Here is a 71,755-nt window from a genome sequence, read left to right as displayed (position 1 = left end):
TGGGGGTCTAGGGACAAAGTTTTTGTGGGGAGATGAAGGAAAAAGGCTCAACTGAGCAGGCTGGGCTCTGGCTGACAACCAGCTCTGCAAGGATGACAAGGGAGCTCTTCCTCCTTGTGCCAAAGGCAGTGGAAAAATCCAGCAGGGAGGACCAGTTCATGAAACAGGAATAGAGTCCTTGTGTCCTAGCTGATCTTCTGTCCATGGGTTTGTGGTGGGGTCACTCTCTTCCTCCCCTAATCTCTAGAAGATTGGGTCTAGATCTAAGCCAGTAGGGTTTGCCTTCCTTCACTTGGTTTTCCAGGCTGTAACTAAGAAATCAGTGGCTTTTTTTCCCCAGTTCTCTTCACATTTTACTGCTGCCTAGACGTGTAGCCACCTTGCCCTGGAGTTACATCCCCCTGGACCTGTGGACCCTCACAGTACAGCTCTTATCCCCCAGACTCAGCCTGGTCACCCTCGTGTGGACTATGGAAAAATCAGGTTTATTCATGGGGAAGTTGAATGCACCAAGACACTTTATTTCCCCTGCATTTAAATCAATTTATTCCACTCTCTGCTGCTTATCCTACATAAACTAAATCTGGATTTAGACCCTGTGTTTTCCCCTGCCCAGAACTGGGACAAATTGAAAGCCTTGTTCTCCTGTTCAGCATTCTCTCTTTTACTCATATCATGTAGAAGATGCTGTTTAAATAATGTCAGGGGAGCCTGAGTTGAAGAGGGACTAAAAGAACAGTCTCCCAACTCACTGCTAGGATGGGGAATTCTGTGGTTGACCCTGCAGCTCCTGCCTTGTCCAGACACACAGACAGAGTCAGTATCAGCTGTGGCTTGTTTCTGCCTGGAAAGGCAGAGCTAGAAATCACTGGAGAAAGCCTGAGTGAAAGAGAGAAAGCAAAGAAGGGAAAGACCATGGAAAGTCTTTGCCTTTAATGTGAGCTAATGTCTTTCCTCCTGCGTCGTCGAACATCCTCAATTTCCTGTTTAACTTAAAGTCAACACATCTGTCATGTTAGCATCGCCCGCTGCCTGGTTTCCCCAAGCCACCCCCTCCCATCTGCTCTCCCTCCTCCCTCCCCTCCCCTTGCTCCGTGGCTGGGGGTGTGTGTGTGCCTGCGCTGGTGTTCTCTGCTGGCTGAGGGACTTTTCCATAGCTCCTGCTTCAGTACCTGGATGTGCTGGCAGTGGGATGATCGGCTTGGCTCGCAGAGAATTTACTTCTAATCTCCAGCTTGTGACATCCCAGCAGAAAGGGGCAAACCTTTCAGGAGCAGCTCTGCAGGCTAGGCAGAGGGGAAATGGCTGGTGAATGGATCTGGTGAGAGATTTCCTAGTTCTGGTAAGCAATGATGCTTTTCTCTCTTTGATCCTGTTCTGGGCAGTCAGTGCAGGTGCAGAAGAAATGGGGCTTAAAGGGGTAGAAAAGCAAAAGGAGGGAGCTAAAAAGAGAGAGGGAAAAAAAACCAGTGAAGCTTATTTGGCTTGTAGAGAAGCGTTTCCAGGGGTCAGTGCTCATCAAAGCAAATAATTTACTGTTAAGTGAGAGACTGGGAATCAAGCAGATCAATGTGTGAGCCTGGGCAGTCAGACCAGCTCTCACTCACAGGCAGATCCATTGCTCACCCTGTATCTTTTTTCCTTTGTGATTTCCAGCTTGGTCTGATATTTTCCATGTAGTCCTATGTGAGCTGCTACCTGAATGCTGCTTTTAACTGCCCTTGCTTGTTATTACAGGAGTTGTGGGAAATCATTCATAAATTCCTGCCCCCGAGTTCATACATAAAGCCTCTCAACTCTCCTAGCTGATGAACTATCTCCATCCTAAAGTCTAACTGCATTTTTCACTGAAGCCAGTCCCCTAGGTTCTGCCAGCAGCTGATACAGAGAGAGGTGCAGATAAAGATGTTTGGAAGGAAGAGGGTCTCACTGGACACTCTGTTGGGACCATGAGCTCTCTGATGTCCTGGACATGGGATTATTCCAAATGAGAGGTTTGCAAGTCAGTGTCTCACAGGATTCTCAAAATAGGTGTCCTGCATCTTAGTCGAGCGACAGCAGAGCTCTTATACCAGGGATGAATTTAGGGCCCTTGTTTAAAGAGGATCAGGGAATAATAAACCTAAGAGCAGCCTTTGCAATCTGGCTATATTGAATCTGCAAAGGTCTGTACATAACAAAAAACAGAGGAGAAATGTAGTGGAGGAGCTTTGGCAATTTTTCTATCAGGTTCAAAGATATGACCTTCTTGACAGACCTGTGTTTCTCCCAAAAATTGGTGCAGAATTTGGGGATACCAGAACATTTTTTTCTAGATTTATTTATGACAAGCAGAATTATAACTAGTTCTGGAGAACATTTCAGAAATGACTTGTTTATAAAAATATTCCTGTCATGATGTATTCATGCAGAAACCTCCACTTGCTAAAAACTCACACATTTCCTACTCTTTGATGTTAGATGCTGTGGCACTGAGAGTAAGTCACTTTGGGGTTTGTGATTATTTTAGAGCAACCTAGACGTTTCAAGTTATATTAAATTTAAAGAAAAAGATCCTCTTCTCTTCAGCAGCAGGTTTTGACTTGGAGTTTGGTTTCAAGTGTGTTTCAGGGGGACAACCTTTTGACCAAATCTGTGTGGTAAGCAGGGGGTGAAGAGAACACAGGGAGCTGGAAGGGGCTTTGTGTGTCTAAATCCCAGCACAGGGCAAGAAGGAAATAGTGCAGGTGCAGGAATTGCCCAATTTGTTGTCTTTGGGGGGTTGATAATGTGAGGAAATCATCTTAGAGAGGACAGCTTTGTGTCCTTTAACCAAAACACCATGGTTTGTTTCAAAAGGTTGAAAATCCTTCACATTACCTGGAACATTGCTTCTGAACACCAGTAATGTCTACAAATTGTTTTTCTTGTTGAATTTTCTTCTAAAGCCTGCAGTAATGTTGATGCCAGAGTATCTCTGCTGTCAGTTTGGTGTTGTGTGCACTTGTCCCACATTCAGTCTGAGATGCTGGCCAATGGTGACTGTGCTTTCCTGTCCCTCTGCAGTGCTGCCTGGCACAGTTAATTTCCCCTGTTTAATTAATGGCTCTGTAATATTTATAAAGAAAAAAGCCTCATACCCATCTGTGATAACTTTGGTGCTTCTGCCAAGATGAAATTCTAGGGCCAAATGAATATTACAATATGCTGGATATAGAGATGTTTATAATGTTCCAAATTTCCTGAGCCATCCTGATTTGATAATGGGGAAGTGAAGGACTGATCCTAAAGTCTGTCTCTGGATAGAAACAGAATGGAATGTGGTAGAGAATTAATGAATGTAATGACTTTAATTGAATTTTAGTCTTTTCTTATGGACATTTGGGTTATAAAGGATGGATTTCCCTTGTGAAAAAAAATTCATTTGGTGAGGGCAGAGAGTCATATGGGATCTTAAATGAAGAATAGTCCAGATCATTCTTGTGATGGCACTTGGCATCAGTCATCCTCTCTTCAAGACAAGGCAATCAAGAAGATGGAAGATGAAACCTTTTCTTGCCAGGGAGACTTCCAGGTTATTTGATTGAAATTGGAATTCTGTCACCTCATGCTTGTGTCTCCAGATTTTTCTTACCACATCTGCTAAATTACCACCAGCTATTTGCGTTTGAAACGAGGCCTTCCTCCCTCACAGCCCATCTGCTCAGCCTGTTTGCTCTTCTCCTGCAGTCACGACTTAGTGAGCAGGGTTATGGCAGAGGAAACTCGCTGGTGTTGGGGGAGATGGAAGGTGGGATTGATTGAGGTGGCCTGGCAGATTCTCTTGGCTGTGCTGAAGTTGAAAGAGGAGCTGGGTTAAAACTGAGGGAAGGACCACTCATGAATGAGATTTTAGTCAGAGAAATGGAGCTGGGGAGCTCAGGCCACTCTGAGGTCAGTTCTTTTTGTAGTACTGTCCCAGGGAATCTTTACAAATAGATGTCAGGGAGTCTCCAATATCTAAGGTGACAACTTATCTGGGCATGTTCTTGACTGCCCTAATGCCAGGGAGGGAGAAGAAATTACAGCTTCTCTTGCTTGGAGGAGGCTGAAATGTGAGAGCACTGTAAGTATTCTAAACTCCCTCATTAAAGTTGGAAGGGCTACAGGTCTCCAGAGATGTTTTCTGCTCACCTTTGTGTGTCAAATCTGAAGATATAACTGCAGATAGAGATGCCACTGAGAACTACGAAATTGTGATGTGGAGGAGACAGTCAGTAGGGCTGCTGACTTCTCTTCTCAAATCCAAGACCCAGGCAGCATCAGAATTAACGAGGAGAAGCCAGGTACAGCTCCAAGCTGCCTCTTGGCATGGGGACTGTGTCAGGTCTGATGCTGGGCAGGCTCCTCCAGGAGATGCTGCAGGACTGTGAGGGCTCAGTTCTCACTGATTCAGTGTTTCCAGTCAAACTTGGTGTTTTGCTGGGCTTCACAGCAGCTCTTGTGGAAGATGAGTTTACAGGAAGCTGGAATTCAGCAGCTCCCAGATGGGTGATGGATGGATTTGTCCACGCCCTGGTTCCCAGCACAGCAGCTGCCTCCTTGGCCTCCCACCCTCCCAGGCTGGGAGTAAGGCATGGTGTCCTCTGAGCAGCACTGCAACATGGGGACTTTCCAGTCCTGGCCTGGAGAGATTCCCTGTGGGGTGATCTGTAAAATGTGACAGGTGAAGAGATCCCTGCAGGATGCTTTTCACCCTGGGGAAAGTGCTGTGGGAGCCAGTCTGCTTGTGCAGATAGGCTTCACACCCCTCCTGCTCTCTGCAGGTGAACTGCAGGGGTAAAATGAAGACAGGTCCTCTGCCAGGACACAGGTGGTGTCTCAGGGGTTGCTCCCACCATATCCCTCCTGGCAGCAGGGAAAATCCTGCCTCCTCCAAGGGACACTTCTCGTGCCCTCTGTGGCAGGTGGTCAGGCTGCTGCAGATTAACTGCTGTAATTATTGCAGCTCACAGGTTCCTGACCTCCTGAACTTATATGCAAGCCCTTCTCAGGCATGCAGAACTCTCCTGGTGTCTCTTCTTTGCCTTGACACTCAGAGGAGACCCTGTAGAGGAGGTGGTGGTGACTTCTTTGAGGAACCTCATTTATGTTGCAGTTTTTTAGGCAGTCATGGTCCTCCATCAAGCCCAGTTACACCTTGTTCTGCAGTTCCTGTGAGTCACACTCCCTGGGGGAGAAGCACATCTGGGGAATCAGGTTAGAGGCAGATTAGATTTGATGCCTCCAGGGGGATGATTGAGGGTTTGGAGGACAAGAATGGAAGCCTGCAAAATTCTTCTCCAGCTGTACTTGGCACAGAGGGTGTGTTGCACAGATGGATAAAGGTTCTTTTAGATTTACCCATCCTGGGTGGGTGGATCCTGATGTCATTCTCAGGGCTGTAAATCCAGTAAAATAAGTTAAATTTCTCTGGATTTACACCAGAATAAGAGATAGATGGGCGACTATGAGAGGTATGGCACCTCATAATGCAGTAAAATAAAGTGATAATTCTGCTCTGTACGCAAAGTCCAGGGCTCTCTCTGACCTGATAGATGGGAAGCAGGAGAAGATTTGTGGCCACAAGAGGTGTGGGCTTTTTACAAAACGGCAGCTCGTTCTCAAATGCTTTCAGCACACTACAAAGCAGGAAATCTGACCCAAATTCCTCTCATCTGCTTCCACTGAAAGTGAGAGTGGGAGCCAGTGGGATCAGCCATTTCTTGGGAGGTTCATTTGTCCTTCTACACCCCCAAACCAATGCACTTGCAGCCCAGTGCATTTCAGATGTTTTGTCAGGACTGTTTCATTGCAGCATTAATTATAAGCATGTGTAAATGAGGTGTTAAATGATTTATTCGTAGACCCAGATTAAGAAATCCCAGTGGTTTCTTCTCCTGATGTGTAGATGCTGTTGAAAAAGTCATACTTACTGGTATTGAGGAGGAGATGAGGAGTCTTTTCACTTGCAGTTCAGCCCCAGAATTGCTGGGGTTGGTGCAGGCTGAGCCTCCCTGGTGAGCCAAGCAGGCTGTGACCAGCATGGAAGGAGCAGGGAGCCCGTCTCCAGCCCATGCCTGACAAATCCTGCTGTCACCACTGCCAGGCCCTGGCCCTCTGGGGACTGAGGTGATGCCCTGACGTTGGGACACCCTTGGGAAGATAGGGAATGCCTTTTGCATTCTCAGAGCCAGAGGATGGGAATTAAGAGTCATTTTAATTAATCTTGTACTTATTATTTATCACTAATTGGATATGCTTTTGGTGCTTTTTTTTTTTTCTTTCTTTCTTCTTCTTTTAGATAAGGCTGTTAAGGTTTGGCTATTAGCATCTATTTTATAATTCTAGCAAGAGAGGATCCTTTATTCTTAGGAGCTGAGACAGTGCAAACCATCAGAGAGTGCTGCTGTGCTCTGGCCATGCCTGGATTGGTGCCTGGGGATGCTGGGCAGCACAGACACCTCCAGCCCAGGGTGCCCAGCAGCAGGGGAGGGACAAACCAGAGCCTTGCTGGGTACTGGGATCTTGCAAAGATCAGGGGCTCTGGTAGGAAACATTCATAGACCATTTCTGACCAGAAAGCATTTGGTGTTGTGACATGATTTTGGAAAGTCAGGCATGACTACAGCAGGTCACTTTGGGGTTTCTCCTTAGGGCTTTATTTCCAAGCTCTCCTCCTCAAGCATGGTGGCTACCAACAGAGTCTGTGCTGAAGGCTGCAGCGGCAGCCCACAACAGATGATGTCCTTGCAACTCCTGTAATCCCTCTGACACACACAGGACAGGCACTAAGGGAATGAGGAAAGATTAGGAAAAGCCTAATTTTACCCCCCACACACACACACCCTGCAAATTCTGCAAAGCCTCCTCTGTAGCCAAAGCTTACACCCTGCCTGCTTTAAAACCAGAAAGAAATGGGAGAGAGCTCAAGTCCTGCTGACTCACAATTACAGGGTGCTGAGCACAGCAATTTCCCAGCCATCAGTAGGAAAGGAAGGAAGATTTACACCTGGGAAGCGTCAGGGAATTTGGAAGGGAAGAATGAAAAATAAAGTGCTTCAAAGCCATGCTGTTTGAAAGCTGTCACAGCTAGAGCAGAAGGCTGAAACAGGGCTCACATTTGGCTTTCTCCAGAGCAAATTTGTAGAGGAGGCAAGTTCTCAGGGTGGAAAGAGGCTTGGTGAGGGTGAGAGCCCTCATCCCCCCTCGCCCACTCTGTGCCAGGCAGCTGCTGTTTGTCCCTGCTGTTCCAGGCCATGCAGCTGATTAAATATTGAAAAGGTTTCGTTGCTGTTGCTTGAAAAGCTTCTGTCTGGATGAAAATGAAGTTATGTGAGGACAAGTTTGTGCTGGTGAAATTAGTCTCTGTGTGAATACATCTGGCCATATCATACAAACCGACCCAAAATAGCTTTGTGGGTTTCAATGAAAAGGCACCATCAGGACGTGGGTTTGGGCTCCTCATTTTCAGAGCCAAGGTGTGGGAGTGCTCAGGGAGGTGGGGATTGCAGATGGGGGTCAGGCTGAGTTGTCAGAGACCTCGTGGCATTCAGAGGCTGTTGCAGGTGCTCCAAGGCTGGTTGTGATGGGAGCCAACACCTGAGGTCTGTGTGAACACACAACAGCTCCAGGATCAGCTCCCACACACCCCCAAAACCCTAAGACAGACCATGATGGTGGAAGTGCAGGCAGAGAGGTTTGTGATGAGTTATAGGATAAAGGCAGAGGCAGGAGGAGAGCTGGGATTAGAGGTAGGGGCCAAAAGTGTGAGAGATTGAGAGGATTGATCTGTGGGCTGTGACTGCAGGGAGTGTCACAGCAGCACAGCTTGGCCTCAGACATTGTGCCACTTGATGCTGTTAGAAAAGACACATTTCAGCAGGAAAACTACCTTCATTGTCTGAGTGTCCAAAACAGGCATTCAAATCTATCCTGTGATCAAAGGAAAACTTGGGGAAATGTCTCTGATCTCATTAGTGTAAGTATAAACAGAGAAAAGATATCAACTTGATTAAAATGCTGCTGTAATCTGCAGAGATGTGGGATAATCTGTCCTGAAAGCACCAGGCCACCCAGCAGGCAGGGAGCCATCCAGCCTGGAGGAACAGGACAGGATGGGTAAAGAGCTGCTGGTCCCTCTGGGTCATGTGGAGGTTCAGACAGAGGAAGGAGAGACAGGATTTCCATCCTTCCTGCAGGGGGAATTTAGCCCTTGCACTGGACTGCATTGCTTGAATACATAATCATCACTGAGAATTGATTTCTGGTAGTTTTATCTATAAATTAAGTCAAGTTTTGTCCTAATTTTATGAAATATTTCTAGAGTTTGATGGTTGCATCCTATGGGAGAGAAGTCTAGAAAAGCCTGTGAGTAAACATGCCAGCAAAGCTTTGCTTACTCACAGCCTGAGTTGTTGAGGCCAACATTTGCTACACAAAACAAGGCATTTAGCAGCTTTTTTTTTCCCAATGATAAGGAAAAAAGAGATATTTATGTTCCTTGCTCAGACCACAGTGATATGTGCACAGCAGAATCTGCGTTTTCATTATTCTTTGGACCTAATTGAAACTTGATTTCAAAAATTACATGAATCAGTTCAGTTTATGGCAGTCATTAAGCAGTTTGTAAGTGTTTTTTTTAGTGTTTCATGACAGTTGTTAATTGCATTTGATTAGAAGAACATAGTCACATCAGGGCTGATGGATGGGTTCTCATCTGAGCAAATCTGGATTAATCTATAGCCCTAAGGTTATGGTCCATAACCTAATTGAAATCAAATTAAAAATCAAACTGTTATTAAAATGGGATGTGTGCTCATAGTGCAAGTTGTTTGCTATCATGTTGGCATCTTTTTCATTCTTTCAGAGCATCTAGTGTAGCTCTTCAATTTCAATTATTTTTTCATAATTATAAGAAAAGTTTTTGCACTGGGAAATATTCCAGCTGGAAGATTTCCAAAAGAAAATATTTCTTTTGACATTTAAAAATCAAATTCTAAACGGTTTTGAATTCCTACTAGATTTAGATAAGCCATTTGATTAAAAAAACATCCAGAATTTCCATCTCCCAACAGTGCACTGAAAAATGCAGGACCTCATTGTAATTATTTAATTAACTATTGTTGAGGGGTTTTTCCCTCCTATGTGCTATGAAATAATACCATGATTTTGGCAGGCTTACAGCATCTGAGCCCATGTGGCTCAGCAGAAATGCACGGCAAGTAAAGAAGCAAATGAAGTCTGTTACTTCTGTGCTACACAACTTTTCCCTCAAACCGGAAGGAATGCCCAGCCTGCCAACTCCCCAAGCTGGAATTAAGCTCCCCAGGTAAATAGATCAGCTCAGAACAGACCCTCCCCAGGGGTCTTGATCTCCTGTACATCTCCCTGAATGAGAGGATTTTCCCCTTGAGGGGCTTTGGGAAGGCAGCAGCTCAGGGGCTGTGGGATGGGGGCTCAGGGCTCCAGCAGAGTCTGTGGCACCTGAATTATAGGAGAAAACCTTTGTGTTTTTCCAATTAATAAGTGTAGCTCTCGTTTAGTTTCTTCCTTTAATCCTTCCTTTCTGTCAGTGTAAAGTGTGTGGGAGGAATGTTCTGTGGAGGGATCTCCCCTGTTTGGGAAAAGCGCTTTGGCTGCAGGAGTGGTGGTGCAATGGAGCTCAGGGATATCCACCCATGGATGCCCACAGGTATCCACAGGCACCCAGGGATATCCACAAACACCCATGGATATCCACAGACACCCAGGGATATCCACAGGCACCCATGGATACCCACAGACACCCAGGGATATCCACAGACACCCAGAGAGCTGGCAGGGGCTTCAGTGGCCTTTAACAGCAGCAAAACCAGCAGTTCCTTGCCCTGCCTTTCCAGCACGTGGGAGGTGGCAGCTGGTGGATCCCTGCCCTGTGGGGGTACTGGGGATAATGGAGCTGCTTCCCTGATTAACTCTGGCAGTGGCTGCTGAGTTAATTAGTGGGCAGATATAGGATACTAGGCATTACTAATTTGTCCACAGATGCAGCTTGGAGCTGAGTGGGTTTGGGATGAATTTCATCCCTGCTGTTAGCAAAAATAATTTTCAATATCTGTTTTGAAATGTTTCAAATTCCTGTTTGAGCAGGAGATGCTTCTGCTGTTTCCGCTGTGAGACTCCATCATGAGGTTCAATCTGCATGAGATTTCAGTTCAGAATCTTCCTACATGGCTGCATTTCACATCCATCTGGCCCTGCTTGCTCATGTCTGGACTTGTGCCTTGCCCTTGACAGGCATGGTCATTCAGGTTTCATCTTCTCACTAGGAAGGGGTAGTCTTGCTTGCTCCACGTGAGGGAGATCCAGTTAAACACGAGAGGCTCCTGAGATGTGCCTAGAAATAATTCATTTACTGTGGCTGCAGAAGCAGTGGCTTGTTCTGACCAGTCATGTGTGGTTAAAACACATAAAGGCAGAGATCTCCCAGGATCCAGCTGATATAGAAAGGACAGGCAGGACCCTCAGTCAGAGCCTTTAGTAATTTCACAGGTTTGCATTAACTCAGGGCATCCCAGTGAGAATTCCTGTCCTTGCAGCTGGAAGAGAGCTGTAACCAATTGTTCATTGCAACAGTGGCCATGGCATGATCTGTGCATCAGCAGCTCCATTTCCTGCTGGTTCCAGGTAGGCAGATGTTTTCTTTGGGAGTGTTCTGGAGACTGTAAGTGGTTTGGATTGGGATATTGTGCCTGTGCTGCATCTTCTTTCATCAGTCTTCTTCTATAGGACATCAGAGATAGAATCTTCTGAGTGGATGATGGAAAACAGGTGGAGTAAAAAGGGAGGAAGGTTGAAAATGGTGTTACCTGTTAGTTACTACTCAGTTGCTCATCGCAGAGGAGGGATTTTTCTTTTTTCCTCAGTGATTGCTGAATCAAATCACACTTTACCAAACAAGCTTGTTTTGAACACTTATGCAGAGCATTTCTTGCTTTCAGAGGGAGTCAATTACTGTGCATGTATTTACCCAGCCCAAGGAGCCTGCCAGGCTCCCATCTATATTTCATCAGCCTCAGCCCTCCCCGAGGCTTGCAGCACTCTGCTCTGCCTGCAGTGAAGGGCTCATCCACTGCAAGAGCAACAATGACTCAAGAGAAACACACAGACAGATAAAGTTCCCTGGATTTAACAACTCCTGGCAGCCTTGGCCTTATCCCCTTAATGCTGGGTGGCATTTGGATGCTCTTTTCAGCAGCCAGGTACCACCTGATATTTAATCTACCTGCCACTGGGCTGATGTAGAGAACAAGCTGCTCCTCACACCCTGTGCAAGTTGGAAGCCAACAGAAGCACTGACCCCCTCCTGCCACGCTGTGGTGTCTTTTCCATCTTTAATTCATAGAAGGGTTAAAGACAAAGGTTTTTTAAAACTTCTGGCTCAGAGGTACAGCCAGAGCAGGCTCACACTTACAGGTTACTAACAGTAATTTGATTTTCAGCAGCCCTGCTGATGAGGTTTCTGTCTGTCCCCTCAAGATGCTGTCCTTCAGCCCCAGAAATGTTGCTGTCAGGAAGCTTTGTCTAAACTTCAGCATCAGTTTGAATTTCAGGCTTTCACAACCACTGCAAATGTCCCAGCAGAGCTGGGTCCAGCTGGAGAGTTCCTTTGTCCTGCCCAGTGAAGCCAATGGGTTCATGGAAAAGAGAAACTCCCCATCTCTCTTTGAGGAACATGTTCCTTCCCTCTGGTCAAAGAATGTTCATCCAAAAATTTTATTCTCAAAAGAAAAGGGATCTGTTCTGGACAAATTAGAAATGTTTGAGAAGCAAATGTTTGCCTTTGCCCATTTACACTGAAAATTACTGAAGCCACTACAGAACTCTGAATCAGGGAAACCCAGCCAAATTTTCAAGAAAAAAATATTACTTTTGTAAAGAAAAATCATTATTAGCACCTCTTTTTCATAGAAAACCAGTCTAGTTTTTGATGCTTTTTCCTACTTTGTCAGCCTGATGAAACAAACAAGCAAGGACTAGAAAACAGATTGATTTTTTTTAACCTTCAAAGTTATTCCCCCGATTTCTAATAGATTTCCCAATTTCTGGGCTCTTAGTCAGAATCATGTGGAAGAAACAATCTCTGTTCCCCTCAGCAGGGCTGTATTTTTAGAAGGGATTCAGAAAAGAGAGGTAAGGTGTTTTTTCTTCAAGCAAGATATGGGCTTTCCAATAATGATCCCATTTTATTATAACTTTGATTTTACTTTAGGATTTAAATACAGTGGGTCTTGATGGTATTTGGGCCCATCTGTGCCCATGTGTGATTTCTTTACATTGCTTTTATCGTGGAAAGAATAAATGACACATTAGTGTTAAATCTTCAGTCACTGATAGTGCAGTTCACTTTTCCTGCAGTTGGGAATCAAGCCAAAGGAATAATTGTGTGTATCTACGCAATGCATATCTCTGAAATCTCCAGCTCACATTGCTCTGGGATCCCAACACAGGTGATTTTATTGCAGTTAATACCTGCTGTAATTAGGAACCTAATTAAATATCCTCTGATCTTACCCCTCTCAGAGTCAAACAGCTCAGGGGGCTGATTCAGATTCTCCAACTCTCTCTTCACATGGTCTCCTACAGCAAAGCACAGGTGATTTTTAGCACTCTTTGAATACAGACAATGCTCAGGGGCAAGGACACCAGCAGCACGAGCCGATGTCACTTGTAAGTTCCTAAAGAGTGTAAGGAATGTGCAAAAAAAAAAAAAAATTCCACAGAATGACTGAGCTAGAAAGGAGCAGAGAGGGCAGAAAAGCTGGAAACCATGGCCACGTTTGAGCAGAGAAAGTCAGCAGTGCTCAGCCATCTGTGGCAGCACAGTGGGTGATTTTTCAGGTTGGAGTGGAAACCAGCCTGAGAAGGAGCTGCTCTGTGCCTGGGGGCTGTGCTGGGGTGCTGTGCAGAAGGATCAGCAGCTTTGCCTTCTCTTGGCAGCCAGGGTTACTCTACCAGAAGAAATCAGCCCTGTCCCTGAGCCAGGGGAGCTCTGTGCATGATGTCATGCTGCAGGGGAACCCCTTGCTGCAGAGACCACAGTCAGTGCTTCCCTCCTGCAAAGTGCCACGAGTGGGAGAAGCAGAGAGGAAAGTCAGGCAAAACTTCCCTGCCTGTACCAGGGGAGATCAGCCTGGCTTTAATCTGGCTGGGACAGATGGGTGCCCTAAATGAGCAGAGCAGAGGGGCTGTTGGTTTGTAGGAACAGCACTGAGGCAGCCTTGGGGCTGTACAGGGAAATATCGGGGATGAACCTGGGCTCACAAAGCCCTGCTGTGTTTGCAATCCACTGCAGTGAGTGGCACCACTGTGCTGTCACCCAGCTCTGACCACACAGTTTGCAACATTCAGGGACAGCAACAGGTTGGGAGCCCTCAGGGAGAGACATTTTCTTTGTTTTCAGCAAGGAAGGAGAGTAATTTCAAAACAATTAGGGGGGTTATTTCCCAGAGAATATCCTGCCCGTCTCACAGTAAATTTTCAGGGTACGTTGCTTGCAGACAGCAAACCTCTGCAATCCTCTCATCTCTGCATCAAACTCTGGTACCCCAAATTCACACTTTACAAATTCAGTGCAGCTGCTGTTGAACAGAGACCTCCTGCAGAATCTTGGAAGGAGAGCCTAGATGAGGACAGCTGGACAGGGGACATTTAGGAAGCAGGTAAAGCTGTCACCTACATGCTGTAGAAGATGGACAGACCTTTCAGACACCAAATTTTATGAGATAAGGTCTTACTCAAAATTTTTTAAAAACCACGAGGGACCAAATGCCTCACCTGGCAGTCTGTCAGCCATTCCCTGGCTCCCTGACAGGGAAGTGTGAGGTTACACTTTGATAAATAACTTCTGATCATCACCTCCTTGCCACTTTCTTCACCTGGGATATCCTATCCTTTTTCCCGTGAAGAGGCACTAACATTATCTGCCTTGAAGTATTTGTTATCCCCTTGAAGTTTGCCAGCTAATCCCCCCAGGCTTGTCATCTGGAGGACACCTGCTCTCACACTCCACTTCTTCCTGCCTTCTCCCATATATCATCCAGGATTGCTGCTTCTAGCCAAAGCCTTGAATTTATTTTGTCTTTCCTCCAGGTGTGATAGACTGTAATTCTCAGTTCCCTGTGGGGAGCAGAAGCCATTTGCTGAGATATCACTTTATCTTCTGGTGTCATTTCTGTGTCAATAGTCCCAGAGTAGCAGGTGAAGGGGAAAACATTCCAGAGCCTTCCTGTTACTGCTACCCAGGACTGACAGCCCAGGGGAATATCTAGCTTGGGATGCCCTCTCTGACAGTTGGCACCAGCAAATATGGGCAAGAAAATTTCTTGGTGGATACTTACAGATCAGCCTAGATCAGAGTGAAGTCCTCTTGATGTTTGCCTCATGTCTTGAAGATCTTATTTCTCCCAGTAGAAAAAAAAATATTGTAGAAAAAGAAACTCAGATGAAACTGACCTTCTTTCCCTCAAATACATCCTATCCCTGCTTTTTAATGTTTCCAAGACCTTGCCTTTTATTCCCAGGAGCCCCACAGGTTAGTGTGCAAATAGGAATTTCCTTGTGCAAGATTTTAACCTCTTGCCTTTCAAATTTCTTTAATGTCCCTTTGTCTCCTATTATGAGACTGCAAGTCCATCTCATTTACATTCTGAGGAGTGATTTTTTTTTTTTCTTCCCCATTGCAAGAGACATTTTCCCTGTCCCAAAATATGCTTGGAAACGGAGCCCACCCAGAGGGTAAGGAAGGCAGACACTGCATGGAGGCCCCTTGGAAGCTGCTGCCTTGTTGTGCTTTCCCTTCCAGCTGACACAGGTCTTGGGTGTGTGCTAATCTGGCAGCCACTTGGCCACCAGACCCATATCCAGTGGGTGACTTCTGTCAGTCCTGACAAGGAGCCTTGCAGGAGTGACTTAGGGCTGAAGGGAGCAGTGAAACCAGAGCTCTGTGCTGGACCTCTGCAGCCTGGTGGGGAGGAACAGCATCAGCAGCAAGTGTGACAACACATTTCAGCCTGCAGCACCTGCAGGGGCTGCCAAATTCAGGAGCACCTGCAAAATCTGTGAGGCCTGGGAAAGCAGGGGCAGGAGGAAATCCCATGCTCCCTGATCCCACACATCTGCCCATCTGGAGGAACGCTGCTGGGGAGGGTTGGCAATGGGGGGCACTTGGAGCCCAAATCCTGGCAGCCAGTCCCTGACATGCTTTTCAAGAGCAGCTCTTTGAGGCCTGTTGTGCCTGGCTCTGCAGCACACAGAGCACGGCCAGCTCTCCTGGAGCTCATGAAAATGACTGTCAAAAGGACAGGCAGCCAAACCAGCCCTGAGGAGCTTGGCAAGGTTTGGTCTCGGCGTGTCAGGATGTGGACTGGAAGCTGGGTAATGACACAGTGTCAGATGAAATGCTCAGATGGGGCCAAATGCAGCTGCCCACCTCAGTCCCTCAGTTCTCCTGCTGACACGAAGAGCTGTGCTGAGGTGTGGAGAGGGCTGAAGGAAAGGCTGCCTGGACACCAAACAGGATTTTGCAAGCAGGCTCAACATGGGCAAGTGGAGACCAGCTAATACGTACATGAGGCCTGTTACTATGATATTTTCTGAAAAATTCTTTCACTACGATGTCTTTTCTTGGGAAGCTGGGAAGCTTCAGCTCCTCCCTGTTTTGCTTAAACAATCTCCATATCCACATGCTTTGGAATGTGATATGGAGATTGTTTATCCAGAATGTGAATTGTTTTAATTTAATGACCAATCATGGTCTAGCTGTGTCGAAGCTCTGAGCAGTCATGGGTTTTTATTATTCATTATTTTCTAGCCTTCTGATGTATCCTTTTCTCTATTTCTATAGTATAGTTTTAGTATATCATATCATAATAAATCAGCCTTCTGAGAACTTGAAGTCAGATTCTCATCTCTTCCCTCATCCTGGGACCCTCACAAACACCAAAACAGAGGCCCATCCCAGACTCCCAGCAGGAAGGAAGATGATGATGGTCCTTGCTGCTTAAATTTTGCTGAAAGCCATATTCTTCTTTAAACTGACTTCCAGGGAGTCCACAGCTGGCATTTCTGCTGTACAGCTCCTTGAGCTGGGTCAAAGAGTCTGGATTTTGGGAGCAGGTAGAGGGATGCCCCTCACTTCAGTATCTGCAGGAAGGAGCACACTTGGACCAGGGACAGTGGGGACAGGGGACAGGTCAAAAAATACCTGCCCCCACTTCTGAAAGCCAGAGTGTCCCTTTGCATGGGATGCTAGAGCTTCAGGATCTCTCTCAGTTGCCTTCTCATTTTTAGGGAGTCTGATTGACTCTTAGAGTCCTTAAGTGTCTTCTCTCGCTAGAGCTGAAATGAGAGGAACTGAAGGAGAGCTATGAAACATGCTGCAAATATTCTGGATTCTGATCAGAAACAGCACATTGAGGGTCATTCACAGGAGACTGTCCTTGTGAGCATAATTTCAACATCACAGTGGTCTTGGCAAGGACAATCTGAAGTCCAGAAGGGTGAACTTTTGAGCTTTCACCAGTGGCTACAAGATTCTTTTTGTAGTTATGCCTGTTTTCCCTACACAATCTCTGACAGGTAGAGAAAACAAGTTATTACAGCTATTTTGCAGACAAAGAACTAAACCTAAGGGTAACTAAATGCCTTGCCTTAGAGAAGGCATTAGAGAAAACTGAACAGAGTTCTTGATGTTGCCCAAGTCACTAAGCCATCTCTCCTCTAACCAAACCTGAGTCCTAACAATTATCTGCACAGGCATATATTTTTCAATATGTTTTTTACTCTTTTCATATTTTATAGAGAAATTCCAGGTAGAACATAAGCAGAAGTTGCCTGAATTCAACTCTCCTGGCATAAATTCCCCTGCTGGCAGTCTGATTTTAACTCCCATCTGTACTGTCGCGCCCCTACCCACAGGCATGAGTCACACTGAGCAATAAATAACAGCTAAATCCTTCCTCTGCCTCGACAGGTGATGCTGAGGATTTTCTCTCTGCGTACACACGGGGTGTAGTGCTACAGCCTGATGATGTATTGTGGTTATTAATTTGGGGAGATGAAGCTTTTTCATCATTAATGTCCAACCTGAATGCAGGAATTTATTTGTGCGTTTGGGAAGCACGTGCGGAGCCTTCTCACTGCTATGAAGTGCTGAGCCTAACAGGTTTTTTTTGTTTGTTTTTCTTCTTTTTACTTTTTTTCTGAGACTGATACTGTTATGCCTTTTTCTCTCCCTACCTTTCTGGGCTTCACCATCCCCTGCCTTGTCCTGCCTCCTTTCCTAAATCTCATGCTCTGCTGTTGCTTTCTCTCATTCTCTGGCTCCCGCAGTATCTTCTTGTTTCAGTTTTTTCCTCCTTTCCTTCTCTATTGCACAGAGGCACAAACATCATTTCAGAAGGCTGTGAGACAGCAAATGTCCCATGGCACAGCTGAAAGCCACAGGACTTTGGGTTGTCAGAATATTGGCCAAGCTTCAGGCTCTGTGTAAATGAGCTCCTCTTGCAAAGACCTATCTCTAAAGGCTCCTGCAGGAACAAAAAAGGAATGAGGGAGGCTTAGGAAAAACCACTGCCAGGCAATCTAACTTTCCAAAATGTTAAGAGGCCCATTGCACATGCTCAAATTATCAATTCTCTCTTCTGTAGGTGCAAAAATACTGCTGGGTGCTTTTTTGAGTCAAAATCCTTCAGGAGTATAAAAGCATAAGTATAAATGTGGAGTTGCTATGTGTAAGGTTGCTGGTAAATCAATACCAACATATTTCAGGCCCTATGGCAATTTTTTATGACTTTCTTCAATATGCTGGTTGCAAAAGCAGGTCCTTCAAAGATCTGAGAATCTGAGATATTCAAGGTACAGCTCAGACAGGCTTTGCAAATTGCCTCCTTACAGAAGAAGACATCACTCTGTGGGTATGTTTTGTTTGTGCTTCAGTGATACATGTGGGGCACATAGTGAATTTGATAGCTAGATAATGGAATCTATTGAATGATCATGGCTGCTACAAGGTTCAGGTCTCCTCAGTAGTGTCACATATTAAAAAGAAAAAAAAAAAAAAGGTTAAACTAATGAAAATGCCATGAACATGATTGGGGCAAAAGGCAATGCTCCAGTATTTTCCCTGCCACTTAACCTTGAAAGGAGTCTCTTTAAATTTGCTTCTGCTTGCACTTGTGTTTCTCCACAGGCAAGGTGCATAATGAACAGTACATTTGCAATTTTGAAAACCCTTGAGGCCACAATAAAATTGTTTTGGAGGTCTTATGCAGAAAAGAAAGAGGCTGGATTTGTTTTTGAGAACCACCCTTTTTATCTGATCTCATAATAACTGAGCCCTTTTAGCCTTGATCATTGGGCAGCCCCGAAGGGAAACGCAGGGATCAAGCCCATTAAAGGGCATGATGGAAGCATAAGGTTGGCTGTGTCTGTGACAGGCTACAGGGGATTTCTGGCAACAGGAGAGAATTCTGGCATGGCCACTGCATCTGTACACTTCACTGGGGCTGGTGAGCAGCTGTCTGAGAGACTGATGCCTGAGCATCCTGGGCTGGGAAAGAGTTGTTCCTGATGGCAGGAGTGCCTTCCAGCCTGTGGAAATGTCTCTGCTAGAGCTCTTTCTCAACACACTCCAATACCACAGAAAACAGGAGATAACAACCCTGCAAAGGCTGCTGTGAGGTGCAGTAAATTATTTTGTCTCCAGGAGTGGGGAGGCTGGTTGGTCCCCCAGCAATGGGAAGGTGATCATGGGCAATAACTGATGGGTTTTTATCAGAACCTGAAACACCAAAGTCACCTCCCATCTGAGATTGGGGATGATGAGGCACCCTGGCCTCAGCAGTGTGGGAGCCCTGGGCAAAGGGTCATTTTGTGGCACCACACTCTGGAGATCTGCATGGATCCAAAGGAAAGGGGGAGCAAGGCAGAAAGGAGTAAAGGACAAGAGCATGGAGTGCTGGGGGCAAACAGACACAGCAGACCTCAAGGCTGCTCTGTTAGGTAGAGGCAGGAAAAAGAAGGAAAGGGGTATTTAATAAGGATACTTGCTCAAATAAAATGCCTCCTGAAAGAAAGCAGTACTTAGAAATCGCTCAGGGTTTTTCTGCTTTCATGGCTCTGTAGCAAATCTATTCATTACAGCCATGTATTAATGAATTAGTTAATTAAGCAGCTCATTATTTAATAACTCAGGTTGCAAGTGTGATGAAATAAAAATCCCCTTTGTAGCCAGAGGCACATCTTTGCCAATAAGCTAAGCAGTTTATAGTTAATCAGGGATGTTTGCTGTCTGACACAGGCAGAATCTGCTGAATTGCAAGCAGTTTCCTTCCAAGGTTATTGCTTACAGTCCTCTCTGGGAGCTTGTCAGGGCCTCCAAGCCCAGTCAGGTTAAACCTAATAAGCTGTCCAAGGGCAAACACACGTAGAAATGCTCAAATTCATGCAAGAGCACCAGGGCACTGTTGTTTCTGAATAAACATCCAATTTTCTACTGGTTTACACTGCCAGGTGCAATGCTGATAGAGAGGCTGGTTTATTAATAAGCGGTAAACTCTCAAAGATTCTAGCTCATTATGATATTTAAAAAGACAAGGAAATGGAAACATGTGCTGTTTGTCTGGCTCTGACATGGCTCCCCCAGGTGATTTTGGGAAAGCTCCTTTATTTGCATCTACACTGGGACACCTCTGAGTATTACTTGGTGTCCAGGTTGGGGTTTGTGCCTTAGCTCCACATGAAGGAAAATGTTTGTGGGGCAGCAAAGCTCACCTTTGTGTTGGTCATCATTTGGAGGATAGCTGGGTTTGAAGATGGGAATAAATCCTTGCCCTGCTTGTCCACAGCGTCCCTGGAATATGGGGGACAGCACACAGCATTTCCATTTCCATGCTCAGACACTGTTTTAGTCTCTCTCTGCCTCAAGTCATGATGTGCAAAACAAACCTGAGAATTTTTCCCAGCCTTTGATGGGACTTGGGAGCACTGTAGGCTGCTTAGGTGCTGTGGTAAAGGGAAAGGAGGAGAAGAGGAAATAGATATCTAGAAGAAGTTTAGAGACCGTGAGTAATTGCTCAGCTAAAAAATTGTTAAACTCAATAAGATGTCCAAATTCCACCTCAGGCATATGCATTTCTAAGTTTTCTTTGGGTAAATTATCATTTCCACAAGACTCTGGCACCAGCCCTCCTGCTGTGATTCTCCTCCATCCTCCCTGGTTTTGTTCTTTTCCCCTTCACCACCTCCCTTCTGACTAAGCTCTCGGCTGCGACTTCTGCCGTGTTTGCTCCTTGAAGTGAGTCTGTTCATTATTTATTAGCTCCCATACTCTTACACCATCTGCCTCAACTCATTATCCATATTCAGCTTGTCAAATTGACCTTTTATGGCCTTTCTCTGGAATCCTAATGTGTAGTCTGTCCCTCCTTATATAGCTATGTGCTGCTAAGCCGTTGCTTTCCAACTCCTACTGTTGAACACTCCTCTCTGTATCTATCTCATGAACACCCAGCTTGCTAGTCTGTGCCCCTAACTTCAGAAAAATCTGTTTATTCTGCTTGACTGATGCTTGTTCCTTCTTTCATCTGCTGCATGTTTGCTGTGCCAGCTTGCTGTAGCACATACTGTCTTAGATATGACCTTTAAAGCATCTGCACCAGCACAGTATCAGACTTTAGGGTATAATCTCCTTCTAACAGTCTGGGGGACTTTCTGTCCCTTAGTTCATAACATAACATAGTGGATTACAAGCTGAATTCAGCCCACAGCCACTTTGCTATGAGTCACTACCACCACCACCACATAAGGCAATGGCATTTTAGTGTGCAACGTGCTGGAAAGCAGAAATCTCCCCCAGCGGGATGGGTGAAAATGAAAAAATGTAAAGGCATTGGAGCAGTGCAGCCAGATTCTTACTCAGCATAAATCAGGTCAGTTCAATCAAACTACTGAACTATTTGTGTTCATACCCCCTCCATCTCTGCTTCCAAATCCAAGGGCTACTGTAAATGATTCAGCTTCAAAGACAATAGTTTCTCCTCACAGAACATTGTGTAATGCAGGACTGTAGGATCAAATAATGCAATAAGTATTTTCTCCTGGTGGAACAAGCATACACAGTGTGCACCTGCCTGGGAATGTGTAAAACTCACCACAGATCAATAGAGATTATCCAGAAACTGTAGGAGAACTTCAATAAACTCTGTAGCAGAGAATTTGAACTAAAATGCTTTCTCTAAATAATTAATCAGGGCTGCTGGTATCTCACTAAATACTCCAGCTCTGGTTTCCCTGCATTTCTTGATATACCAGGACTGCATCTGCACCAATCTTTTCCAACATACAGTGTGGGAGTAGTGAATAAATGAGTCCTGTCCCAGAGACCCTGGCAGCATCTTTGAGCAAATCAATGTTTTTTACACTGCACAGAGGACTTTTACCCTACCTGTCCTACCTGTGCTGAAGGGGAGCAGTCAGTAGGTGCCATCTGTACTACTGAAATTCAATGCTTTGAACCAGATGATTTCAAGTCAATGATTTCCAAATATTTTGCTCTTCTTTACAGAATCTGTGGCACAGATAGCTTGCTTAACAAGCTCCATGGAGAGTTTTTGAACCCGTGTTACATATCTATCAAACAATGTCTTAATAATAAAAAAAGTTTCAGGAGAAACTAGTTTTCTCCTTAGTTTTCTCCTTAATACAATGCTCTCCTCTGAAGCTACAACAAAAGACACCTCTTTTTCCACAGTTCAAAGCAACTTCTTTTAAAAGGTAGGCTCTGCTACAGACTTTGATTTTTAAATCCCTTGCTGCCCAGACCCAGTTAGCCTCCTGTGTTTGCAGCCACAGTTGATTGTTGTAGCCATTAGCACATAATTTTACACCTGAAAAATACCTATTGGCATGCCCTTCTGTGTAATTTTGTTGTCTTTGATGGCAAAGCAGCTTCCTTTTGCTTCTGGCTACCATGCCACTGAGAAAGAAAACTAAACTCATTTACCCTCCTAGATTATGTCTAAACCCATATACCTTCCTTGATGATCTTGTCCCTCTGGAACAAGAGCAGAGAAGATACTTCAGAAATTATACTGGATCTGATATTTCTCCAGTTGCAATGGGTTTTCAACCTGGGGCTGTGATATAGTCCTCCTTCAAGAATGCTTGATGACCATGGTTCTTTTGGACATTAATTTCAGATAAATTTTACTTCCAGCCTTGTGAGACTGGAGAGGAATCAGAATGGAATCTTTTTCCTAGTGATACATACAGTCTTCTTTTACCTGTCTAGAATCCTGTAGAAACTTGCATCCCAAGGGCTGATCTGTATTTTGAAAAAAAAAGAGACCAGGTCATCAGCTGATTAAATCACACTAGTTCACTGGCCAGTGTTCAGAGCTGAGAATCCTCCTGGAAATTCCCCAGGGACAGACTGCTCTTCACCACCATTGATTAGGATATTTGATGGAAAGGCAAAGGAAGGGAAATAACTGCTGAAGACCTGCAAGAGATGTGATCTATCTTGATACAATCATCCCCTAAAATAACGTTCAGTCATTGGTGTGATGTCTTCCACAGCCAACTTCTTCCAAAAGTGTTTCAGAGTCCTGTGCTCTGAGACTTTCCTCCTGTTATTTTGGCAGTGAAAGAGAGGTGCAAAAAGTCAAGCAAGAATTAATAAGGCTTAGGGCTGGTCTCTAACAGAGATGGCACCAGGTGCATTTATAATCCTTGGATATGAAGGCAAGAGCTACTGTTATTACAGCAATTTTTTCCACAGTTTGTGGATCAGTAATATGTCAGGGCTTCCATTTTCCCTGGCGCAAGAGCTACTGTTATTACAGCAATTTTTTTCCCCCAGTTTGCGGATCAGTAATATGTCAGGGCTTCCATCTTTCCCTGGTAAAAAAAAAAATCCCAAAAAACCCCCAACAATAATCAGAACCCTGTAGAAGAAAAACGCTTTTCTGCCTCACAGAGGTCAGGTACTTTTAGTCACATGCATATAAATAGCAGGATTACTTTTCCTATATCATATTTCTGTATATTGTCTTCTTAAATGTGCACCTGGGATAATTTTACATCCATGAGAGCATAATCAGAGTTCCTGTTACAATTTTTGTTGGTAAAAACATGCCATTTTTCCAAACCTGAATAATTTAGGGGGAAAAAATCAGTTTCAATGAATGTTTCTAATAAAAAATGTATCAAGCAGTTGACAGAATGGCATTTCTTAAATGAATTTTTTTTCAGTTTGAAACATATCTCCATGCACCACTTTTTATTTTTTTATGCCAATGAAAAGGGCAACTTTCTACAGTATAAGATGAAGAATTTATAATGCACCTGATCTGATCTGAAAGCATTTTTGTTGTGAATTATGGGGTTGCAGTCTAATATTTTCGCTTTTAAAAAATTATTATTATTATTTATACTAGTTGGAAAGAGGAACATTTTCAAAGTTATCCTGAGGTAAAGTAGCATTTTTCTTAGTTAAAAAAAAAAAGTAGGTTAAAAATTAGAATGCTAGACTGCAAGACTTCCTTGAAAACCTGACAAAGACCTGGGAGCACTTTTCCTGACAGCTCCTCAGCTGTGAAGCTGGGAGCACAGAGACCTCTTTTCCCCAGATTCTGGTGTATTTAAGGTTCAAGATTTTGGGGACACAAGTTGCCCATACATGAATATATTCATATATTCGTATAACCACAGCTGTGAGGGATCTGCAGTTCCCACCAGGGGAAAGCTGCGCTGTCCTGATGTGGGGGCTGGAGGGACACAGAGATGCCAGGAAGCCAAGGGACAGAGCCCAGGCTGCTCAGCCTGCAGCACTTCATCCAGCAGCTCAGTGATCACTCACTGCTGCAGTGCTCAGCCTCTCTGATAATACTGCTGTCACTTATGGCTGCCTGAAATCCAGGATGCTGCTCCCCTGGGAGCTGTGATTTCTTAGGCACCTCAAAAATCTGTCTCTTCATGTGTGCAAGCAGATCCATTAATTGCAACCTCACTAGGAATCTGAGACTGGAACTTCACAGAAGCCTATCTACATAATCATCTTTCTCCTTTCAGTGAGGAAAATTTCTTCTCAGGAATATTTTACAGTCAGCTTTGTGACTGCACAATGTCCTTATGGTCACTGTGGGATCTGGGCACCTTCCCATTGCTGTCAGCAGAAAGCAGCTCTGGGGGTGAGGATGTTCTGCAGGAGGAGTTGTCCTTCAGGCAGAATATTAAACTGCTCTGCCATCTGTTTTACAGGGATTATTCTGGTGAATGCTAAAATTCCCTTGAAAGCATTTTTATGGTGTCCCTGTCGTGCTCCTTCTCCTTAGTGTTCAAATAACCTCTCCCTCCTGCTGTTGATTTTGAGTGTTCTCCCTTTCTGAGCAGGCAGAAGGGCCCTGGGTGGCAGCTCCCAGCCTTGGCTCTCTCTCCCTGCTGGATCCACACCATGGATGTGCATTTTGCATTTGTGTGTGTGTGCACCCACGGCTTGTGCTCCCACAAAGCAACATCCTCACTCTCTTTGCTTTTCCAGAAACTCCATCAAGCCCCAAGGTGCAGGATTTCATAAGAAAACCCTTCTCATATCTACCCTGGTCACTAATTTGACATGATTTCTGTTCTCTGATAGAGCTCAGGTCTCTGGCAAGGCCTGGGCTCTCTTCATTTAGTACCAGGCACAAGAAAATGACCCTTCTCTGCATCCCCTCCAAGCTCTGCTGCCCTCCAGCCCCCAGTTTATCACCTCAGCATGCCAGACTTACCTATGTGCCCTCTCAGAGAGGCAAATGCAGGTGTGGATCTGCTTTTTTTAAACATCCCTTTTCCTAGAGTAGACACCATTTCTATTATGAGGATATCCAAGACTTCAGGTTCCTATTTTAAGTTGCAGAGCTCAGATGACTGAATTCCTGGCTAAGTATGCAAAATCTGAGCTAACTAAAGAGCTAAAGAGCGCAAGAAATCTGCAAGGTGCATAGTGTATTTTAAAGAAATGAGGAAAGGATCTGAATTCTGATGCATCCCAGGTTTCTGTGTCCAACACAGTTTAATGGGCTGTTTTGGGCAGACCCAGAATGAGGCTTTCCTGCCTCTGCCTTCCTGCCCCTGCAGACTCTGCCTTATGGAGCCTGACATTTGTTGTGTCTTTAAACCGCACCTGTGTGTCTCAGAAAGGGAACTGGCAGTTTAAAAGGGTCAAGGGTTGTAATTAGAATCATTTAGATTGGAAAAGAACTATAAGATAATTAAGTTCAACCACTGACCCAGCAAGTGCCAAGCCCAGCACTAAACCATGTCCCCAAGTGCCACATCTACATGTCTACTAAACACCTCCAGGGGTGGTGACTCCAGCACTGCCCTGGGCAGAGTGTTCCAATTCTTGACAACCCTTTTGATGGTGCAATTTTCCTAATATCCTGTCTGAAACTTCCCTGGCACAACTCGAGGCCGTTTCCTGTTGTGCTGTTATCTGGGAGAAGAGACTGACACCCACCCTGCTACAATAGGCTTGGTGAGATGTGTATATTTGTCTCAATCCTCATGCATCACTGTGAAGGGTAATTATAGCAACCCAAGCCTGCCATCTTTATGACACATCATGATTTCGCATCTAAATGCTAAATGGGGCTGTTAATGAGTGAGTGCAGCTCAGCTTGAGTGAAAGGGTGTTAAAGAATCAGGTCTGGAGTGAATCAGCCTGTGCATATGTGGCAAAGAAAGAAAACAAGTGGTGTGAAATATAGAAAGTGTAGCATTCTGAAGTTATAGCCTGCTTCTCTGCACTGCCCCTTCTCCCAGGGTGATTCCAGAAAATATCCACCTGCAAACTGAATGGGAAACCAGTCACTATTTTTTGCCATGACCTTTTCTTTGAATTGCTTTTCTTCCCCATACAGGTGACTCTCACTGGTCTGTGAGACTCATCAGCTCCTGTCATTATTTCTTAGGCTGCCCAAGATGTGATTCCATCTGGTAAATGCCAGACTTTGTGTGTCAGTGAAAGAGCATGGATGCTTCAATAGGTCTTTTCTGAGTTTGTGATCTTTGGTCCTGTTGTTGTGGGAGGCAAAGAGCCCAGTTTAAGCCTCAGCAGCTTTTAAATAGAGAACAAAAAGATTTCCAGCACTTGGTCTTTAAGAACATACTTTTACCTTTTGAAAAGAGAGATAAGGTCTGTGCAGACTCAGAGTCTGATCAGTTCTGCTATTGATCATTATTGTTATTGTTACTTCATTTCCTAAAACGAGTTTTCAATTTAGTTCTGTGGCAACCAGAAAGGGACAAACACAGTGAGGTCACTGCTCTTCCTGCTCCAAAATTTGAGGTCACTTTGAAGCATGACCTGTCAGCAGATGATTCTTAAAGACTTCCAAAGCAAGGCCTGATGTTCTTTTGCACATATTGTTCTTTTGTTTTTTCTCTTTAAATAAAAGGCTCCTTCCCTTACTTTTCAAAAGAAAATATGTCTCTGTGGAACTACATTTTACCGCCTTGGAGAACATGATGTTCAGTCATGACACAAATCTTTGTGTAATCAAGAAAGTTACTTTGGGACTGGGAGGTTCTGAGACTCAAAAGTAATTTTGGACTTTTTTTTAACCATTAAAGGTAACACTCCAGCACTGAAACAAGAGCTGTAGAGCTCACTTAAGTACTGATAGCTGTCAGATGTATTAACTTCCCTGCACATTAACAGCTCAGGTGCCTATGCAAATATTTCTCTTTACCCCTCCCTGCACTGTCGACTCCTATCATTATAACCTGATCAAAATGCATTTGGCATTTTTAATTTTTTTCCTATTCCTTTATTGATCACTCTTTTTGAGCCCTGGAAGAATGCCGTGTTGCCTTTTTCACTTGATGCAAAATGTATGGTGTGATTCAGCATAAAGAAAGGGAAGAGGAGACACGTTGAATGTAGTGACAAGCAGCAGAGAAAAGGAAGAGGTTCTGGCAGGTTCTGAAGGGGCTGTGTTGTAATTGTGGGCCACAAATATACAGGTAGATAAACAGAAGGGCAGAGGAAGCTTTTATGAAGTTCCTTGGAGCAGTTCCAAGAACAGCACAGGCAAGGCATGACCATTAATCCATGCAGAGAGAGAAGTCAGGCCTCTGCTCCTTCCTTACCCTGAGCATTTGGGCTGCCAGGAAATCACAGCATTTGCAGCAGGAGTGATGCCCCTCTGAGCATTTTATTATAGAGAGTGCTACTGAATTTCTCCTCTGAAGTAATTTTAGCTGCATATAGCACTGTTATTTACAGTGTGTGCGTTTGCGTGCGCTTCTATAGGTCAACTGACTGTGTAGGTAACAACACCCACACATGCTCAGGCTTGTGCCTGCCCATGTCAATCCATACCTCATTTACACTTTATTTAGGCAAGTAGCTCAAAGCTTAAAGCAAAGTCCACGTTCTGTGCATGCCTATGCTGTGCTGGCTGCTCTGGCGTGACTCCACTCCCTTTCCCATGTGCTTCTCCTTCCAAGCTCTGTGTCTACAGCTGTGTGAGGCAGGGGAATGCTGCAGAGCCAGCTGGCTGGAAGCTGCCTGGAAAATAATGGAAATCAGGTGTCCAGAGGGAGTGTGTGTTTAGATGTGTCTTGACTTTTCTTGGTTTTCCCTGCAGACAGCAGTGATTCTTTATTAGCTTTGTTTTTTGCTCTCTGTGAAAATCATCCCCTGTTGATGTTTGGATATGGGGAGAACAGAGCTTGGTGTGACTTTTGGTGACTTGGCAGACTCTGTATGCCAGTTGTGCATCTGGGATACAGATGGAGAGACACTAGGGAAAAGAAGAAGCCAATAAATAAAATTAATGTGGGGATCTGGATGAAAAAGAAAACCAAGATCACATTTTGTCTCATTATGGTGCTAGCCAGTTGTAGGGACCAGGGATGAGTGTACTCTGAGGAGACGGATGGAAACATATTTAGCAACCTTAGAGCTCTTTTCCAGCAACCCAGCCCAGTGCTGTTCTGCTCTCCATGGAAAGCAGGACCACATATGGGAGGCAAGACTTCCAGGAATGACAGAAATTGGGACCACATGGTACTTTACATTCTACTTTGGGTTCCCACTGAACTTGGTACATTTTAATGCTCTGTTTTTTTCTGAGGCTTTGGGTTTTGATGATGCAAAAACATTCCTCTGTTGCTGTATTTTTTCAAAGGAAAAGCACATATTCAAAATGTTGGACATTAAACTCAGTGCATGTGTGCTTGCAAGCTTACTGCTGTCTCATTGCTATTGTTTCCTCTTTCTCAGGACATGACCTTCAGCACCACAATGAATCAGGAAAAACCTGTCAAATCCTCCTAGCTCCCTGGCTGTGCAATTTGCTGTTCCCTCGCTGTTCCCCAGACAGCAGCTTTTCTCACCCAAGGCACAGGAGCCAGCAAGTCACAAATGACAGCTGAAAAGTGAAGCATTACCAAAAGCTGCGTGAGACTCTGTCAAAGAGAACCTTTAAATATAATTCTCCTTCCAAGCCTGGGAAGCTGAGCATCCCATCAGTTCCAAAGAGGGGAGAGAAGATATGTTCAAGTAACCAGCACCCGAAACCGCACAAATCCATACCCATTTTAGAATATCTACACCGTGACCTGCAGCACTTAGAACTCTCTGTTCAGAATGGATGGTGGATATAGAAACACAAACCAGGTCTCAGATGACTACAGGTACCAGGATGGCAGCTACGACGCACCCAACGACGGCTACTACCGGGGCGGGGATGAGCCCGCGCAGGAAGAGGATGCCCAGAGCGATGTCACAGAAGGCCACGATGAGGATGATGAGGTCTATGAGGGGGAGTACCAAGGCATCCCACACCCAGATGACATTAAAGAGAAGCAGAAGAAGCGAGCCCCTGCTGTGGATGATGAGTACAGAGACCGTGCTGACCTCATGGCCGAGAGGATGGAGGATGAGGAGCAACTCGCCCACCAGTACGAGAACATCATTGAGGAGTGTGGCCACGGACGCTTCCAGTGGACTCTCTTCTTTGTTTTAGGGTTGGCACTGATGGCAGATGGGGTGGAGGTGTTTGTGGTTGGATTTGTTCTTCCCAGTGCTGAGAAGGATATGTGCTTGTCCAGTTCCAACAAAGGGATGCTGGGTAAGTGCCACTGGCAAACAGCTCTTCTGATGCAACGAGAAGCGGCTGGGACACCTTTTTCTGGTGACCAGCTGATTTCAGGATCTTCTGATGACTTTCTTCTTGTCTTGTATGTCATGCATAGTCATGCCTGGGTGGATCTGACTCAGGAGGGTTTCACAAGGTGATGAGCAGCAGAATTGTACCAGAATGTGCCAGCCTGGTAAGCCAGGGCTGGATCTGGGCAAAGCAGGCCACAGTCTGCAGGTCCACAGGGCAAAACTTCAAGGGGTGTTCAAGGATAAATAAGTGAAAAGTTAAAGGTGAATCTAGTGACTCAAAATTCAAAGCTGTTAGAAACTACAGGTTTCCCTTTTCTTCAGCCCAAAGTCCCAACAGGAAAATCAACTGTGCAGTCAGTTCCTTCTGCCTGCTGACTTCTCAGTTTGCTCATATGTCCTGGATCAGATTTAGTCAATGGAGGCTTCTTTTTAGGTCTGTGGAATGCAATTAAAGTGCAGCATGAAGATTAAAGCTGAGGCTACTGGCAACATCCCTTTTGCATCACTACCAGCATCTCCCTGAGGTCAAAATACAAGGCTTAGTTATTTATTGGGACCGAGACGGGGTGGAAAGGTTTGGACGAACAATTTTTTCCCTTGAACAATAGGCAAGCCAAATTCCATCAGCCAAAACAGCAAAGCCTCCCAGATCTCCAAGAATCAGGACAGGATCCAGCAGGGTCTGTAGTGAGAGCCAGCCACACAATAGGACAGAGCATCTGGAAGGGAAATAAAATAGCTCTTGGAATAACTGCTTGAGGAGGGAAAGAGTGTGTCTTGAAGGACACGTACTGTGATTGCAGGGAATCATCAGGGACTCTAGGTCATTCGTGCTGGCCCAGAAAATGTGCCTGATGCAAGGAAAATGCAGATTTGGGACTAGACCGCAGCCACTGACTTCATTCTATTGACATTATTTTCATGTGACAAAGGCAATAGATAATTATCCCTATATAAACCTCTCCTCTTGGTGTACTGAGGTCATATTCACTTTTCTGTTTCTCCCTTTTTTCTTTGAACTTGAGGATTGGGATGCTTCTTTCTATAGTTAGCCAGGTCTGTACTGACTTTTGTACCTTAAAGACATTAGCAACTTTTTTTGCTTCACGAACCCATTAAAATTTCTAGCTTGAAATATCTCTGGTCAGATATCTAAAAGCAAACCTCTCACAATTAGATCCTGATTTCAAAGGGACTTTGGAATTCACCAGCTCCCTATGGGACACAAGGCTTGGTGTCTTTTTAGTGATGAAACCTTTTTTGAAAAGCAGGTCATTTATTTTGGTGACTCTATGAAAGCTGAGATTCTCTGAAACTATGACCCCATAAATATCTACCTCTGTATAGCTCAAGCTCTGGCAGGCTTCTGAATGAGAAAACTTCAAATGTCACAAGGAAATCTATCTTTGAAGTATTTCTGGCCCAACCACAGGTAAAAATGAACACGAAATCTCCCCAGAGAGCGTGTTCTGCTTTTTCCAGCTCAACATTTGCAAGGCTGAAAGTTCAGGGTGTTCTGATAAGCTCTGAATAAGCAAGGAGACATTTGGGTCCGTATCCAATCCCAGCTCCAGCCTCCTGCGCACTTTCAGAGCTAATCTGGGACTGCTAATGAGGGGAAGAGAATTCTCCTTGCTGCCTTTCCTGCCCACTTTCAAACACAGCTTGTGAGAACCTGATTTTGCAGAACAATTTCTCCTGTCCTTAGCTTGTTTGTTTGGGGGATCTGCTGTCAATCTGCTTGTATTCAAACTATTTCGTGCCTTCATTATGGAGGAAAAAAAAAATTTCTTAAAACAATAAAAGCTGGTTCATCTTTGTTTGGGGCAGGGAGGAGAGTGGGTGGTTATGGCAGCATGCAGTTGTTATTGACTGGTGGTGTACATGGGGCAGGTCTCTGATTCAGTCCATCTTGTTAAACATCCTTTCTTGTCTGCTGGACATTTCTCTGTTGCTGGGTCTGAGGTTTGTGACTTTGTGAAAATGAATTAAGCATGGCTTGGAAAGCCTCACATTGCCCAGCAGTGCTCTGATGTGAGTAGTGAGTACCCAAGGCATCAAGAAAAGAGTGTGATGAACCTGGGGTGGGTAGGGGGCTGCTGGAAGGGATCAGTGCGGATCTCTGGGTCTGGAGAGGGGAAGGAGACCTTTCTGCCAAATGAAGGGTGGCAGCAGCAGGGAAGAGGGTGTTGGAGGTTTGACAGCGAGCAGGGCAGTGCAGGGACACAAGGTGTGGGTGCAGCCCTGCCTCCAGCACAGCCTCATGTCCCAAATACTGCCCCTGCAAGGAGGTTTCATCTCTTTTCTCAGCAGCTGGGGCATAAGGACAGCAGATATCAGCTTCTCAAGGGGAAGGCTGAGGAAGTTCTATTGATGGGGACAAGAACAAAATCATCGAAATCTTTCTTAGGATAACTGCGGCTCCCATCCACCTGCAGCTAGAAAAAAATGTATCTCCCACAAAGCTCAGAGTGTCCAAGACAAGCTCATGTCCCTCTGTGAATCCATTCCCTTGGTGGTCTATGGCAGTGCATGATGATCAGGGTTCAATTGGAGATTGATTTGGTGGTAATCAAAGAGCCTTCACCTCAATTTCTAATGTGCAGTGACAGCCTTGCACGAGAGTGTCTGCACAGGAGGGATAATTAGAGCAGGCACAGCTTTTCCCTCCAGTTATCCCACGGTTTTAGGGAAGCAGGGATATTATCCACACATAAGCTACTGCCCCTTGCCTTATCCCCATGTACCAATAAACATCCACAGATAAGCTCGTGTTTATTCCCAAGGAACCGATTATCTCCCCAGTTTTTGCTAAGGAAACATAACCAGGTTTTCCCAGGAGCAGTTAAGGTCACTTCCAGGCAGCTGCTAACATTTAAACACACGAGGGCTCAGCCATAACAAGAGAGGCCAGGAGGGAAAAACAAGGAAATAAGTCAGGTGAAAAATCAAACTCCAGCAGAAATAGGAAGGGACAAATAAGAGAGATAAAGCAGATGCCTCCTAAAGACCAATTTAGTGAAGTTCAGCTTCTGTTAAAAGGACATTTTGCATTAAACACTCTGCATATTGCATATTTTTTTCTCCCTTGGAAAGCAGTCATGGGAAAATATCAGGCAAACTATGGCCAAATTATGCAAAAATTGCAAATAAACAGATGCCCACGGTGTTTCATGAAATGTGTGAAATGGATATGACACGTCTTAGAAAACGTTTACATTTCATTCTGAAAATAAACATCTCACCATCAGATGCAAATTAACAGCTATTTTAGCCCTAAATATCCCGAGTGGGACAAAATACGTATTTGGAGTTTTTCAATTATGAGAAGTGCTATTTTAAAGATTATTTTAGGAGTAATACAAAAAATAAAACCCAACAAAAATAAAAGAAACAACAGAATACATATTTTAGCAGATTGATTTAATCAACTTATGAGTTGCTAAGAATAAGTTTGTTAACATGTAACAACTTTATTTTTACATATTTATTTGAGAGATCAACTTTATTGAGCTTTCATCAGCAGTAGTCAAAATAATAATTCAATTCTTAAATTTACTGAGACAGAATATTCCTTCTCAGTATGATACAGCCTATTGGAAACATTATTTTTAATATGCTTAGGATAATCAAAAGATTAATAAAATTTGTATTTTTATGTTTGCTGAAAGGTACACAGTATCATTATTTGGAGAAATATCCTATAAATATATATCTTTACATGCTATAAATCACTTCTTAGAGGACTAAATATTATGTTTGCAAGCACAGAGCAGTAAGTACACAAGTATAAAAGATAATGACATAGTAATGTTTTAAACTTCTTCACATGCTGCATATAAAAAACTCAAGGCATAGCTAAAGCAACAGCCATCCCAGATCCCACAGCTGCAGTTGTGTTATCATCATTTCACAGTTCACTAAACTGAGACAAGGAAATTTTTAAGGGCTTTGCCCATAACTGTAAAACAGCTACACCAAGGCTGAGAATAAAATTGCCTTTTCAGGCTCCCTTCTCCTTTTTATGATTTATTAATAATTTTTTAAGGAGAATATAATATTACAGACTCTTAACCTCACAATGCCGGATTTAAAAAAGCCAGTAAAATAGATCCTATAAGTAATTATGCTTTTATGTAGCAACTCAAGCTTGGCTGTGTGAGTCAGGTTAAATAGAATGTGTACAGCATGCCTGCTTTTAGTTGTGTGAAGAGGATGTTTTATTATCAGCTGAGATAAAATCTGGTCGCAGCTTCCCATTGACCTGAATTCACCTGATATGAGAGTAAATCCTAATCCCCTCTGCAGAGCTCAATGGCTTTTCTCCACTTAGTTTCTTTTCTCTGTCTGAGCACAGACAAGCCCAGCCATGGCTCCCTTGCTCTGCCGTGGTTATTTGCTGCCTCTTTTGCCCCTCCATGGCCATGGAGCCCCAGCTCAGCAGCCACACCCTGAAGAGACCTGCCCTCGTCAGGCACGGATTCCTGGCTGCAAATTTGCTCTTGGTTGGAAATGCTCAGCCCAAGGAGTATCATCACCATGAGCAGTAGGGAAAAAATCAAGGTGCTTTTGTGATTTGAGAACACCCCACATTTTGTGTAGGTCTGATATGGGGATGAATGGCTGTGTCCCCATCTGTAAACACCGTGGGAATTTCACCTGACGTGTTCTAGTCTGAGAACAGGTTTTTTGGACAGAAAAGGATTTGTTTGGCTCCTCTGTTGAAATCTTTGCTTTAGCAGAAGGGTTGGGTGGAGAGAACCAGATGGTCCCATGAATACTGTGGTGCTGGACAAGTCCCGTGGGGAGATGTGAAGCCAGCTGAGTGTAAACACCACCCACGCCCCGCTGGCAGCGCCGAGCCCGGCTGTGCCGCAGCCCCACGGGCTCACCCACCCACCCCACTCCAGCTGCACAGCCCCCTCCATCCCAGCAGCCAGATATGCCCAATATCCACACACAGATCTCCCAAAATGGAGTGCTGCCTTTGCCATGGCTGATTCCCTTCAGTGCCAGAGGCGCTGGCTGCAGAAGGAGTCTCACTGCTTGTGCTAACCAACAAGGAGAGTGGCACAGGATCAGCTTTTCCTTTGAGTTCAATTCAAAAGGTCAAGTTGATTCATGGGGAAAGCATTAATAAACCTACAAGGAAGAGCAGATTGAAAATTGCAAGAAGAATGGAAAAAAAGAGTACCAGCCTTTAGCTCATCCTCTGTCAAGACCCTCCCATCACTATGGTACAAGAGAGTCAGCACTATCATTACTTTATTTCTCTCTTTTAATTACTTGTAATTGGATCTTCTGCCTTGCCACATCCATCTCCCAAATTGTCCAGACCTGACTCACAAAGTTTTCTTTGTGTCCATAAGGTGTATCTCTAACAGATTCTACACCAGTAACAGTATTTTAATTTTGTTTTTATTACAATTTGAACCACAAGATATAAAAGGTCCTAATAATTTTCTATTGTCCAAATGCTTTCGCTCTTCAAGAGCCTTTTTTTTTTTTTTACCGTAGGGCTGTACTGGTATTGGCCTGGGATTGGAAGTAAGGTAGGAGCTTTCCCATTCCTGTGGTTACTGGCTCCACACAGGCCAGAGCCATCCCTGGGTCCAGGCAGCTTTCTTACCTCCCTGACAGCCCCAAGGACTCTGGGACTAATTCTTCCCAGTGAGCTATTTGGCTCAAATAGCTCAAATTTTCTATTTATTCCACAAGTCTTTGTCCTGTCTTTAAAGGGATTATTTCTAGATGTGCCTCCTTTTTTAAGGACTTTAATCCCATTAACTAACAATAAGAAAAATTCACGCTTGTGATGCAGATTTAGGTAAATCTTGATTTTTTTTTTTTCCTGAAACCCTTAGAAGTCTACTTTTAACTATATTGAAGCAATAAAAATACAGTTTAGCACACCCAGATCCATATACTGTATCTGCAGTATATTCCTTTCCTTATTCCTAGAACTTCAGCTTTTAACTTCAAATTCCTGTCTAATACAGAGCACACAATTTCAGTAAAGGCTAATAAATTTCTTAGTGTGAAAATGCTAAATATGTTACCCCTTTTCTAGTGGGAATAAGCCCAGTCAGTGGTCACATATTTTCCTTATAACTTCAGCAATGGATGAGTCATAACCCAAAATTTATTCATAGAATTTCAGCTCTTTGGTTTTCCACCAATTTTATGGGAGGCTGTTGCAGACTTTCCCACAGGCATTCATTATACTCTAGGACTTGTGGAATAGCCTGCAAATAATGGCTTATTCAGAGTTGCCCTTAACATTTCATCTGAGCACCTTATGTGTCAATTGGGAAGCTGGTCCCTCCTAGCACAGTCTAAGTCTCTGTGGTTTGAAGCCAAGTTTAGAAGTCAGGATTCTGGTGCAGACCATTGTAATGTTGTACTGTAGAATATTTGATGGACAGAACTAGCCCAGCAAAAGTAATACCATTTTGGGATCACCTTTCTTGGTCCAACTCTCCTTAAAATTTTAGTTTCCTTGACATGAGCTGGATCTTTTCCAGAGGTAGCAACCATCACTGTGTTCTCTGGAAGATTGTCTCCCTGCAAAGAGGCTGTTTGAGTGACTATTCCACTCCTCCCTGGGTCCCTGCCACCTTGTTGTCAATCCAGGGCACAGCAATCTGCAAAGCAGATGTTGTTCTGCACCCTGGGTCCTGAGATCCATCAGCTGACAGAGTGTTCTATAGCAGCTACCTCAAAATTTTAATTACATTGGCCAGAACATGCAGTCTTCACCAAAAAAATCCACCTCCCCATGATAAGGAAGTGTTCTGTTGATTTTGTTTCAACCCTGAAGCTGTTATTTCCATAACCAGGATCCTTCCCTCAAAACCTGGCTAAGCAGACAGTCTCTGGTTGTCTCTTTCCTTTTCCACAGATTTTTATTGTTTTAAATTTCTGGGGGACCATGCATCAATTGATTTATCATATACAATAGCTAATTATAGCAACACCCTGTAGATGAGTTTGTGACATTAACAGCTCTGCTGTGGTTTCTCTGCTCACTGTGTGATGGATGCTTTGTTGCAAAGGTCCAATCTTCCCTTCCATCCCAAGTTTCAGCTCCTTGGTCAGAATCTGCAGGGGTTTGCTTACAAAAGCAGCTCCACTTGATGTTGAGTTTCAAGCACTGCCACATCCCATACCAAGCCCACTCTTCTGGCCAGACAACAGGCTGCCCCTCACCAGTGACTGCAGTAAAACACCAGCTAGAAGGCAGTAAGAATCTCCTCCACCTCCTCCTGACCTGAGACATTTTCCATTACTAAGAGGCTTTGGATGAACATCTGCCATCCAGGGATTTTCTCAGTGGGGGGAAAAAACAAAAAGGGGAAAAAAAAAAGAAAAAAAAGTTTGGCAGATCATTTTTTCTTCCTCACCAGGGTCTGGCAGTGCTGGCAGGGCTCACTGTCAGATGGGTGGCTGTGATGCACCAGTGAGTAGATACAGGGCTTATCATCACTTCCTTCTACTGGCTGCCATCAGAGTTGCTCCATTAAATGTGGCTCAGGAGCCAGGGTAAAAGCATTAAGCCGTCCAGCACTGCATTAAGATCCTTCCTTCAGGAAGTTTTTGGACTGAAACTGTTTTTGCTTTGGCTCACCCTTGTAATTTGCACTTCAGTGGACAAGCTGGAGGACAACGTTAATAGAAATAGAGATCCCAGTCTCTGAGATGTGTTTGTATCTTCTCTTGAGATCAGTACCTGAAACCTTTACACATCTTCAGATCTCCTCACCAGGACAGCTTGGATCAGGAGGGTAGGGCAGGGAGTGCAAGGATTGGTTGCACAGAGCCACACGCTCATGGTGGAGGTACAATTGGCCAAATCTGGCTCCACAGTTCTGGTACAAAGGCTTTTAACAGACAAGAACAGATTTTTTTTGCCTTTGATACACAAATCCTGCCCTTCAGACATTGTGTGGATTGAAAAGGTTCACTCACAGATAGGTGACCCCACTGTGGAATAGAGAGATTTAAGAAATCCAAACTTTTCCACGTCTGATCAATGTGACACAAGTGTCCTTCAAATGCTGCAATGGGTCTCTGCTGCATAGCTTTTAATTTAGTAATGCATTTTAAATCAAGTGCAGGCATTTGCAATCAAAAGGAAGACAGGATCAGCTGTCAGATAACTCTGCATTAGCCCTCAGTTGGATGGCACAGAGCTGCCTTCAGCTACCAGACTGATTGTTTTGTTTAAACATTAATAAATTACAAAAACATTCATTGCCACCTTGTTTTCCAAGTGTATTTGACAGAACAGAACCTGGTGAAGGCGTTGGCTCTCAAGAGAAGCCAAGCTTCGTTCAAGGTGAGGAATGAACCTCCAAAGAGTCAACCATGCCTGAAAAATGTTTCTTTTAGCTGTACTTCTTCAATCAGTGAATAGGAATGTTTGCTATTAAAGCAGTGTATTTACTTGCTTAGCATCTGATGCCTTCAGCTGGGGCCAGGGATGCAGGGAGCACTGCTGCTTTCCTTCAACCCCTGCTCAGCTGGGTCTTGAATCTGACATGTCCCCAGTCTCCAAACATCTCAAGCATCATCCCTTTCCTTCAAGAACTCCCTGCCCTGCAGGGAAAGCAGAAAGTTCTGCTTTCCAGCAGGCAGATGCTCTCCATCCTGAAATAGCTCAGCCCATCTGGATCACATCCAGTGGTGGTTAGGCCCCATCAGGATCTCCACAGCAGGATTGTGCAGCCTATAGACACAGGCTACAATCCTGTCAATGGGGTTTGATACGATGCAGGAGTATTCTTGGGAGCAGCCTCTGGTACCTCTGTGCTCCCCAGGAAAAGCCGTGGTTGCAACCAATTTCTTCTGAATTATATCTGGAAAGTAGATAAAATAAATGAGAAAAATATATTCCTGAACCTTTGAGCGCTATGAACTAGTGTTATTTACACTGGTACCTGCATTAAAAAAAGGCAATAAAATCTGTGGCCCTCCTGCAGCAGTGGCAGTAGAAGAGCAAAGGACAACTGCCATGTTCTCCAGAAGAGTGGCAAGCACAAACTGAGCAGGGTACAGGGAGACTGCCCGGGGTGGAAACCCATTCTCTCCTATTCAGCCTGGCACTAAATGAGTCATTGAGACTGTCTTTGAGGACCCCAAAGTAGAAAATCTAGTGAAGTCAGGTTAAAAAGAAGAATCCACCTTTCTCAACAATGTTAGAGAGATAACTCTATACAAGCCTTAGATTCTCCCTTCTCCTGAAATTTTTCAGATCAAGACTGCACTCTTGAGTTAGCTGTCCTTTAGTTAGACACCAGATCTTGGCTCAGTAGTGAAGGAAGTAGCTGAGCTACTCGAGGTGAGTCTGGGTAACAGACTGATCCTTTCAGATACAGCTGGGAAAAGCAGAGAGTGAAAGAGATGAAACACTGCAAAGAGATTTAGCTGTGCTTCATCAGTCTCTGCTCTCACAGCTTTCTGAGCATAAACAGCAGCCTGACAGAGCCTCTCCCTACGCATCCTCCACCCCACTGCACTCAGGGGGGTCAGAGGAGTTAAGTCATCAGATTTCTGTTGTATTGTTGGTGGCACATAGCTGGGACACGTGCATCCTAAGCTGCTTATGCCTGGCCATTGCTTACGTGCAGGGGATATGTGAGCAGCGAGGTTGGGAAGGAAAGATGTGGGTCTGGTCAAATGAGGGTATGTCCATACTTCCTGAAGTGATGCAAGCTCTCAGGCACAAGATGGGAAAATTACTGTCCTGCCAATGGGCAGAGTTTCTGGTGTCTGAGATTTGGGGTGGTTAGGAGTATCTCTACTTTATTGCACAATATGCCAGGACAACATCAGCTGCCACATGGGCACTTCCAAATCTGCTTCTACACTGTGTGCTATTTCCACGCTGTTAACAAGCTGACTGTCTCTCTCCCTTCCAGGCTTGATAGTCTACTTAGGAATGATGGTGGGGGCTGTCTTGCTGGGCGGCCTTGCTGACAAACTGGGAAGAAAGCAATGCCTCATGATATCACTCGCAATAAATGCTGCCTTTGCGTTCCTCTCCTCCTTCGTCCAGGGATATGGATTCTTCCTCTTCTGCCGCCTTATCTCAGGCCTCGGGTGGGTACCTGATGAATCTGGCCTGGGGGAGCCCCAGCACAGCTGGGCAGTGTGGGTGTGTGGGGTGGGACAAGGAAAGGTGCTCAGGAGATGCATCCCTGGTGCCCAGATGGGATGGCATTGCCATTTAGGATGTGTGGCTGTGTTACCTCACTCTTGACCCTTAGAGCTGTAATGGTGGGAAGGTTTGTCATTGATGTTCTGGCTACTGCCCAAACTGTGCAGAAATGTGGGTGAGACTGAAAAATGCCCACCTCCAAGGCTTCCAATGAGACCCTCAGCAGTTCCCACTGGCTGCCTGTATTTTGCCTGCCTAAAATGAGTGATCATGAAATAACAAGAGGAGATGTTTAAGTGAAAAGCAGGGTATTACTCTAGGTTTGTACAAACTACAGAAAATTCAGCTTTTAGAGCATGAGAAGGACCTTGTTCATCTTTGATGTCTAAGACCAATCCAGCCAAAGAGAGATTTTCATTTTTCCTCCAAGTCTCACTTCTGAGCAGCCCATCTGTGAGTGTGACCTTCCCTCATTAGACATGCAATCCTAACCACAAAGACATTGAAGCAGACTCTCATTTTTCTCATGTGATGTTTTTTCTCCTCAGTATCGGGGGCACCCTCCCCATCGTGTTTGCCTATTTCTCTGAATTCCTCTCTCGTGAGAAGAGGGGGGAACACCTGAGCTGGCTTTGCATGTTCTGGATGATTGGTGGCATTTATGCCTCAGCAATGGCTTGGAGCATCATCCCACATTACGGTAATTTGTGATTTTGATTTTCTACACCACCACATTCCTACACCACTACACCACCCCAAACCCTTGCACAGGTGGTGACAGTTCTTACATATCCCAGCACAAATATCACTGAAATATTTGAAATAATAGATATCTGAAGTGCTCACAAAAGTTCTCATAAACTGACTGCGCAATTGACTGATGGATACTAAGGCTGTAGATAGGACTGAATGGGGTTGCTTTCCATGTAAAGCCTCAAATGCATCCCTTGAATTACACTGCTGGAGCCTGAGCTCTTAATCTAAATGTCAGCTCATTCGGGGAAACAATTGACTGAGATTATATGGCAAAAATTGATCCAGTTATCAAAAATAAGCAACTTTAATCAGGGAATTACTGGATGCTGTGGATGACAGCAGTGAGGCCAGCACATGTGCTTTCCCTTAGCCAAGTGTCCACTCTGTCAGGGCTGTGTACCTGGTGACAAATCTGCCCAGCATGTGATGGGCTGAAGTCACTTCTGCCTTCACCTAAATGGATGTTGGAGTGGAATGGGTTCCCTACCCTCAGCTAGAAGTGGGAATGAAAAAGTAGATGGCTGTAAACTGAAATTTACTTGTGCTCGGAAAAGCAAAAGTTTGCATGTCACATGGAATTCCTTGTAACTTGTGTATATAACCTAGGAAAACACCAGAAGCAAATATCTACTGGAAAAGATTAATTCCCCCAGTATTCAGTGACACCAGCTGTTTGCAAAATCCTGTTTGAGGAAAGTAGGACAGTTCACAAAACCCACAAAGGAAACCACTAACATTTACCTATCCATCATTTCATTTTTAGCACATTTAAAGCATGCTCAGTATAAAGAAATATTAATGCTTTTGATTGACATGACAGAGACTGTTGGAAGAAATAGGTAAACTTACTGCAGTGGTTTCAGGTAGAAATAATTCTTTTAACTGCAACAACATTTGCTTTTAAAAGCTCTTAGTTATTTACATTACAATTATTTTTCAGATGACTTTTTGATATTGTGTTTTTGTAGCTTCTTTTTTGATTTCCAGTGTTCCACCTACTCTTTTGGAACTTTATGAAATCATTAGAACACCATGACTGGCTCAGATGAGACCTCTGCAAAACGCATTGCTTGATGATTCCCTTTTAATGTGAATAAAATTTTTTATAGAAAAAAGATTATTTAAACACTCCTTATGAGATTTGAGCCTAGGGAGAGTGAATGGAGCAATGTAAGAGAATGAGGCTGTACTTTCCATTTCTTAGCAGGGGAATACCTAACTTGGTCAAACACCAGGAAAAAAGCAGGAGTGGGGTATCTCAAGTGCAGGATTAGGATTTTGATGTTTTAATTTTGAAGCCCAGCTCAGGTTTTGTAGGTCTGGAAAAAAATAAACTTGCTTTTCTTGCTCACTTCCATGAAATGTGAAATACGTATGTGATGTAGGAGATGGAAAGAAGCTGTCTCTACTGTGCCTCTCAGATCAGAGATTTAACCTTTGAAAAGCTTCACTAACATCACTGAGAAGCGATCAATTATGGCCCTTATTCCTGTACAATTTCCCAGCCTTACTTGCCTACAGCTGCTCTGAGCTGTTGCTATCACTAGGTGATTTCTAAACTCAAAGATAAAAGGTTTTTAAAAGGCAGACCCTGAGCATGCTCCAATTTCTGCAATGAACATGAACTTGTTGCTATCACTAGGTGATTTCTAAACTCAAAGATAAAAGAAGGTTTTTAAAAGGCAGAGCCTGAGCATGCTCCAATTTCTGTAATGAACATAAACTTGCTGCTATCTACTGAGCATGCCATCAAAGCTCCGAGAGCCACCAGCACTAAGAACAGCAAACTTTCAACCTGTCCTCATGTCACACAGAGCTGCAAAGTTCTGAGCTGCACGAGCAGAGAAAAACTCAGAACTCCTGGTCAGTATTTTCACTTGTTGGCTCCTGCTGTTTCCAGGCTGGGGGTTCAGTATGGGAACCAAGTACCACTTCCACAGCTGGAGAGTCTTTGTACTCGTGTGTGCTCTGCCCTGTATCGCCTCCCTGGTGGCGCTGAAATTCATGCCTGAAAGCCCGCGGTTTCTGCTGGAGGTAAGGTGATTCATCTCTGATATCTGCAGAGGATAGCAGGTCCCTAATGTGTCACTGTCTGTCTTTCTTTGTCCCATCAAACACACAGAGTGCAAGCTCAGAGGCAAAGCCACTCCTGTGTGTCTATGCCAGCTCCACAGACTGCTTGAACCCCAAAGATTGCAGACCGTGGGGTCAGGCACTGATCATTAGTGTGTCACTGCCAGATGGGGTACAGAAGGAAGGTAGGGAGAGATGGAAATTTGGGAATTTTATCTGTCCAACAAAGCACTTTGAAAACATCTCACAGAGTTTGGGCATGGTACTACTGAATCCTGGTGGTAGAGCAAAGGGTAAAGTACATTTCACTGAGTAAAATACTTAAACCTCAGAAATCTTAAGTTTCTGTATCTCCACTTCACAGATGGGAAATATAGCAATACATAGTTCAAGCCTGCAAGTCTTTAGCAGAGTTGGGTTGAGAGTCCAGTTCTCCTCATCCATCTCCTCTTCTTTCATCTGTTTTTAAAGCTCTATCCCTGGCCCTTTTTCTGCCTCAGACAGTTTTAGGACAATTCCTTTCTCCAGCACAGAGATGCTGCACTCAGTGAATACCAACCATGCCTTCAGCTCTTTGGGTTTCATGCAGCCCAGGCTGTGTGCTTCTCTACTATGCTGGACCTCTAGAATTGCTTTCTCACTGTGCTTTGATAAATTACAGAGCTGGGAGCTTGAACACTTGCTTTCCTTCTCTTTGGTGTTTTCAGATTGGTAAACATGATGAAGCTTGGATGATTCTCAAGCAAGTCCATGACACCAACATGCGGGCTAAGGGCGAGCCAGAGCGGGTGTTTACGGTGAGTTGAGCAAAGCCATTGGGTAAGAAAAGCTGGACATACCCTCCTTAGTGCACCACAGCATGACTTTATTTCTCCTCGGGACTCTTTCAATGTAATATCTCCCCCAGCAACCAGAAAAAGGACTGTGAGAAACATTCTGTGGGTTTAAACTTAGATGCCAGTCTGTTTTTCCAAGAATTAATCAATTCTGTCAATTGCAGCAAGTACTCTTCATTCCTGGTGTTACTCTACATCCTTTAGACCAGTGATTTCTCAATTATTCACATGTTTAATTGGCTTGCTCTAAGAGACTAAAACAAAATAAGAGACATATTAGCCATGTGGGTGACCTGAGTCACTCCTTTCTCCATTCTGGCTTCTAATCAAAGTCTGATTAAACTTCACGTACTTTCTAATGAGCTTTCCAAACTCCACCTGCCTCATATCCAGTCTTTAATCTGTCTAAGGGAAAGTGGGATGAGTGGCTATTACTCACTGGTCTGCTGCTTGTTGTGAAAAAGGTCACACCAGCAGAGTCGTTAACAGTAAAATCAGAGGAAAGGTTTATGCTGGGGTTAGCAGCAAATTACTATAATTCAGTGTTAAAATCCTGGTGAGCCAGCCAGGGAAGTACTCTTGATTTATTCTTTTAAAGATGAGAGCACACATGCTTTTAAAGGATGGAAAAAAAGGAGATTTGTGGGTGAAACATTTATTTTTGATCAAGAAGGAAAGCAACACTCCATGTTCAGAAGGATTGCCAGGAGATTGTGCCCCTTGGGAGTGATCTTCAAGGAAAATACAATTTCATATCTGAGCATGACAATTGCATGCAGGTTCATGTAGGATCTTAATGAGCATGTGTTATTTTTAGGCTACCAACCATTTGAGTAATGCAAGCTCTGATAGCAATGGTGAGAGAGAAGTTTTCTTCATATCCATCACTGGCTTTGCTGTAACGCTGAGCTAGGAAATGAAGCTCAAATATAAATATATTTAAATATATATATATATCTCACAAAGTAGGGCACTGTGAGAGTCTGAGCTGAGTAGGAGAATGAAGGAGCAGCTGTAGAGCCTCCATTAGTGCTCGTTCCTCCATGCAACAGAGTCATGACTGCAGTGCAGGAGCTGAGCTCGGGTCGCACCTCGAGGAGCCGCGATGTACTGGCACAGGAGGGTGATCAGTGCTCCTGGTGTGGCACAAACTGTCAGGGTTTGTGCTTTTCTGACAGGCCAGAAGTTGTCAGTTTGTGGTGAGTCAGCCTGTATGGGACAGTTCCCAGATCTGACATTTAATCAGTGCCAGGAAGAGGAATGTGGAGACTCCAGAGCTGAGCCAAGGCGCTCGTTCACGCTCAGAAATTTATTCAGCAGATTTTCGCCTCCTCCATGTGTTTACAAACAGTTCTGTTTTCCTTGAATATGTCCTTTAATTAAATTTACTAAGCAAATATTTACTGGTATACATTTGTAAGTTTTCCTGAGCAGTCCAGTTCAGGTATTCAGCAGTGAAAATTCAGATTCTTTTGGTGAAGCAAACTGATTGCATTGTGTGGGCTCACTTGATGGCAGGATACATTTTCGGCTGTAAAGATTCCCATCTACAAAATCATTTGTCATAGAAGTTCTGTCAGTGCTATTTAAAAGATGTTGAATGAGTTATTCCTGCTAGTTGTCTTAGAAGAATGAAATCCACACAGTTTGGGTACAAGTGGCTGATCTTGGAGATAATTTTTACTGTACTTTCTGAGTCCTAATTTGTCGTGGGAATCTGAAGATAGAGAAATGAAGTAGTATACAGGTATGTTAGCTAGCAAATGAAAGATTGAAGTGGACATGGTATTATATGATTATAATATATATGATATACATGATTAAAATATTTCATGGAAGAGGAGAGGGAGAGGGGATGAAGGGATAGATGAAAAGAAGGAAGCAAGGCTTATTTCTGTTAATAGTCTCTTGCTGTAATTAAGTCAATGAGCTCAATTGCTAATGTTAACTTTCAAGGAAAAAATAATAGGGGTTATTAGGTGGAAACATTGCCCAGAAGACAGTGGAATTTAAATCCACCCAAGATCAATTCTAGAAACTGCAGTCCAATTTTTTTTTCCTTTTTTTTTTTTTTTTTCTCCAGGTTTCCTATATCAAAACTCCAAAGCAAGTAGATGAATTTATTGAAATTCAGAGCTCAACAGGGACCTGGTACCAGCGGTGGCTGGTCAGAATCACGACTACATTAAAACAGGTAAGAGAAGAAAAAAACTTCACACAGTGCTCCAGTGCCTCTTTGCTTCAGGTCATTGTACCTTGAAACCCTGACTCTCACCTCAGAAAATCTGGTTTTTACAAAGAGCTGTAATCTGACTGCACTTTCTGTGCAGATGTCTGCACCTGCAAGCTGCCACGCTGCCAGCCAGGCCCCAAAATGCCCCTGTGAGCATCACTGTCATCCAGCAGTGCAGACTTCCAGGAGCAGCCACAGCCCCAAGCACTTGGCTCTCCTCCTGAGCAGATAAATATTGATTCTCTCTCCCCAAGCCTAAGTGAAATTACCACCTGCAGTGAAGGCAGAAAGTGTTTGCTCTTTGTTCCTGCTGAGACCAAGTTTCTAGGAATGTTATAATGTCTCCTAGGCTAATTTAACCTTTCACACCTGCTATGCTGCTCACCTAACACCCGTGTAGACTGTGGAAAACCTGGCTAGAACTTCTAGTCTTGAAGGATGAGCTGAAAATAAAGGAGAGTTCTTCTTAATAGCAATGCAGGTGCTATACTATTACTATACTTTCATGTCAAGATAAGAAGCTGCATCCCCTCATGTTCTTGGCAGCATTTTCTGCAGTGAGTCAAGAGCAGATCTTGGTTTACCTCCTGCTTGGCTTCATCCCTACCTGATTTCATATTATACCTCCTGAAGTGCCAGCTGTGTTTGGGCTTTTGCTCTTCAGAGAGCTTTTGATCTCAGTTTGAAAGCACTCCTGACACCATACGTATATTTGAAAAGATAAAGTTGTCAGAGGGTCTGAGAACAATCTCATATCCACATTTGCTGATATAACCTGAGAGAGACACTGCCTCATACCCAGCCCTGATCATGCACTCCAGCTCATTACAGAGGGCTCAGATCAAGTACTCTGGCACTGAGCTGAATAAGTGATTTTTTGTAAGCCATTTACTCGATAAATATAATTTTGAAAAAACACTGAATATAAGCCACACATCTGACCTTCCTCTAATGAACCCATTTTTCTGACATTAGGCTTATGATGCACTCAGAAATTAAGCTGTCAAGTGTCTGCTGGGGTGTCCTGGCAGCTAATTCCTTCTTGTGGATTTGTAGGTCTGGGACAACGTGCTGTATTGTTTAACAGCCCAGTACAGGATGAACACACTGATGCTGGCTGTGGTTTGGTTTACAATGGCCTTAAGGTAAGGAAGATACTTCTTTATATTTTTCAGGAAACTAAAGCACTATTCAGAGTCTGAATAGTTATTTAAACTTGTAAATAAACTATTACAAAATTAATCCTGGTCTTATTTTAAAGAGTCTTTGTGAACTTAGCCTTGCTCTCCTACAAATATTGATCAATCTGACTGCTTTATATTATATGAAGTACAAGGTGCTTTGAACAAACCAGGACTTGAGAAGTGGTTGGTAGCACAGTAATTGATTGACTTTCTCACCTTTAGATCTTTCATTTGATCTTGTCCACACACCCACAAAAAAGACACAACCCTACCAGACTCTCAGCTGTTCCTTAGTCTAGATCAAAACCACTCAGGGGAGTTTAAATCTAAACTGCAGGTAAATTTTGTCTAATTTTCGCTTGAATTGCACACTTACACAAATCAGCATAAGTTGTTCATTCTCTGCTAATTTAATGGGTAGCAAGGTTAGCACATTTCTGTATTCCCCAGCCAAGGGGAACTGAAATGAATTCTCCTGCTTCAAGTGAAGGGGAATGGATTAACATGCTCCTGAGATCAGCAGGGTGCTTAGAGAGCAGAAACACTTTGCTCAGTCCTGTGTCAGAACCAAGCAAGAATTTGTGTCAGACATGCATTCACATTTGGAGTTTAACAAGTTTTCAAGCTGTGAAGTGGATCTTTGGAAGAATCTTGTGTCCCTGATGTGTCTCCCAATCCTGCTGCAGTTACTATGGCCTTATTGTCTGGTTCCCTGACATGATCCGCTATTTCCAAGACGAGGCATATGAATCCCGAGTGAAGATCTTTGATGAGGAAGAAGTGTCCCATTTCACCTTTAATTTCACCCTGGAAAACCAGATCCATAGAAATGGGGAGTACAGGAATGACAAGTAAGTGAACAGAATTTGCTTTGATGTATTTGAACTGAAATAAATTTCTAGAAAGCTCTTTCTTTCTTTTCCATTTTGCATTAACTTGAACTCCTCTGTTGGTCTTTTGGACACTCAATCTAAATCTCTCAAGTCCCAGAGGCAGTTTTTGACAGACAAAATATTATTTTAATCCTTTTTTTCCACCTACTTTGCCTCTGTCACTGACTTCTGCAGAACCCAGCGGGTGCCTGCGAGGAGTCCTGCTTCCATCCAGCAGCCCCGTGTTGGGATCAGGGCAGCAAGTGCCCACCTGGCCGTGCTGGGCAGCCCTGGATGCAGAGATGACTTCTTTTTCCTTAGCCCACACTGACATCTACTGGGCTTGGGCAGCCACTGGTAATGAAATTGCTGCTGTATTTCCAAAATAAAAATATATTTCTTCTTGAAGTCCTCTGTATGAATTACTGCAGTTTCCATCCTGCAACCCATTAGTGCAAGCTTGGCCATGGCCATACTGGGGTGCTTCTCCCATTGCAGTCACTATCTCCCCACAGATGAGCGAGTCACCTTCTCTTTTAGTGTTTTGGAGTCAGTGCATTTGTTCCAGCAGAACATTGTCGTTTTCCTTCCTTTTTTCCTTCTATTTGGGCTGGTCTTGTTTTTCTTCTGTGTCCAGCCTGGACACCAATCACTCTATGTTCCACGGCAGTGTAAATCCTGGTCATTCCATTAGTACTATTCAAAATCCCAATAAAAAGGAAAAATATCCCTCTGTAATTTCTGTGATCTCATCGCCCTAACAGGATGCTGCTCCAGCTGCCGTGTTGGAGGGAGCTCCTCCCCATGTTCCGTGTTGCACAAAACACTCACTGTTTTAATCTTCACAGCTGAAACCACACCTCATTGCCCAGCCAGGTTGTTCCAATCCCCTCAGAAACCATTTCCTTGTTACATATTTGATATACATTGGTGGGGGACCCCAGCATGTGTCCTCATGTCCTTCCATACACCTTCCCTGCAACAAGGAGCTGAGCTTGATGATGCAAACATAGCCCCAAAATTCCTGTTTCCCAAAAGAAAGTGGTGAGAAGTGGATGTTGGTCAAATTTAGGGACTGGGGACATTTTTCTTATGCCATTTCTTATGACATTTTCTTATGAGGAGGTACTGAATTTTCACTAACCCCACTGAGAATTAAAGATACTCAGCACCTGACTGGATGAAGACATAAAACTTGATGTAAATCACTATTCTCCCCTTGGTCCTCTCCATTTCAAATACTCAAAATCTCATCAAGCTAAATTGCAGTAATGCCCAGAAATTATCTCAGTATGGTTTACAGCTGTGTTTGCTCTGCAGCCCTTGGCTGTGAGCTAAAACTCCATGGAGCACCAGGCCATGGAGTCTGGGTCTTCTGAAGTTGGGTGTTAAGAAAGCAAACTGCAGGGGGAAAACAGGTTTTAACAGCCTTTGGGAGTAAATACATCACAGGAAAATACATCACTGAGCAAATGCAGAACAGCTTAAATTTTGCTGTAACCTGTGAGACTCTCTACATGGAGCAAAACACTTGAATAATCTTCTTGTGGTGTTTTGTGCATTAATAATTTCTGTTAGTAGGCTCAGTCAAGAAGCCCTGCAGTGCTCATTTAAAGGTGTAAACAGCCATCACGTTACGCTGTGTTAAAAGTGCTCAATTCAATTAAGCTGCAGAGTATGTTAGAAGGCTTTTTTTCATCTGGTGACAGTCATGGCCTCTTTAACTGGAGCAATAATGCTTGTTCTTAATAGCTCCTTACATCTTCTAAACATGTCTGTGCATTACCTAATACATCTTCTCAGTGTTCCTGCAAAATCTCACAGGTAAATCAATATTGTGTCATCCTTCAGGCAGCCAGGTCAGACATGTCACGCTTCCCATCAGAGGAGAAATCAATCACCTGACACAGTTTATTATTTTTAGTGAAATCTGTTTTCATTACATGATAAGTAATAAACCTCAAATAGAGATGGTTACAAGCAGAACTCAGATAATCTCCCCACTCTCTCCAGAATCCCTACTGCATTTTCACTTAAAAAATCACTTTGAGTTTAAACAACTGTCAGAAACCTTTCACCAAATGGCTCAATAGGCTCCTGATAATGTCTGGTTTTATTTATGATGGAGGAAGGGGGAGACTAAGGAAGGCAGCAAGGTCAGCTCATGAAGGAAATGCCCTGCATTGAGTGGAATTCTGTCATCTTCAGACAGATTAGGACTGAACACGAGAGGATTTGTGTCACCTCAGCTTTAGAGGCACATTTTCTCAGATGTGATTATTTTGAGGAAAAGAAAAACTGCACAAATCCTAAAAGATCCATGTCTCTTTAAAAAAAATACTCTTCAGACCCTTCTCTTCTAATAAAACACAGAAGGACCTGGAGGGAATTATGCATTCAAGCAACACCTTTTCTGCAAATGACACGAGAAATTAGAATTAGTGCTCTGTCTCTTGAAACAGCCACTGCGCACTCTATAGTGTAGAAAATATCTTAAAACACAGAGTGAAGTTCTGTTTCCTGCCCCACAGATTTATTGGCATGAAATTCAAGGAAGTGAGATTTGAGGATTCATTATTTGAGGATTGCTACTTTGAAGATGTGAGATCCAGTGAGACCTTCTTTGAAAACTGCACCATCATCTCTACTGTCTTTTATAACACTGGTAATGGGACTCCTGCTGCAGTGTCATCTCTGTAACTAGGAACTTTTTTTTTATCAGAAAACTATTTTATTAGAACTCTTTTATCTGCTTTCTGGGAGAAAGGATGGTAGGGATCTGTGTGTTTGAGTGTGTGCTGGGTAATGAGAGTGATGCTGGAGGAAAAGAGTGTCATGCATTTGGAAAGAGACCTCAGGTGGCTCCATCAGTGATTTTAACCCCATGGCTTCTGGTGTCTCTGGGTGCTGTATGGGAAATGCAAAATTCTGTGCTCAGGCCCTGACAGGTTAAAGTAATGGCAAAATTCTCAGCACTTTACAGCTCTACTCAGTAAAAATATAATTTCAAGCCACCGGCAGTTGAAGATCATCAGCAGTAAAATAGTCACTAATTTATACCAAAGAAAGCTCTTAACTTCTACTCTAATAAAGAACAAATTATTATGCTATAAAAACCAAAGCCTGCATTGCCCTGTCCTTGTGGCATGGGGATACTGGTTCAGTACACTGAGTATACTCCACAAATAAAATGAGTTTATGAGCTTGCATCTACCAGGAGCCAAAGACTCAGCTAGACTTTGCCACTCTAATAAATTCCCACTGAAATAAATGCTCCCTGGCCATTTCCTTTGGATGAGAAACTTCTCTTGGGTCTTTGGTTTGGTCCTTGCTGTTGTATGGGGAGAGCTCAGCCAAGCAGGGTCAAGCCTTTGCCTCTTTCCCTCACAGATCTCTACGAACACAAATTCATCAACTGCAGGCTCATCAACAGCACCTTCATGAAGGAGAAGGAAGGCTGCCACATCGACTTTGAGGAGGACAATGATTTTCTGATCTACCTGGTCAGCTTCCTGGGCAGCCTGTCTGTGCTGCCAGGCAACATCATCTCTGCTCTGCTCATGGACAAAATCGGGAGGATTAAGATGATTGGTGAGTGGGGGCAAGGGGTGGTGGGGCAGGACAGGGTGGAGCACACCCCTGCTAAGAGCCCTGCTCAGTGTGTCTGCACCCTGGCATGGCTCTGGTGGGAATGAGTAGTCCCCAAAACAAAAGGAGAAGAAGGATAAAGACTAGAGGGTGAGGCAGGTGATCCATGGCAGTGAGTGACTGACCTACTCACCTTTTCTTCACTCTGCTTTTCTGTGTCTGTAACACCTTTTTTTTTATTTTTAAATGTTGCCTTTTGTGTCAAATCCTCCATGTTTTAGCAGTGCTCAGCAAATTAGGGTCAGAACTAAAAAAGGGCCTCTTGGTCCTGTAGAGTTGCTGCTGAAGTCCAAAGCCTGTGTATAAATAAATGAACATTTTGCTTGTAGCAATGAATATTCACAAAAGTTATTTGATGTGGCAGCTTGACAGCCTAGGAGTTCCCTCTTTTTGTTTTTTATCTGATTTTCAAATGATTGCACAAGCAGCTTCAGAGAGCATATGGTAAATTAACTGACCATGTCACAGCCAAGAAAGGAGCCACCCTTTAGCATTGTGGGAATAAGTTATCAAGTTATCACCTTATCAGCTTTATGAATACTTTGGGAATTGCTGGTGTTGCAGCCTCCAGGGTTCAGACCTTGCTCTCATCCCATGATATGGGAATGATGCCCTGGGGGACAGCCAAAGGAAGGTAATAAAATCAGGGATGTGGCTCAGGGGTAAGGGATGAATCACTCTCTTGAGCTCTTCTCTCTCCTCTGAGAACAGAGGGAAGGTTTAGCTCAGCCTCACCTTCAGACAGGTTAAAGTAGAGCAAGATGACTGTCTCAGGAATTTACACTGAGGGAAAATGAGCATTCATGTGAATTTGAAAAAGACCCAAACAAACCAGAGGGTCTGTGAGAAATAAATTAGAGGAAGCTGAATGAAAATCAGATTGTCCATCCTGCAAACATGTCAGCGTTTCAGCATTTTCATCTGGAATTGAGATGACAGCTGGAGCCCTAAATGCTTATTTCTCCTGCAAAAAGAAGAGAACAGGACAAAAATTAGTAATGACATGCTGAAACGTTTCACTATGGAATTTCCAATTGAAAGAGCCTTCTGGCGTCCCACCTGTATCACTCTGTCGAACATATTATTTCTGGTCAGCTTAACAGGAAAACTGAATTTCTCCTTTGTGTTATGTGCCTCGCTGGGGCTTCAATTCATTTTTATCACGTCCTGCCAAACCTTCTCTTGTGCAAAAGAGCAGATCTCTTGGTGCCCTCACCAGTGCTGGGCTGGGCTTTTGCAGCAGGGGGAATATCCACACCACACTGTGGGGATGTGGTCTGGCCTTGTACCATGGAGGAGAAGTGGACAAGGAGTCCTTCACAGCAGCTTTTCATAGGCAGGCCACTACAGTGACAAGATGCAAAATAATGTCCAAATTGAAGCATCTTAGTTACACTTCAGCATCCAAATTATTTTGGATGGCGCTAAATTGACTCCAAAACCAGCAAACAACAGAGAAAATTGTTTGCTTTCCTGGTAATAAATGGAGATATTTCAGTGATAACAGAACATCCTGGTGAAAAATGGTTTGATTTTTCCCAAATTTCAACTTTCTGTTGAAAATTCCCAATGGGGTAGAAAGCAGTGATGTAGCTATTAATATTTCTGAATCTGAACTGTGCCTAACTGAGCATGAATGCTCTCACTTTCTCCCTCGGTGATGTTCATAAAATTATGGCTCCTGTGCAAATGTGCCATGAAATCTAATGATGTTCTTATAATTAAAAGAGACCTCAAGTGCTTATACAAGTGACTGTAAATTATCCTAATTGGGACTAGAAATCTGTCAAGTGATATGAAATGAAATGCACAAGCTTATCACTTGAATCTCAAGTTGAAAAACCTTCACAATGATGCTTCCTCCTCACTGACTTTCATGTTTATTTGTCTCTGCTCTTTCTGGGTCCATCTGGAAGTCTGAGATGCTGGAAGCCTGCCTGGAAATGCCTGTCTTCACAGTCTTTGTAGAGCAGGACTATCAGCAAGATCAGGTGGATATTGAGAATATTTCCAGGCTGGCTTCCAGCATCAGAGAATGACAGATAGGCAGTATCAAGGTGTTTTTGGATCCTCACGGATTTAATACTTATTGGGACGAAACGCCATCACTTGAAAGCCATCTTTAACAAAGTGTTTGCTCAGCTGTGGACAGGGGATGCCGGTGCCAGCCTTTTCCTGTTGGTTTTTGCCCCTGCAGGCGGCTCGATGCTGATCTCAGCCGTGTGCTGCTTCTTCCTGTTCTTCGGGAACAGCGAGTCGGCGATGATCGGCTGGCAGTGCCTCTTCTGCGGGGCCAGCATCGCCGCCTGGAACGCCCTGGATGTCATCACCGTGGAGCTCTACCCCACGGACAAAAGGTGCTCAGAACGTTTCTCCTTTTATTCCAACCTCTACCTGGTCCTCTTTGTCCCCAAAGGAAAAAGCCGCCCTAGAGACATGTAGGTGGGGGAGCTGTATATTTTTATTTATTTTACTTTCACCAGTCCTTCAGGGCTGTGTGATCCTGGGTCAGGACAGACATTTGCAAGCATAATTCTGCAAATTAAAAGTTTAAAAAGTTCAGCGTGGCACGTTGAACACAGGGATCACGTGGGCATATGGAAATTATAAGCTGATAAATCAAAGAATCATAGAATCATGACATTATAGAATGGTTTGGGTTGGAAGGGACCTTAAAGATCAACTAGTTCTAAAGCACCAAATGAAAGAAGTATTCTGTCATTTTCATGGATGTGCATGGAGGTCTGGCTTTTCACACTTCATCCCCATCCTCTCATCATGGCTCATCACTGGGGCAACCCTCCCCTCCAAAACCAGGAGAAAACCATGTACACAGAGTAATTTGGGACATGGGGAAGGAGATTTTGGGACAATGTCCTGCAGATTAAATATTTCCTTACATCACTATAAGCCCCTTTTTGCCTTTTTGAGACTGTTCGGGGAAGCCAGAAATGAAGGACAGGGACTGTACATTAAAAGTAGTAGGCTTTACTTTCTGGGTGAAACAGAATTTAGAGGAGAGCTGTGTTTCCTTCTCTGATGACAGCCCAGTTCCAGGCAGCCCTTGGAAGGGCTTTGAGGAGATCTAGAGCAGATTTTGTCCTGCCGTCTTTGGGGAGGGCAAAGGCTGACAGAGTGGGCCACTCTAGGGAGAAGGTGAGATGAAAAGGAGAAATGATTGCACACAGACATTCTCCTCATTCACACAGACATGCAAAACAGCTGCATCTATTTATCTACTTATTTATTCCGCCCAGTTTTACTTGCTAGAAGCATAGCCCGAGCAACATAAGAGCATTCACAAAATTACCCATCCAAACCTTGTGTAGTTGTGCCAGAACCTGCCTCCTAACCATCGCTTTCTGCTTTTCCTCCCCGCAGGGCAACGGCCTTTGGCATCCTCAATGGGCTCTGCAAGTTTGGTGCCATCCTGGGGAACTCCATCTTCTCCTCCTTCGTGGGGATAACCAAGGTGGTTCCCATCCTTCTGGCCTCCTCCGCTCTGGTTGGAGGTGGCCTGCTCGCTCTGCGCCTGCCAGAGACTCGAGAGCAGGTCCTGATGTGAGCAACAGAGGCCGTGGGGGCTTGTGGGGGGGCAGATGTAGAAGAAGAACAAAAAAGAGCCATGTCTGGAAAACCCAAAACGTTCATTCTGTACTGTTCTGTCGATACCTCAAAGCGAGACGGCAGAGGGAAAGAGGAACCCGGAGGGATTTAAACAAAACCATCGTTCCTGACCTTATTACAGCCACCACTGGTGCATGCAGCCCCCACACACCCCTGGCAGAGCTTGGGTTCCACCCTGCCGATGCTGGGAGCCCCCCCTGTCCCTGTCCATCCCCTGCAAGGACACCAGAGGCAGGCAGCAGCTCCGTGCCCGCGTGGGTGTGACATGGGAGGACAGACCCGACCCTCCTGCCTGGCCATCCACGTCAGCTGTGCTCAGACACACGGAGCATCCGGGCAGGGCAGGTAACCAGCCTGCTCTAGGTGAGCTCCAGCAACAGGGCTGAGGGTTGCAGATGTGGCCACGGGCCCCAGCTGTCCTGATTTTGGGATTACCACTCCACCCACCTGCAAGAGTGAGAGTCCTGGGTTCTCGAGGATGTGAGGGTGGGTGCTCGGCTGTCTCAGAAGACTCAGAGCTTCAAAGCCCTTTACTGTCTTCACTTGGGCACAGGGAATCACTAGACACCTCCTTGCTGTGAAAGAGAAATATCTAAATAATTATAATTTAATATATATATATATATGTATTTACACCTACTTGCAAACGTACATACACCCATTGAAGTGATCAACATATTAAAATTTAGGATTTCTAATTTCTGCACCCTTAAGAGGACTTTAAGAGTGACACTAAAAACAAATCCCAGTACTTCAGATTTATCAGGAGTCATGACCAACTTAGGAACACTTTGTTCTTTACATCCAGATACCAAATATTTAAATGTATTAGTGGCTGGGAATATATATTTCTATAATGATTGAGAGGATTTTTTCCTTACAGCTTTCACAGAGGAGAAACTGATATGATATTGGAGAATTCCACAAACCAAATGTGTACATATTATCCAGTGTAAATAGGGGATTTTTGCCTAATACCTAGAGAATGGTAACTGTGAATTTACCAGCATTTTAGCCATATTATTTGAAGAATATGATGCTTGATTTTCTAATATACTTGGGTCTCATTGAAACACTGTAAGCACAGTTACTTAAAGCCATTTAACCTTGTTACACAGGGACTGCACACAGCAAGCTTTCACTGTACAGAACATTAAATTCCCCATTAAGTGGCACAGTTGGGTTTGGTATCCTGTAGAGAACATTTCTGAAATTCGTGTGCCCTTTTTATCATACGAGTTAAGTCCTGTTGCACCTAGAGGCAAAGTGAGTTGTGCATTTTTGGGTGTGTTTTCTTGGGAAACCAGAACAAAATGTACCCTGTTCAACAACACACCAGTGCTCACAGTGGATGAGATAACACTAATTACACCCTTTCAACAAGCTCAGCAACAGACCAGAATTGATCTGAAACCACCACATAGTGCAGCTAATTTGTCAACCAGGATATTCTGTGACGTAAAAAAGTTATTTTGTAATTTTGCTGGTGATCTTCTCATTTACCCTTTGTTGGATCTTCTTTGTTGGTTTTTGTTTGTTTTCGCTTTTTTTTGGCGATTTTTCTTTTTTGTTCTTGTTTTTTAAGAAAACCAAGCAAGGCTAGGCTGAGATTCTGCAGGAGTGATGTCTCACACCCCTGCCTTTGGCTGCACAGGCACAGCCCCTTGCACTGAGGCTGGCTGGCACCAGGGCCAGCCCAGGCTGCAGCTGTGGGACTCAGCGTGGTGCTGCTGCAGGAGCAGCTGAAGGACACAGCAGGGTTAGACCACAAGCAGCAAATCCTTGCCAATGAGGCAAAAGCCTCTAATGAGCATCACTTTTATCATTGTGTCAATCAGGGATAAACACTCATGGATCAGCTGGGCTACAATGGGCTGTTTGAGATTTTTGACCTTTATTCTGAGGTTTATGAAATTGATGAAATCACAAGCTGCTGTAGTAACCGAGCTTATTATGCCTCATTTCTTCATTTTATGGGTAGCTTAGGGCTTTTTTTTTTTTATTATTTATTCTATTTGTCTTCAAAACAGCAAGGTTCCTTCTCTAAGGTAGGAGTGAATGTAATTATGTCCTTTGGCAGCAGTTCACAGCTTCTGCTCGGAATCCCAGCCCAGAATGTGAATTTTTTCCCTAAGAATATCTGGTCCTTTTGCATGATGAGAAACAGTTTAAATATGTATTTTAACACAAAAGGTCACTATGACCTTTAGGTTTCATCCATTTTGTTGGGCTGTGTTGCCAATTACCACATTGCAACTGGACAGAAGGGGAGAAATTTTATTTCATTTTCTGGACTATTCACTTGTGCTGCTCTGAGGAGCTAGAACCTATTTGTCTAAATATTTATTTTGCATAACATTCCCATTTACATGTCACCCAACACTCACAGCAAACTTGACTGTTTGTGGTCTCCATTGACATTTTGCAGTGACATTAATGACATCATTTATTTTGCAAAACTTCCCTGTTAATTTCCAGAGAAGGAAGAAACTGAAATCATGAGGAGATAGAAATGGCAAGGTAATATTAGGAAATAATATCCAATATTAGAAACCTTTATTCCTTACAAAATGGCTCTTTCACAGGCTGCTAAACCTCACCTCACAGACCAGCTGGGACAAGGTAAAGAGTAATGGGATCTCATTGCCAATGTCACCTGGAAATTCTTTGCACCCCTAAAATCCACGTGTCAGTCACTTGAGGGCTAAGGGATATTGCACATGTGGGGACGAGGCTCCTACCCCTGCATGACCAGGGAGTTTGTGAGCCAACAGGGGAGAGCAAACACACAGCACAGCTGGCTTATGAGAGCCTGAGATAAAGGACAGCAGTGAGCAGAGAAGGAAGAAAGGAAAAGCTGAGGAGAGCTCCCATCACCTAGCTGAGACACCTAGGGTTGGAATGAATGGATTGTCATTATTCCCAGCTGAAAGGCAGAGGGAATGTGTGGGACCCTGCCCAGGCCCTGTGCTGAGCTGGAGATGGCTTGCTCAGGACAGTCCTGCTTCTTCAGGGACAGACAGATCCAGGACAGCAGCTCCAGCTCAGGAATTGCATTTGTGACACCTGGGCTGACATCTCCCACCCAGTTCAGTGGGGACAGGCTTAATCAATATTCCCAATGTGTTTGTTTGCTGTCCTCGCCATGGTGCAGATCAGTGGAGGTGTCACACTGCTGCTCTCCAGAGCAAAACAGCAGCTGGGTGCAGACTCCTCTCCATAGGCTGGGGTTTGTTTTGGGCTCAGTTTCAAACCTTGGCCACCTGCTAGGCTTAGCCTCAGTCACGGATCCTTGAGCCTCAAGCAAGGGAAGATTTCTCCTCAGGCACCTCCTCTGATGGCTCAGCTTCATTTCTGCTGTAAAATCAGCATTGCCCCTGCTGTTCAAGGGCCAGCACATCTCCTCCCTCAGTTCCCCTGCCCATGGGGACTGTCTCTGTCCTGGATACACTGGACCATCCACGGAGAAATCTGCTGAGCACAGCTCCCCTGATGGTCTCTGCACAGCAGCATTTCCACGGATTTGTGAACTTCACTGCAACAGGGACACAGAGCACCAAGGCAGGGGACTTGCCTTAAATCCCAAAGATCTCTTCTGGAGGACAGCTGGATCTCCTCATGCACGTGTGGCACAGCAGGACAGCCACTTGGCCAGGGACACTGTGGCATGGGAAAGGTGAGTGTAGGGAACCCAGACTGGCTGCTGTGGCTTTGTGATTTCAGCTCTACAGCACTGTAGTGGGAGGAGTCCATTGCTGAATTCCTGAGCATGCAGACACAGGCTTTTACAGGAACACCAAGCACTGTTGATGCTATTATTAAAGACCAGTGGTGTTACAATAAGAGTTCTGCCTCCTTGTGTTCCCTGTTGATTTAACAGGCTGTGGTATTGTGATTTATTTACTCCAGTTGTGCAGGACAGCTCCTGTTACTGCCTTTGGTTCTGCTACATCCTAGAGGTGGTGGCTGCAGCTTGTACTGGGTGGGGTGATCCCCTCCTTGCCCATATCAGCATCACTCTTTGAAATTCCTTGAAATGCTATGGGACTTACAAATGGTGGTGTATTGGATCTTTTGGACTATAAAGAGGGTCAGTCTTGGAAAACCCATATCCAGTGCCAGAGGTTCTGCACACTTGGAAGTGGTCAGGCATCCTGATGTCCTTCAGTGATGCTGGAGAGGCACTGAGGGATGCTCCCCAAGCCTAGGAGTGGTCCAGCCCCAAGGCTGGCTCACACAAGGGCACAGAGCAGGACTGCATGGAGCTGAGCTTTCTGCAGATTCCAGGTCTCTTCCAGGTCCTGCTTGGAGACCTCCAACAGCAGAGTCTACTCTAATGCTCCTAAGGAGGCCCTTGGTCCTTTTATATTCCCTGCTTATGTCCTTTGACTTTCCAAAGGAGTTACAAAACCTGAGAGGATATTTTTAGTTTTATGTAGATTTGAGCCCTATATATTTTATTTTGCATTAAGTTTCTCCCTCAGTTTCTTACCCTTATATTAGCAAATGCTGCTTTTAGGAAGAATCAAGCCTGGGAACTGTGAAGGAAACAAAATGAAATTAATTTCTTTACTGTATGTGATGCTAGTGCTGTATAAATGTACACACACTGCAAGTTCCACTGTAAATATCACCTGGTGTCGTGCTGTAATGGAAAGTTTCATTTAGATGTTCTGTCAACTCTGTGTGTGAAATAGCCAATTCCAGTCCCTTGGTTCCTTTTCTTCATTTAAAACCTTCTTTTATTTTTTTATTTGCTCTGTGTCTGGTCGTTGCTGGAAATTGCAGCTGTTCCAATGGACTTTGTTTTTGTTCTCTCTGTCACATTAAAAGGCTGGAAGAAAAAGAATGGCTCTTGTAGTGTTTGTGTTTAATGAACATTTTGAGCCTTTTCACAAGTGCTCTACTGGCTAACTTTGTACCCTGACACTGTAGGGGCTTTCTTTGATGTTTGCTACTTGTTCATCCTCCTTCTTTCATACAATCCCAACTCAATTAAGTCTGCCTTCTATCACAATCCTTTCACACCATGGACTTCCAAACACAGGACATGAGAAAATCTTTGCCCTGAGAAGTTTTCAGGTAGGAGGAAGCACAAAATATCTGCAAATGCTGTGCAAGACCAAAAAGCTAAACTCTGCTTTGTAACAAGAACGCATCCCCAAAGAAGCACTGCTTTTGAGGCTTGGCACACCATTTGACCACAGTACACTCCCTTTTCAGATGCATTTCTAGGGATGTGAGCTCTTTCTTTCTATTTGCAGCTCTTTGCATACATCTAACTGTCCAGGCCATGCTTTCAGAGCAATGATACAGACAGCAGCAACTGCATAGGAAAAGAGCTCATGGCACAAGCAGTGGAGGCTGGCTGCCAGACTATGGGGCTTATGCAAGAATTTCTTTATGTAAAACATTAAATGCAGTGATCCCACTTGTCCTAGGCCCAGTGAAGGATTTTGATTTGAGTCAGCTCTGGCTTGTTGTTAAGAAATTTAAGTGCTGGAAAGCTGTTGGGTAAATCATTGATCACACATCACATCCACTGCAACATACTAAAAGTAATATTAAAGTGAGACATAAAGAGCCAGAGATATTGGAAATGTAATAAAGAAACCGTGAAGGTATTTCCATCATCAGGGGACTAAACCAGCATTTTCTCTCAGCTTGGGTTCACCTGGATCCCACAGGACCTGTCTGGGCTGGGGTCCCACTGAGTGAATCAGAGCCAGCAGCAGGGTGGGGATGGTAAGGGCTGGCCTCAGGTGGGAATCAGTAAGGGCTCGCCTCAGGTGGGAATCAGTAAGGGCTGGTCTCAGGTGGGAACAGGTAAGAGCTGGTCTCAGGTGGCAGCTGCCAGCTGTGAATTTTGCAATGCTCATGTCCAGCTCAGAGTGCAGAGCTATGGAGTTGCCCTTCCCTGAGCCCCTCTGTGTGTTTGGCCTGTAGGAAAAAGTGCATCTGCAAACACCATCAGAAAGCATTTTCTACAAAGTGAGTTCTTAGATAAAGGTCAGAGATTTGCACTGAAAGCCTTGCAGGTGTTTTTGAGTCGTTCTTACTCCAGGCTAGTTGACATTCTGCATAAGGCTGAAGTCTCAGTAGGCAGAAAAATCCCATATTTGAATGTTCAGAGAGGGTTGCTGATAAAAACAGTGCACAAAAACCCCTGATTAATTTTAAAGTAGGGTGCAGGGAATTTAAAAGCAGGATTACATGACACATCTGCCTGAGATCACACAGGATGGACTGGTTGGTAAGAAAACTTTTGCAAATCTGTGTTCTTGCTTTTCCATATTGAGGTTTCTGCCCTGACCATCATCATGTGGATTTTCTGGCACAGATTCTCATTGCTACTAATAAATGACCCAGATTCCCTGGATGTGCAAGTTCATCCAAGCTGTCACAGAAGGTTACCTGGTGGAGGAAGAAGGCTGGGGACGATGGCATTCTTAGCAGCCACAAAATAAATCCAGCAATAGGTCTGAGTGATGCTTCTGAATTGTGAAGTGACTTCATATTAAGAATGTGATTTGAGTCAGGTTATGATAAGATGGCAAATCAGTGTTCCTGTATCTCAGATCTTAATTTGGGGACTTTAAAAGTAGAGATAAAACTTGGCAATCTGAGCTCACATTTGTTGAAAAGACAAGGGAAGGGCAAAACTTGGCCAGGTCCTTGTGGATGGGAAATGGAGCCCTGTTTTTTCCAGGCTGGGGCAGAAGTTGCTGGAGACTGAGCACCATGCCAATGGTATGATTCTGGGGCTGATCCTGAGTGAGTCTGTCCTTCTCAGATAAGATTTTTTTGTGAGCAGGTGATTATAAACCAGAAAAAACTATCAAAATAATTTTTTTACTGTTCTCAGTGAGAAAGGAGAATTAGCTGAAGAACTTTCAGCTACCATGGCCAATGCAAACAGTTAGGGGATTATATATAATTTTTAACATTTTAAGTGTACACAGTTATTACTGCACTAACCCACATAGTACTATTCGAAAATACTAAAAGTCAGATTTAAATTTATTGTTCAGCACTTCTTTTTTCACCTATAAATATATGTGTGTGTACACATACATGCACATGTATGCACTTATGTGTAAAACTAAATTATTGCACTTGACCTTACTGATGATGCCCAAGCTTTTTGGGGGATTGAAAGACCAGGAGATGGCAGCAGTTGCCCACAACATTGACTAGTCTCTGCTCACCAGTAACTGCTGGAGGCTGTGCCCAGGACCCCCATCAGACAGAGAAGGTGCTGCAGCAGTGCCATCAGATACAGCTCACAGTGCTCTGACCCTCAGTGAAATCAGAGAAAAGGAGGTAACAAAAAAAAAGCAGTGACTCAAAAGTTTAGGGAACAAACAGCACTGACTAATGCCAAACCTTTTGGAATGCACGTTGTGCAAACCTGAAGCAAAGCAAAGCAAACGTAATTATGGGGGAGAAAATAAGGATTTCTGCTTCAGTGGTCTAGTGCAATGGTTTTCAGTCTTTCTCAGCCTGCACATCCTGAGTGTTTTCCAGGGGAGATGTAGATTCCTTGTAATAATGTGGAGAGACTGCAGTTAGAGGAGAAAAGCTGTGCACTGGGCAGTGCCTTTGCTGCAGGGCTCTGAGCAGGGCTGCACCAGTGGTGCCTCCTGGGACAGCCTGCTGAGATGCTGTAGGGATGGGCTTTGTGCACAAGGACTCCAGCCCAGATAATCATGACAAGATGTCACCAACATTGTCTCCTAAGTTGCTCCTTCTCCGGAAGGCAGAACCTTCTGCAGTTAAAATTTGGGCTATTGAAAGGAGAAGTCACACCACAGAGTGGTTTGGTGAACCCCTCCCAAATGGAGGAATATAAGGCAGGGGACAGCACAGGTATTTCTAAGTGCTTTGCTTATCAATCTCAAAACGACCTGAGGCCACAAACCCTCAGTGTTTTCCCCATATGGATGATTCAAATCTGAATTCTGATCCTGCTGGGAATTAACCAGCTGAAATCAACATTGCAGCTGTCCTGCCCACAGCTTCCAGAACCCACAGAGCCCAGCCTGAGGCTTGTGATCCTCTTAAGCAGGGCTTTACCCCAGCCTAAGGGGGTAAGGATCCACCACACCTGGATACAGCTGAGGTCCACCGTGGATTTTATGTTGATGTTTTCCCTCTGAGAACCACAAGTTTAGAATTCCCTGCAAAGCTTTTCCTTCACTATAGAAAATAAACAAAAGAGCTACTCAGTAAATACAAACAGAGCTAATAGCAAGGAAACCAAAGCCAGGTCTGAAGTGACTTCACACCTTGCTTTTGTTACCCTGCAAAGCAAAGGGACACTCCAGGGAGGATGTGACTTCCCAGGGCTGCAGCCTGTCCAGCGGTGGAGAGCCGTGGGCAGGACAGGAGCAGGATCCACTCCTGTCCTGGGGTTTCAGAAGTTGGGAAGATTTCTCCAGAGGGAGCCCTTTCTTAGCTTTGAAATCATCTGCTTCAGAATGGGAAAAGAATATTGTACTCATCCCTTCAAAACACGTCTTTGAATGATAAATTCAGCTCTTTCATCCTTTCTTATTTAGGATAAGAGCTTTGAAATCTTTGCAGGAACCCTGTTCCTTCCCTTAGACCCCTGAACAACAAACTGCTCTGAAGAAGCCAGCCTGGTACTGAGCCCTTAGGTCTATAAATATTTCAGAACAACTACTTACAGCCCTCTTTTGACCCTATCCAAAGAGGCCATAAAGAGTTCTGGGCAGCCCTGGCTTGGCACAGCTGTGGGACCCTGCTAAGCTGCTTTGTCCCCTTTTGCATCTCACCTGGAAGAGGACAGGAATAGTGTCCTCTTTGTGGAATAGTGACAGGAATAGTGCCACGTTTGTGTTAGTCTCTGGGACAGATCTCTTGCTCTGTGTGGAGTGACCCCTACTTTAGGGGGCTTGAGAGACCTTCTCAGACAGATTTTCTGAGGTTTTGGGTTTGGAGTGCCAGTTATTATTCCATGTCCTTGCTGACATGTATCTGTGGTATTGCAGAATGCTCTTCCTCCAGGTCAGTTAGAGCAGCTTTTCCTTGTAAATGCTACACATTTGCTTCCAAATTACCCGTTTCCCTGTCTCCTCAGGTCAAGGTTCAGTATAAAACTTGTGGGAAGAAAAGCTCGTTAAAGAGAAAAAAAAGAGGTAACCCTGGATGAACGCCACATCAACCACAGAAGAGTTCAAGGCTGAAGTTAAGTGTATCCCTAAATCATGAACATGATTATTGCAACCTTCCAGTGTCCACTGGGGATGAAATATTGCTTTGATAGGCTTTAGAGACAGGATTTCGTAAAGAAGATAAAATCTAGGTGAGAAAATTAAGCAGGGGAATGTTAAAATCCAACCCAAAAAATGCTCCAAATTCAAACCCAAACCCTTTTCTGATCATTATCTCGTGTTAAACAGGGGTACCTCCCAACAGAGTAGGTTGTTTGAAGCCCCATCCAGCCCTCTCCCAGTGCCACACTGGTCAGGGTGCAAAGGCAGAGGACTCAGCCCAGATCTCTGCTGTGTGTGCAAGCCCCAGGCTCGTAGAGATGTGGGTGGCAAGTTCTCTGAATGAAAATTAGGGTGGTGGTGTGGCTCACTGCAAAGCTGACAGTTCCTTCTCACTTTAGAAGAAGACTTTCTGAACTAGATCTCTGAGGTGTCTCACAGAAAAATCTGGGGAAATTGCCTTCTGTCTCCTTTTCTCCCTGGGTTTTCTTTTTTCTCGTCAGGTGTGACTTCCCCAAGCACCTTCCCTTGCTTGATGCAGTTGGAGTCTGGTGACATGATGCAAATGATATGCTGACTTTTAAGCAAAATTATGTAAATCCAATACGTTCAGCCGCTGTAGTCCTGGGAATTCCCTTATCAGGAACATAATCTTTGGGAATGAGTTCCCCCAGTCTGTGAGGTAATGGCAGGGAAGGAGAGAGGGCTGGGCTGATCACCAGGCATTACCCAGCCAGGGCTTCCTCCTACACGACAAGGAATGAGCACAAGGTGAAATGTTTGTCCCACTGAGATTTCCAGTGCAATGACCCTGCTCTCAATAGGCCAACTGAATAACTGCACAAAGCACTAAAACCAGTTGGAGGACAATCTCCATCTTTCTGTTTGCCACATAGGGATCCTTGTTTAGTTTGATGTCTGCCCTTGTGCTGATTGAAGAATAAAGCACTAAAATTTTCTGTCCTGAGCTGCTCAGTGGTCATAGCCCTGAGCTATTAGTTCTTGTGTTCCCCTTTGACTCTGCAACAAAAACATGTTGCTTGGCATTACATTTATGAATAAAGTCCTTGGGTGGTGGCCTGATTAATTTGGTTTCAAAATGAGACATGGGGGATAATGCTGCCTGCTTATTTTATGTCCTTGATACCTTCTTACTACCAATCTTTGCAAGCACAACTCACAAGTGACTGCTTTGTTTTCCTCTGGGCATGATTTAGCTTTATTTATTGACATTGTTGTTATTACTATTCATAAAAGAAATTATCAAGGTAACCTGGCTGGTGGGCTTCCAAGCATTTGGTAATGACTTCTGCAAATCATGAAGAAAAATGTACCTTCAAAACTGAAGACATAAGCAAAAGCAGGGCAAGGGGATGATGAGCTTTAAAGAATAGGTGTCCTTTCAAACCAAAGATTAATTCCAGATTGAAATTATCAGACAGTAAATAGTACACCTGAGTCTTCATCAATAGGAAGCAAATTTACCCTGTTGCAAATATACTAATCACTAGCCTAGCAATTCACATTATTAGCTGAGAATAATTATTCTCTCCAAGGAAAGTAGAGACCTTCAAAAGAGATAACATCTTAAATCACAGCAAATTTTAATTTAAATTCAAAGTGTAGGAATGCACACAATACCCCATCTCTCTCTTATCCATCCAGGATGGTGTCATTACATTGTTTTAAAGACAGCCCCAATCATTGGACTAAATACCTGCAGCCTAACACTTTGCAATTTCATTTTCTCCTTGTCAGACAGTGTAATTGATATTTGTACTGGAGGTAACAAAACAGGAAATGTGAAGGTGTTGGTAACTGTGCCATTACTGTCCCTTAAACTGCCTGAGAGGTGTGGAGGGCTGGGTGGCAGTGAGGAACTTCGTAACTTTTGGGTTTTTTGGCTTTTGTAACTGGGCACAAAACCATTCCCCTGCCTGAGGCTGCAGCCAGTGCCTGCTTGGACTGGGACAGGGGTGAGGTCACTTGTCACAACACCTTGTGTGACTGCTTCTGCTGGAAGCCAAGTCCTGCAAAGAGCCAAGTTCATTGATTTCAGCAAGAGCCCAGCTTGCTGCAGGACATGGCTGGGGATGGGGAGAGTCAGCCCCTGGGAGGTGGCAGGAGATGGGGCTCTCCCGTGCACCTGCAGGGACAGATGGAGGCAGCTGAAGTGGTCACTGTTGACTTTGCTGCCTGACTTTCATGATTCGTGCACTCTTGAGGACTGACATTTCCCATGTACAGTCACATCCAGAGATGTGACCAATTCTGCTCCCCTTGTTCCCAGCTCAAGGACAGGGTAATGGGATCTGTTTCATGGGCTTCTTACTGAGAGTGAAATCACCAGGTGAATTACAGAGATTTTTCTGCCTGTGTGGGAGTTTGTTTTCTCCTCCAAATGCCTTGGGTTCAGTAAGAGCACTTCTGTAGAAGATAGCTCAGAGGTGTCAAACTATGATGAGGGCCAGGTAATTGCAAAACTTTTCTCTGAAGAAGGCTCACAGATTCCTGTCTTTCCAGGTGCCACAGCAACCTTTTCCTTGGCCATCACAGCTCTGAAGCTATGTAAATGCCCAAATCTTCTCCACTGATTTCTGATTCTTTTCATGTTTTGTTTTCAAGATTGTGCAACACAAAGAGTAACAGAGCTGATGGGCTGGGGAGATGCAAATGCCCTGCAGAAGTGACCCTGAGTCTGAAGCCTTTAAAAACCACGACCTTTGGGCTGAAATTGCTCATTAGGTAAACAAAACAAAAGAAATCACCATCCCAACACCCTTCAAATGTGAATAATTTCTGGAGAGTATCTTCCGGGGTGATAGATAATTGTATCTGCTCCGCCTCCAAAGCAGCTCAAATCAGCCCAGTGACATTTGTCACAAGTGGAGGCAGTTATTAATAGGCTGCATACTTACAAAACTTCTTTACAATGCAAATTGCTTCTTACTGCCTTTATCCCAGCTTTGGGGATGTTTTATCCCTGTATTCCTGACTTCCGATTCCCGAGTCGAATCTAAATATCCTTAAAGGAAAGAGGAGTCAAAGCCCAATTGACTCCAAAGCTTTGGACAGCACCAGGAGCTCTGGAGATGTGTCCAGAGGTGATGTAGGACACTGGTTCAGCAGGAATAAAAGATCTGATGCCTCCCTTACAAGTAAAAAGCCTACCAGAATAAATCCCAGAATACGGCCTATTTACTTGCTCACCACGGGAGCTGCTTGTACCCATCCACTTGGCAACACTGATTGAATAAGAAGTTTAATTTATTTGGATTTCAGAGATGCTTTGGCAAACATAGAGTGGGGATCACCCTGTCTCCTTTCCAGCATTACATGAAATGTGTATTTTTAGCGCTTGAGCTCAGAACTAATTTTTCAGGAATTTCACAGCTTAAGCCTCTCGTTTTGGAAAATAATCAGTGAAACATTAGGAAAGGCTGAAGGTAATGGGGGTGGGGCCAGCTGTGAGCCCTTGTCGATGTCCCATGTTGATTGCTGTTTTTATCCTCAATGTCAGGAAGAAAAACAGAAGCAAGAAAATGCAATGCAACCTCCAAGCAGAATATGTAAATATAAATAATCATATAATAGTAGCAGTGACCCAGGGGCAGGCAGCTGCTGGAGAGGAGAGGCTTTTAGACTCTCAGATGAGATTTAAAATCAAAGTCCTGAGCTCTTCTTGACAATAACAGATTAATGAAATGAACAGACACAATGTGCATACTATGGGAAGATGTCAGAAAATTAAGCACTGAAATCCTGGCTGTATTTCTGTGTGCAGCACAGTAGACTGAGTTGCTTTAAGAACTGAATTCTTTCTTCTTTGAAAATGTGTCCCCATACTGAAATATATGCCCATATATTTATACACAGATGTACTTAGAGTTACTGCAATGTGTATATTATATAAACAGATTCCAGTAGCACTTGGGGTCTGATATGATTTAGAAATGCAGATTACTGTTATTATTAATAATTATGATCATGACCAGCTGGGGTTTATAACTCAGGACATACTAGCCATGGCAGTCTATTACTAATGTATGTGTCCTGATCATTATCTTATAAAACAGCCAATCAAAGTGCTATACTGTGTATAGGGAATCATCCCCTCTGCACTGCTAAGTGAGCTAAACACATAGGTACCATTAGTCCTCCATTATATACTCTTCCAAGTACAATTAAGTGCAGACAGGGTCTAAAACTGGGGCCTGTTGTTTTTCCCCTGTGCATCATGTAGGTGGAGTTGGTTTATTACGCCCATTTCAGTCCTTGTTTTTAAAAAAAGAAAAAAAAAGCTAAATGGTCTCATTAAAACCTCATAGAGGAAATTTATTCATCCTACTGAAATATTTTTGGGCTCTTCCAAAACCAGTAATCAGCATCTGAAGACAGTCATCTGCCTTGCTAATGGACCATAGTTACATGTGTAATTGATTAATTAAGGAAAGAAAATCACTGCTGAGACTAAGGGAGATATCCACAGCTTCAGCGGGCATCAAAGTGAAATAGCAGCTCCTCCTGGGCAAAGCAGATGAGATTGTTTCAGGTATTTTTGTCCATTTTAAACCGTTTTATCTTCTCTATACGGGTTGTTGTTTGGTATCCCAGACTTTTCTGTGGGGGTAAGAAACAGGGAAAACAAGAAACACTCCAGCCCTCCTTTTCCAGCTGGCAGGAGGAGCAGAGTGTGGTTGGTTTGAGCATGTGTGTGTTTATCCCCGTGCAGTCGCTCATTGGCTTTGTGTGCATGAGCAATCACGTACGTGGAAAAAGGCAATGGAGGGAACTCAAACAAACAAGCTCTTTGGCAAGCTCTGGGTGAGCATGGTGGCGTCTGCTACTCTTTGCAAGCTGTGTTGTCATGATTTCCCTCCTGTGGAGGTTGTGCCTCCTGTCTCACCGCTCACTTCACCAGTTTGGAGCTTCACCGATGCTTTGCAGCAAAGCTCTTCACAGGGTCCTGGCTGAGGAGAGGTTTCACACACAGGCAGAGCCAAATCTAAACATCTCAGCAGACACTTTGAACAAGGGAAATGGTGCAGAGTCACCTCTGCTGAGCTGTGGTGAGTGTACTGCTAGGCAGAGGAGCTGTGCTCCACTGGAGCTCTTTCAAGGCATAAACTCCTTCAAGAGCAGGAAGAAGTGGGACCTGAGGGGTTCTGCCTGCAGACAGCGTGGCTGGTGCTGAGGTCTTTCTTCTTCCACTTAACACCTGGCCTGTGAGATTCCTTGCAATTTGAAAGAACTTCTGTATGTTTCTAGTGAGATCAGTACTAGGGGCGGCATCTAAGAGAAAATAAAAGAGGATTCAATACTTCCCGTCACTAAATTTATTGTTTTTCTGTGGCTCTCATTTCCTTAGTTTGATCATCACAGAGCTCCAGGCAGATCCAAAGATCAGGCAGATTTTATATTAGAAAGAGCCAAAGTGTTGAAATTTGACAAAAAGCCCTAAACCTATTTTTAGATAAGCATCTTGAGCCCTCTAATAGCTGAACCTTTGGCAGTTCAGCCAGGCAGCCCAACCAAAGCCAGTTTTTAATAGGCAGAGACTGAGCTGTTTAGCTTGGTCTCTTCATCTGCCCATTAGACACCTCCCATTAGGCATTGCCACTCCAGTTGTGCACTGGTCAACAAACTCTTGGAGAACAGATGGCCCAGACAGATTTTCTGTAGAGCAGAGTCAGGCAATTTCAGTGCCTTTATGTTCTTGAGGATGTGGATGGTGTGAGTACAGCTTTGGACTCCTCACTCCCTGTTCTCTGGCATAAATATTCTCATAACCAGCCCACTGCACACCCTCCAGGGGGCTGTTTCTGCTGATGTTGATGTGCACATGCACTGTCTGTGTTAGTGATGAGTTATCTCAGTTGGTCATGAAAAGTCAGGAACATAACTGAGACACTGAATGGTTTCCACTCAAATCTATTAGATGATGAATTTTCAAGTGTTGGAAATTGTAGGTAGGCAGCTACAAGCAAACATCCCTAAGTTACCTTCAGATTTTGTAACATGTGAATTTAGTTTTTAGGCAGCTAAAATGAAGTATATGGAAATTGTCTGGCTTTTATGGCAGCAGTGAATGATTGCTAACCTCAAAATTTTAAAAGCAGCATTTTTGTGCATTTATTTCTCAGAGTTTATGTCACATTTGGAAAACAAATTGAACTTTCTCCTCTCAGCTTCCTTGAGCTTTTGCTTGTGAGTGGCAAAGATCTGAAGCTGGGTACATTTCCTTAACTGCACCTTAAAGTATTTGCCTCTAACTGCTATAAACAGCTATAATGAGCAGCCTTTTGGAGGTCACTTAGGCCTGCATTGCTATCCAGTGCCAAATAATGATTTGGCAAAGCACTACACAACTGGGCTGAATTTTAAGTATGGCATTAACTGTGTTTAACTCTGCTTGGTGTCAGTGGGGCTTACAATGAGTTTTAAATGTTTCACTGAACAAGGATGGATTCAAGCAGGTGCTTATTACAAACAGCATCACAAAAGCACCTGACTGATTCAGGACCTAAGAGAGATGAATGGAGAGAGCTACAGAGCAGCTGGTGTCCCTGCCTTCCTAGCAGTGCAATTTCCATCCAGGGAGCAGGTGAAAATGGAAGGGAAAGAGAAAAACTATTTTAAATTAAAGAAGGGAGAAAAATACTTGTTGGGTCACTGTGGGTATGTTTAGAGTGATGTGTTGACTCTGTCTGACAGACTCCTGGATATGGATGTGTCTTTTCTTTGTGAGGGGCACTCTGATGGTTAGGAATGATGGCCAAATGGAAGGATCACCAGGACAAGTGCAATCTTATTCATAGTCCATAAAATAGCAGGAGAGAAGCTCCTGGTCTTCTCATTTATGTCAGCTTTGAGACCAAGCCAGAAAACCTGTTATTATGGACAACTTTGTATGCGTGTGCATGTACATTGTGTGCCTGTGCATGCAAAACCTGTCATTGTCAGACACAATAATGGCATTTTACTGGACAGAAATTGAACTTTCCTTGTCTTTTTGGGTTTTGATTATGAGAGGAACTGAGAGACCTGCTGACCCCTCAGCTTCACTGACTTATGATTGAAGCTCATTTTATTGTAGATTTTGTTTTCTTACACATTCAGATGACAACATGGTTCAGAAGGGAGAGCATGAGTGATGTCCAGAATTCCTCAGTTTTCTTAAGGATTATGTAGTTTGTCTGCTGTTTGATCTCTCTCAAACAATTTAACTTCCCTCATGGATTTCTACTTTATTTCTAAAATAGATATTTCTGTACTGACTTAAGAGGCCCATATAATCACAGACTGGTTTGGGTTGGAGGGGGCATTCTCAGATTATCTACTCCAAACCTTCTGCCATGGGCAGGGACATCCAGCCTGACTTTGAACAATTCCAAAGGCCTGATAGCCACAGCTTCTCTGAGCAACCTGTTCCCATGTTGGACATAGGACAGTTTTGTGGTTTTCCTGTGTCTCCAGCACTATAACAGTAGCTCAGTATTGAACTCTCACTTCCCCCTTATCTAGATGGAAATCTATTTTGCACAAACACACACCACTCAGTTCATGTTTTCATCTCTTGGGAATATTTAGTCTTCTTATGAAACCCAACCCAACAAAAAGAAATCAATTAATTCCGACTGGTGAAGACAATGATACTGCAGAAGGAAAATAGATGAGTAGCGGATGTTTAGTCTAATGGATGATGAAAAGCTAAAGTGTTTTAAACACTGATTTATTACCACCGAGACCAACAACGGGACTTAGAGAGAAGAAGAACTGCAGCTCCTCGTTTTGCTGGCAGCTCCATTTTCCAGGTTGGAGCCAAAGTTCTGTCCCAGCTGGTTAACAGGGACAGTGCCTGTGAGGCACAGCAGGCACCCTGTGAGGCAGGGTGACTGTTTAAAGTCAGGGGCCAATTCTACCCTGAT

The 71,755-nt window shown here is 44.0% G+C and overlaps 1 protein-coding gene across 1 annotated transcript; it reads left to right on the top strand.

Moving 5' to 3' along the window:
- Positions 1 to 28,678: 28,678 nt before the first annotated feature.
- Positions 28,679 to 54,702, top strand: SV2B (synaptic vesicle glycoprotein 2B). The gene is made up of 12 exons (XM_041469125.1): positions 28,679 to 29,162; positions 39,124 to 39,304; positions 39,911 to 40,062; positions 42,019 to 42,152; positions 42,899 to 42,988; positions 45,111 to 45,221; positions 46,317 to 46,405; positions 47,131 to 47,295; positions 49,848 to 49,981; positions 50,707 to 50,907; positions 53,162 to 53,321; positions 54,346 to 54,702. The coding sequence occupies exons 1-12, from the start codon at positions 28,679 to 28,681 to the stop codon at positions 54,527 to 54,529; spliced, it is 2,085 nt and encodes a 694-aa protein (XP_041325059.1). The 3' UTR covers positions 54,530 to 54,702.
- The last annotated feature ends 17,053 nt before the right edge of the window (positions 54,703 to 71,755 follow it).

The sequence above is a fragment of the Pyrgilauda ruficollis genome, unplaced genomic scaffold (assembly GCF_017590135.1).
Source record: "Pyrgilauda ruficollis isolate IOZ18807 unplaced genomic scaffold, ASM1759013v1 scaffold23, whole genome shotgun sequence".
NCBI lineage: Eukaryota > Metazoa > Chordata > Aves > Passeriformes > Passeridae > Pyrgilauda > Pyrgilauda ruficollis.
Note: the sequence above shows the minus strand (reverse complement) of the source record. Positions and strands in the feature narration are given on the sequence as shown.

Coding starts and splice junctions, on each gene's coding strand:
- SV2B (XM_041469125.1), top strand. CDS start 28,679: ATGGATGGTGGATATAGAAACACAAACCAGGTCTCAGATGACTACAGG. Junction 40,063..42,018: donor GAGCATCATCCCACATTACG/GTAATTTGTGAT, acceptor TGCTGTTTCCAG/GCTGGGGGTTCAGTATGGGA. Junction 42,989..45,110: donor AGCCAGAGCGGGTGTTTACG/GTGAGTTGAGCA, acceptor TTTTTTCTCCAG/GTTTCCTATATCAAAACTCC.